Source organism: Phaseolus vulgaris, chromosome 10 (assembly GCF_000499845.2).
Source record: "Phaseolus vulgaris cultivar G19833 chromosome 10, P. vulgaris v2.0, whole genome shotgun sequence".
Classification (NCBI taxonomy): Eukaryota; Viridiplantae; Streptophyta; class Magnoliopsida; order Fabales; family Fabaceae; genus Phaseolus; species Phaseolus vulgaris.
The window spans coordinates 31,687,982-31,759,896 of record NC_023750.2 but is presented as its reverse complement, the minus strand read 5'-3'; the positions used below and the strand labels follow the sequence as shown (position 1 = coordinate 31,759,896).

At 42.3% G+C, this 71,915-nt stretch overlaps 3 protein-coding genes across 3 annotated transcripts; 2 read left to right on the top strand and 1 right to left on the bottom strand.

Moving 5' to 3' along the window:
* Nucleotides 1-30,526: 30,526 nt before the first annotated feature.
* On the top strand, nt 30,527-31,981 carry LOC137817911 (uncharacterized). The gene is made up of 2 exons (XM_068621136.1): nt 30,527-31,165; nt 31,256-31,981. Exons 1-2 carry the CDS (start codon nt 30,527-30,529, stop codon nt 31,979-31,981), a joined length of 1,365 nt encoding a protein of 454 aa, XP_068477237.1.
* A 1,824-nt stretch (nt 31,982-33,805) lies between these two features.
* Nucleotides 33,806-35,824, top strand: LOC137817910 (uncharacterized). Its single transcript, XM_068621135.1, has 2 exons — nt 33,806-34,666; nt 35,213-35,824. Exons 1-2 carry the CDS (start codon nt 33,806-33,808, stop codon nt 35,822-35,824), a joined length of 1,473 nt encoding a protein of 490 aa, XP_068477236.1.
* Nucleotides 35,825-50,105: 14,281 nt separating this feature from the next.
* LOC137818943 (putative expansin-B2) lies at nt 50,106-51,418 on the bottom strand. Its single transcript, XM_068622606.1, has 4 exons — nt 51,245-51,418; nt 50,943-51,055; nt 50,623-50,810; nt 50,106-50,519 (listed from the first exon to the last, which is right to left on the bottom strand). Exons 1-4 carry the CDS (start codon nt 51,414-51,416, stop codon nt 50,192-50,194), a joined length of 801 nt encoding a protein of 266 aa, XP_068478707.1. The 5' UTR covers nt 51,417-51,418; the 3' UTR covers nt 50,106-50,191.
* Between the last annotated feature and the right edge of the window lie 20,497 nt (nt 51,419-71,915).

Genomic DNA, 71,915 nt, shown 5'->3' with positions numbered 1-71,915 from the left:
TCCAGGAGAGCTCGCCGAGATTCCACAACTTTGTAGAGGAAGACTCGAATGAAGAGAGAAGGCTGAACCTGGATCTACTGGACGAGATCAGGGAAGAGGCGAGATTGAAGGCTGAGGCGGTGAAGAGAAGGATTGAACGAAGGTACAACTCGAAGGTGATGCCCAGGCAATTTAGAGAAGGCGACCTGGTGATGAGAAAAGCCCACCAGTACGAGATGGAGAATAAGCTGTCGCCTAAGTGGACGGGACCGTTCAGAATAACCGAGGCGCTCGGGAACGGCGCCTACCGCTTAGAGACGCAGGAAAGAGGGGCGATTCCTCGCACCTGGAACGCCACGCACCTGAAGCTGTACTATAGTTAAGAGCTTTGTAAGTAAAGACAAACACAAAAGTTATATTACAATGTCTCTGATAAAACAGTTTGAAGGGGGCACTCTTTTTTCCCTAAGGAGGGTTTTTAATGAGGCCACCCAATAAAGGAAGAGTTTTCGAAGTATAAGGCGTTTTCAGATTGCATGCTTGCTGTTTTCAAAAAAGTTTTGAAGAAAGACCTTGTCACTTGTACGTGAGTCAAGGCGAGTTAAAGATATATTGCATGCTTTCTATAAAGTTTTTAAGTCCTCATCGTTTTTCGGCGATTGGAGGCATTAGTTAAAGTTTTTAAGTCCTCATCGTTTTTCGGCGATTGGAGGCATCAGTTAAAGTTTTTAAGTCCTCATCGTTTTTCGGCGATTGGAGGCATCAGTTAAAGTTTTTAAGTCCTCATCGTCTTTCGACGATCGGAGGCACCGGATGAAAGACCTCAACGCCCTCGCGCGTCCTGAGGCAAGTTAAAGACCTCCTCGTCGCTGAGCGAGTGCAGTCAAGGAGGAGTGAAAAGTCCTCAGTGTTTCTGGGGGCGAGAAGATGTAACCCCTGGGGCAATGTAGAGGCACCAGTAAAAAGTCCTCAGTGTTTCTGGGGGCGAGAAGATGTAACCCCTGGGGCAATGTAGAGGCACCAGTGAAAAGTCCTCAGTGTTTCTGGGGGCGAGAAGATGTAACCCCTGGGGCAATGTAGAGGCACCAGTGAAAAGTCCTCAGTGTTTCTGGGGGCGAGAAGATGTAACCCCTGGGGCAATGTAGAGGCACCAGTAAAAGTCCTCAGTGTTTCTGGGGGCGAGAAGATGTAACCCCTGGGGCAATGTAGAGGCACGAGTTAAAGACCTTCTCGCCTATGAGCGAGTTCAGGCGAGTTAAAGACCTTCTCGCCTATGAGCGAGTTCAGGCGAGTTAAAGACCTTCTCGCCTATGAGCGAGTTCAGGCAAGATAAAATCCTTCTCGTCTTGAACGAGTTCAGGTATGGTGTAGAGGGTGGAAGAAGTTCTGAGGGTGGCTAAGGTAGGTTCGAAGAGAACGCCTAGCCACCCGGTCTCTTGCTCTGAAGCACAAGGAGGTAGAGAAGGATCCGAAAGGCGCCTCCACCCCCAGATGAAAGAGCAATGGCCAAGGTGTGAAGGCAGGAAGAAACTGGTGTCGCCAAGAGTATCTGGCGATCAGGAAACGTTCAAGCAATGGCGAGAAGTCAAAGACCCGTTTGATGAAGCAGATCGGGTGTAACGACGTCATAAAGCCAGGGGTTGAGTTAAAGTCCATTGCTTGAAGTATCATTTCGCGCTAAGGTTCATTGCCTTAAGTTACGAGTTGATAGATGTGATTATTATTCGAAGTTGAGATGGTTCGAAAAGGCTAAGTACAAGATCGTGCCTACGAGTTTACTAAGTTATTTTGTTGAAGTAAATCACGCAAGGAAAGTTAAAGGTAGACGAAGAGGTTACAAGAAGAAATGCGAAAGTGACTTCATTAAGTAAATTATCACTTCAAAAATACATGTCCAAGAAAATGTGAGTTTATTACAAAAGTGTATGCAAGGGAAAGGCACGAAGGTAGCAGATGGAGAGAATCGATTAATCTTCAGCAGGAACCACCTTTCCATCCACTACCTCGTTATCAAGAGACACCATGTTGAGGTCCAGGTCGGGGAACAAGCAGGCAAATTGTTCCCGCGCAGCTTCGAATCCAGCAGCTAGAATTTGAGCAGAATTCAGCTTGAGTCCTTCAATCTGTTTCTGAAGTTCCTCAATCCGCTTCTTGAGATCTTCAGTTTGCTCTTTCAGCTCCTTATTCTGCTGCTCCAGCTCTTCAACTTGTTTCTTGAGTTGCTCATTAGTTTCTTGAGCCTGGAGAAGGTCTTCAGCAACCTTCTTGGATTCTGCTTGCGCTTGTCCCAATTCGGCGGCCAGCTCCCCATTTTTCTTGTTGGCTTCAGCAAGCTCAGCCATGGCGTCATCCCTCGCCTTTTCCACCTTTCCAAGGAGGGTCTCTCGGTCGGCTGACCTTTGCTCCAATTTCTTCACCTTGGCGGCGTCAGTTTTTATGAGAGCCTCCAGGTCAGCCAGCTTGACGCGATAAGGCACAATCTTGCTCTCCAGTTCAATCTTTTCTTGAGCCAGTTGCTGCACCTTATGGCGGAGATCTGTGGCCTCCTTGCGCGCCAATCTGAGCTCAGTGCTCATTGCGTCTTCTACTCGGGAGTGTTCAATCTCCGCGAGCGTCAAGTTGAAGGACAACTTCTCCACCTCAACCTTCATGGTGCTGTTCTCTGTTTTGAGGTTGAAGAGGTCGTCCTGGAGCTTCCTGGTGGAGCTCTGCACCGCCCTCGTTATGATGGCAGGAATATCTTCCGCTATTGTCTTCAGCTTAACGGACAAAGGCTCCCACATCCTCGTGACCTCGAGAGGGAGGTTTGCTGCTTGGAGAGGCGCTGGTGGGGCCTGTTGTTGGTTTCCGTCGCCACCCTCTTTAGTTGGTTCTTCAATGGGTGCTTCTGCTCGTGGTGGCGACGTCGGGGACTCGGTGATCAGAATCGGAGAGGTGTGGGCAACCTCATCCCCGATTGGAGCGGCATCTGCAGCTGAGGCGTTAGAGGGAGGACCCCCTCCAGCTGATACATGTGGCGTGGAGGCGCTTGGGGGGTCCTCCAAGAAATTGTCTTCGGCGGCCTCGACCGCAGGTGGCGCAGTTGCCAATGGAATGGCTTGGACTGGGGAGGCGGGAGCTGGTGGAGATGGCATTGTTGGAGGCGGAGCAGGTGTGGATGGCGGTGTTGAGGTTGGAAGAGGGGGCGGGGCAGGTGGTGAAGAAGGTGCCACCCTCTTCCTCTTTGTAACAAGGCCATCCTCGGTGACCTCGTCATCTTCTTCCTCATCCTCGTGGACTATCTGGGGAGCTTTCCTCTTAGCCCTCTTGAGGACAAGTTTCTTTCGCTGGGCGGCGGGTTGGACGTCGGAGGGTGCTGGGCCCTTAGGTGGCGATCGGCCCTGAGTGGCGGCGATCTCCACCATGGAATTTGGCATTGTTTGAGAGCCCGTCGCCAACCCGTGGGTTCGGGCGAGCGCCCTCAATTCAGCGAGCATACCCTTGCCCAACATGTTATCTGCATAGAACGAAAATGCATGGGTTAACTCAGAGAGAAAATAAGTGCATAAGGCAGTATGCAGCAAAGCAGACGATCGGTGCAGAAAAACAAAACCAAAGTCTTGCGCATAACGCACAAGACGCCCAGAAACAGGTAAACAGAAGCAGTGTTAAAACAAAAGTTTAAATGTTCTAACCTATTCGAATTTCGAGTTGGTCCTCGTAGAATTCGAAGCAGATCAGGGTGGTGGTAAGGAAGGTGATGTTGGCATCCGCCACCCTTTTCCAAAAAAGGCAGAGATCTCTGTCCAACGCTCCCATGCTATCAGGACTTCTGGGTCTCCTGAAGCAGCTCTTGGACTCTTTTTTCCCCTTGTCCACCCAGTACAAGGGGAAGCCGTCGAGTAGGCAGATCGGGGGGGCAAGGTAGCACTATCATCTTTTCATCGTGCTCCTTATGAAATGATTGATGAGGCTCATCCCCCTTAGTCAATCGCAAGACTGCTCCAGCAGTGTTCACGGAAGACGTTTCCCTCAACAGGGTCGAGTTGGCCCATGGGTAGAGTTTTTCGAAGTCTGGCGGGGGAACGGGGGCTCCTCCGGCGTTAGGTGGAGTCGCCTGGGCCAGGTTGGGGCGGGAAGGTGCAGGCCTCTCAGCCTGGGAAGATGAAGCACCGCGTGCTCGCGGTGGGATGAGTGCTTGAGAAGGTGGGTGTCGCGATGAAGGAGGAGGATTCGGGGTGATCTTTGAGCGGGTCATTCTCGAAGCTGCAAAGGAAGCAGAAAAGAAAAAATGGTCAGGGTTCGCAGAGGCTCACTCGATCGTGGGAGAAGGGTGAAAAGCGAACGAACAAAGGTTCGTTGCGACGATTTACGAAGCCCTAACTTACGCAGAAGGAGAAATGGAAAAAGCAACCCACAGCGTATGCACCAGACAGTTACAGGATGATGCGAATCGGTTAAAATGCAAGAAAAACCAGCAGAAGAAGGAAAGTAGGTACCTTTTGATGATCAGGAAGACGATGAGGGATGATGGTGGTTCAGAGTGTTGGAGAGCGCTGAGAGTTTTTTGCATGAGGAAGTTAGAGCGTTTGTGAATACGAAGAAAAGTGATGGAACAGTGTGGAGTGAAAATGGGTTTAAGAGTTTTTTCGAAATGGGTTTGGGAAGCGCAAACGGTAACTGAAGGTAACCGTTGATGAAGCCACGTGTCGAACGATGGGTGAGGGGTTTGGTGGAGCGTCAGAGAAGCAGAAGGTACAACCGCTTGGAATTCTGCGTCAGTGCCACGTAGATCGGTGTTGACATGACTCCTCTAGTCTTTTCGCTGGACAAGTCTTCGCTTAAGACTGGGGGACTTGTGTACCGCCCTGGTAGTCGGAAGTGATGACGTGGCATCCAGCTACAGTATAGGCGTGTTGACAAGGCGCCAGGTTGGCAGAAGGGAAGGAAGTCGGGGGGCTCGTGAAGTCGCCAGTTATTAAGTTGGCGTGTTCCGATCTCCAGCATACCAGAACCGGCGATCACCAGGTTAGAGATGAAGTCGCCAGATGTAAACTCAGGCGACCTAGTGATTGGAGATCGCCAGAGAAAGCACATCGCCAGAGATGAAGGTGGTGCAGATTATGAAGGCGGCCGGCGAGACCACAGGGAAGGTGTACGAAGGCACCCTAACTCGCCAGTTCCAGTAGAGATCGCACTCCCAAGTTAGCTATGTACTGGGCAGTACCATGCATAGGTAACTTAGCAAAACGAGAGTAGAAGCAGCGCCCAAGTCAAGGAGGCTCCAGATGAAGGCACGTGTACGACTAGATGCGAGCCACGTGTCCAAGTCTGTAACTGCCAGGAGAGAGAAAGTAACCAGGTATATAAGAGTTCTCAACGAACTTTCTGAGGTACGCACGTTCAGATTATACTCTTTACGCTTGCGAGTTCTAGAGCACACTGTGAGAGAGAATTTGCACGGTTCTTGTTCTCTTAGTATTTGGTGGTTCGGCTACGGACTTGGGCGTTGGAGTGCGATCGGCCGCAGCGGCGCCGCTCTGTTCTTTTGCAGGTTCTTGAAGTGGATCTTGGAGAGGGACGGACGTTTGAAGCGGTGCGCAAGTCGATCCTGTGACGAGGCAAGCTCCTACGTTCTGGTCAACAGGCAGGATTAGAAACAATGGGAACTAAATAAAAAAAACAAGTGTAAGTAGCATTACAATTCAAAACATCAATCTTTTTATTGCTTTTTCTTGCAGTAGAGTGTTTAACTTGTGCATTAGACAATATTTTTCTTTTCTTTCATTTTTATTGTCTTATTCCTTCCTTTCTCTTTTTTTTTCTCTTTTTCTATCTTTTTCTGTAATTAGTAATGTGAATAGGAGATAATGAAAAAAATAAGTACACACCACACTTATTCAAGAACCTATTCCCAAGATAATTTGAAAGTTCTTTTATCTTCTAAGGTAAGGACAATTAAGGTTTTTCTCTCTAAATGCTTGTAGTGAGGGTTAAACACAAGAAAAATGTTATAGGCTCAAAGGGGCTAACAAATGGATTATCATAAAAGTAGACTAATATGGCTATGTGGTTTAATTTTAACAAAGAATGTTCCAATCATATCAGTTTATGCATGCAATACGCAATTGCAAAACAAAAAGTCAAACTAAGTTCTAAAGTATGAGCAAACATGAGTGAGAACACACTAAAAGAAACCAAAATTTCCAAGAACTATGATGCTGGAAAAGCAAATTTTATATTATTTTATTTTTCAATAATAATAATAATAATTATTATAATAGTATTTAGAAAAAGCATAATTATTTTAAATAATAATAATAATATTAATATAATATTGATAATACTAATAATATTATCATTATTAATATTACTAATAATATTCAGCTTGATAGTATGAATAAAATTAATTTTATCAATAATAATAATTATATTAATTATTATAATATTGAGAAAAGTATTATTATTATAAATAATATTAATAATATTTTTATTATCATTAGTAAAAACTCCCTACAATTTTTGTGGAAGACACATTTAACTCATAAATTATGTTTTTAAGTAAATATACAAAAAAAAAATTATTTGCTGAACAAAAAGTTATATTTTTTTGTTATCAAATCAAAAGTTATATGAATGTATACTTAGAATACACATAAATATTTACATTACATAAATGATTATATATTTTAAATATTTATTTTATAATAATTGTAGATATTATATATGAAATTAATAAGTTATTATATTTATATATCCAAAAGAGTTTCTCACGAGTTAAGAGTATATATCAAAACTAGTTTATATATATTTTCCACTTTTAACTTATCATTTTTTTCTTTAAAAAAGTATAATCATGATGAAACCAAATTCAGATTTTATAACCAACAATATTTTTAGCTTCATATTCAATGTGTTTTTTTTTTGGTTATTTTAGTAGAAAATGGACGAAATATCGTATATAAACATAACAGTTTCAAAAAATTATGAGTTAGCTAAAGAATATCTTGAAATAAACTTTTTTGTGTGCCTTAAAAAGTAAGAGGAGCTCTTCATTATCATTAGATCTTTATTTGGTCGTGAAACGCTAAATATTTTAAGAAAATGTTTAAATTTTTTCTAAATAATTTCTATTGTAATATATTTTTTTTTCATAAAAGCTTTAGCATCACTATGCAATTGTAATATATTTTACAAATGAAATTAAACTCTTTTTTATATGTGTATAAATATGTTATGATCATTTGATAGTATTTTAGAAGAGTATATTCAATTAGTTTTAAAAAGATTATTACATTAAAAGAATTTATGTAGACTTTAAAAGATTTTGAAAAAAAATTAATAATTTTTTTAAAGATTTTTGTGAGTAGGATTATATAATTTAGATTTTAAAAGATTTATAAAATATTAAATTATGAAATTTGAAAGAATTATATGAATTTGATTTCACATATTATAAAAAATAAATTATAAAATATCCTATTTTATAAAATGTAAAGTATTAATTTCACAATAAGATAAAGACATAATAAACATTGGGTCATATGTTAATTCATCAAAAACTTAAAAGGATTTTATTTTTTTTTCATCTTTACATTTTTCTTCCTCCGCCCTATATTATATTCTATGAAATATCTAAATTATCTTTGAAAATTTTGGATGATTTAAGAATAGGAGATGTTCTGTAAGCAAAATAAATCTATCCAAAATTAGAAATCTGGAATAGAAAAAAATCATTATGAAGAATTTTGAAACATATGTTTTGACTTATAAAAATCCAAATGTATTCTAAATATTTCAAAAAATAAAGGGTAAAAATTTGTTGGGAGTGCGGGAAGATACACCACAAGTTAAATTTGATTGATGATTTATTATTTTTTATTTATACTAAGTGTAAACTGTAAAAGAAAAACAATTAAACTATTTAAATATTAAATCACACTACAAGAAATCATGAAATGAAATGGAAACTAATTTTATAAAGAAAAAATAATTAGTTGCTATAGTGACTAAATTAGAAACTATTTTAGAGACGAATTTTTGTTTTGTTTTCTATATTAGTTTCTATTATTGTTAAATAATTTCTAAATTGGTATCTAATTAACAACCAATGTTTTTGCTACCAAATTTAGAATCTAAATAATTGGTAGTTAAAACTTTGGTTATTAATTAGATACAAATTTAGAAACCATTTAACAATAATAGAAATTAATTTAGAAACCATTTTTTTTTCTAAAATGGTCTATAATTTAGTCACTATAGCAACTAATTATTTTTTGTTTCTAAAATTAATTTTTATTTCATGATTTTATTGTAGTGTCATTATTTAAAATAGTAAAAAAGCATTGTTATTTCTTATATATTGATTTAAGTAGAAAAAATATTAAGAAAATAAGAAAGAAAGCTTGTTTAGTATGGTGTGTAACCCTTTGCCTACACCTCCCATTTACGGGAAATTAAAATATCAATTTTGTACTTTCATTATTCAATTTTAATTTAATTACAAACTTCATATTAAAAACAATATTGGGAAAACAAAATTTTATCTTCAGTCTTATTTTTTAGGTTTGTTTTCAAATATTACAACTTTAATTTAGTTCTTATTTTTTAAGTTCCAAAATTATTAATTTACATAACATTAAATGTGAAATTAGAAGGGGTGACAAAATAGGTCAACCCGATCTACCGTTTGCTTGTCAAAAGCAGGATGAAATAGCCCTCCAAGGTTGTGCGGGTTGGAAATAATAATTTGTCCCGTCATAGGACGGGTTGGGAGCTGATCCGTCACTTTTCAATTTTTTTAATTTTTTTTTCTTTTATAATTATTTACTAAGTTATAATAATTTATATCACTTTTTGGACAATAAAAATACAAGAAACAAAAATAAAATTAAATCAAATTTTAATATTCTAATGAAAGAAGGTTTAATACCTAACAAAATAAACTAAATATCAACAATACTTCAATGAATAAAATTATGTATAAAGAAATTAATGTAAATAAAATTTTATATAAAATATTGACCATCATAAATTCGTATTCTAGAAACATGAGATTCCTCTTTAAAAATACCAAAAACTTTAAAAAAAAATTAAGCCCACCTCATCCTGCCTCTAGCCCGCCAAGTTGGTAGGTTGTGGGTCGAACCAAAATGGATTAGCCTTTCTAAAATGTGTAAAGTAAAATCATAATTATTTATTTAAATTTTATGCTTATAAAAATGTGTTTATTTAATTTTTATGATATTACAAATTTTGTAATATTTTTTGTGCTCACTCATTTTTATTTTTTTTTAGTACCCCTTTTACCTATTATTTTCTTTACTCATTTATTTTTTATATCTTTTTTCATTTATTTTTTAATCTTTTCATATTTTCTTCTTAATAATTTAAACATTAGATTTTCTTATTTAATTATATCAAATATTAATCAAAATAATAATACTACTTCAATTCACTTTTAACACTTTTTTTTTTATCTATAATATAAAAAAAATAGAAGCATTTAAGGGGTGCTCTAACCCTTACCCAATATAAAACCCATCTAAATCCTCAAATAGTTGTAATATCATGCTTATGCCCCCTTTGCGAATAGCAACAACCAAATCTACAAAAATATAACATCTAGATAACCAAAAAAGCTGCATCAACAAACACTCCCAATAATACAGAAAACTGCATTAGAAAAACAAAAGACAACATCCAACTGTGCAACAAAGAGAGTACTATACCGACTAGTCCCTGGGCGTTGACTGACCACTGGTAACGTTGGTGCCACGTAGGCGGGTCCCACGAGCGGCGTGGGCAAGTATCTCGCAAAGCACGTTGCGCCAAGGATCCAAGAGTGGTCAGACATCGGTCATCAGTATGTACCGACGTGCCACTAGACAGTGTGGAGAGATAGGACATCAGAAACCCAAACAGTAGAGCTGGGCCACGAGAGGTGGATCCCAGATCACACGCCAGTTATCAGTAAGGGAGAAGCCTAGATCACGAGGGTCCATGCGTGTAGAGTGGATGACGCGTTCAGGCGTAACACAAAGTGTAGAGCCACTGGAAAGATATGACTCGTGAGGGTCGCGTTCCAGGGGTGAGCTGCATGCATGGCACGTGAACAGCTAGGGCACTCCCAGAGGCGGGTGACCCCAGAGATCAGGTGCACGAGGAGGCACCCAGGTGATCACCCGCCAGAGGTTGCACTCTAGTTAGGGACCTCACGCGCTAGGTTATCCTAAGAGTAAGGTAACAACAGTGTTGGGCTGCCCGCTCATCAGAAAAAACCCATTTCGGGTAAAGAGGAAACCCTAGTTTCAATATATAAATAATAAGGTAATAAACTTGGCCAGGTACGCTATTCCCTTGCGCCACTAAACACACACACAGTAGCAAGTTACACAGTTTCGGTGTTTCCTAGCCCTAGTACTGACTTGAGCGTCGGAGTGCAAATGATCTCTAGGGCGCCCTTTGTCTTTGTTTTTTCAAGTGTTCATCACAGGAAAGGCACATGCGAACGCAAGGATTCTGGACGTGGGAGTGACGTAGGCGCACGAAGGCATTTCAAGTCAACCGGCAGGAACATTTGGCGCCCACCGTGGGGCACGATACAAAACACTATCCCACCAGCAAGAACCAGGAAGATCCAGAAGATGAGAGGTACTAGACAAGGACCTTTTGCACCGAACGGGGGTGAGGGCCTCACCCTGCAACAGGTTATGGAGACAATGTGAGCCCTTTAGGAAAAGATGACCGCATCGAGAGCGAACCAAGAACGCAACCAAGTTGACTTGGTAGCATCACAAGCTACGAACGAAGAACTGCGCCGTTCATACGAGGAACTGCACAGAGATCTGCAAACCCGTGCATGTGAGCATGAGGGTGCAGATCAGGAGCCTGTGACACCACCCAGAGAGTTCCCAACTCACAAGAGATTATGGATGTGGCGATACCAGCCACGCTCGTATGGTCCAAGGTAACCTTCACTGGGATGGAAGACCCGGAGGCCACCTTACGACTTTCCATACACAGATGGTGCTGGTTGGGGGCTTCGATGCGGTGCAATGCAAGCTAGTCATGAGCACTTTGGCAGGAATGACGATGGACTGGTTCATCAGCCTCCCTGATGGCCATGTAACATCGTTCCTGCAACTCACAAAGTTGTTCAGGGCACAATACATCGCGAATCGAGCTCCCCCGTCAGTCTCCTATGACCTCTTTGATGTAAGACAGTATCAAGGAGAGTCTTTGAAGGAGTTCCTCCACCGCTTTTGAGCGCAAGTGGTAAGGTTGAACCTTACAGACGAAAAGATGATGGTGCACGCTTTTAGGAAGGGCATTGCGCCAGAACCCTTCAGTGAGTCACTCATTCGAAACCATCCTAAGACCTTCGCCGAGATAAAGCGTCGCGCGGTGGCTCATATTGCGGCGGAGGAAGAAGTTAGTGAAAATCGCACATGCGTGGTTCCCACACGGTCGCGCGCGACAGATCGTTCTCAAACCCTAAGGGTGCACGAGGCAACGACAGAGATGAAGATCCCCGTGAAGCAGCAACCCTATCAACCAAGAAAGCCCAGTGCCAGGAGACGCGGGAGAGAGAACGTTCCGCCACGGCACGACTTCGTGGTAGAATTGAAAGACCTCATCGCTATCCCAAATGTAGCTGAGAGGCTGAAGGCACCTCCCAAGACCGACAAGAGGCTCGGGCCCAATAAGAACGCCTGGTGTGAGTTCCACCAAGCATTCGACCATCCCATACGCAATTGCTTAGCTCTGGGACACCAGCTAGACGAGTTGGTGAAGAACGGTCTCCTAAGGGATTATTTACAAGAAAAATAGGGGACCTAGGACATGGCGGCAATAGGGGGTGGCCCGGGGCATGAAGTCTCCGTGCACAGTGAGGTCCACACCATCACAGGAGGGTTCTCGGGAGGAGGCTGTACCGCTTCTCAGCAAAGGAAATACGCACGGACGGTGATTTCGGTAGAAGCGTAGAGGACGTTGTCCCCCATGACAATGTGGTGATCTCAGCGGTAACTGCAGGAAGGAAGGTGCACCGTGTACTAGTAGATCAGGGAAGCTCGGCAGACGTGATGTTCTGGACGACTTTCAACAAACTGCAACTATCCCCCGACATGCTAAGGCCCTATGGCGGCTGTCTCTACGGTTTCACAGGAGACCAGGTAGAAGTGCGCAGATACTTGGAGTTGAGAACCACCTTCACGGATGGCACCGCGTCACGTACGGAGAGCATCAGATACCTTATCGCCAATGCCACCTCTACTTATAATATGTTGTTCGGTAGACCAACACTGAATAGGTTAGGGGCAGTGTCGTCGACAAGGCACATGAAGATGAAGTTACCGAACCTGACGGGAAAGGTGATTACCATCAAATCAGATCAGAAGGAGGGGTCTCTATGGTCACTAGTAGGCCACCGTACACAGGGGAAGCAGAGTATGCCAAAAACCTGAAGAAAGATAGCAGGTACTAGAGAAGGCAGTCACATTGTTTTCACGACAAGTCTCCCCCGTACGGGCCATTTCGTTCAGAAAAACAGAGGTCCTCAGTACGAAGTATACAGACTTGAGGCACTGAAGCAGGGCTTGATTCCTTGCACATGAAGTGCGGCCGATTACAAGTTTTATTTCAGTTAAGCAGGAGTATTGTACATGGTATCAGGGGACACTCTTTTTCCTTATAAGGGTTTTTTAATGAGGTCACCAGATAAATTTCGATTGAAATATTTTCTCGAGTTATGTACAATTCAATTAAAAGCTTGTTCCATTTGCGTTAGAGGTCTCGTGAGCTGAGAGGTAGGTTCGTGAGAGAACACCTCCCCTTTTCGAGTGAAAACGCTAAGGTTAAACGAGATAGTTTGTAAGATAAATCCTCCGCGCCTTTGAACGAAGTCGAGGTCAGGTAAAAACTTGTTTTCCTTGCGTGAAAACGTCGAGGTGAATGAAATAATTCACCAGATAAATCCTCCGTGCCTTTGAGTGAAGCCGAGGTCAGTTGAGAGTTTGTTCCCCTTTGCGAAGAACGCCAAGGAGAAACAACCCAGTTCACAGTTAAAACCCCTCCTCACGATGAGGGCAACACACAACAGAACGCTAGAAGAAACATCTTGGCACCAGGCACCATGATTTAGTAGTTATGCAAGTCAAAAGCAGTTGTCGATTTAAGAAATAAAAACCGCCATATGTTCGAAGGTAAAGTCGCAAGCAGATAATAAAGAGTTTGTTTGTCAACCAAATACAAATTGATCCTGCCGGCAACTCGAACGTGGAGGAATCGCTCTGTAGCACACTCTGTCCCGTCTACACGACTGCGTTTTCTACAGAATCACCCTCAGAACCTTCTCTTGGATCTCCAAACGTGACCTGCAAAACACACAGACGGCGCCTCTAGCGGCGGTTTGCACTCCGACGATCAAGTTAGTCCACAGAACCACCAAAAACTAGAAAACTAGTAATGTGTGTGAAAAACTCTGGCTCTCTGTTTTTCGTCCCCCACTTCTATCCCTGATTCCTCCTTTTATCTCTCTGTCTCTGTTTCTGGGCATAACAGAATTCTGTTATGCTTTTCTGGCATGTGTCAGAAACCTGTTAGGCTTTTCAGAGACAATGTACCTGCAGGATCAGAGAGCGTGGGTGTCTGTGCGTGTCCGCGCGTCTCTGCGCTGGGCTGCGCCTGTCTGTACCCTTAATGGTACGGAGTGCACTTTTGTCTGGACCGCACCCCTCTCAGATGGTGACACGTGGAGGCCTGCAACTCATATCTAACCACACACGTGTCATTTACTGGAAGGGCTCTAGCGCTTCTCTTTGTGTGCCTAAGTTACGCCCTCGCGGAGTAGCTTAGGATATTTCTCTTATCTGGGTAAATCGCATACTCTTAGGAGAACGTCAGGTGTGGCTGGTCTAGGCACACTCACCAAACGTTGCTCTCTGCGTAGGCGACTTACCCTTCACGATGCCACGCACGTAATGGGTTGAGGGAATCACCAATCACTGACTGGCTTACTAGTCCCCTCAGGCCACTCTCGTGCATGATTCCCTGAGGTGTGCTCATGCGAGATCCATGCGTAACGCTCTCGCTGGGAACCTCGGTCCCAGTTTAACTGCGTGTAACACGAGACCCCGATGACAATACACCCGATGACTGATCAGTGTTTATTCGCTTCTCGCGCTCTGCCTCCAGGCGCGAGTCTGGGAACTGGTCTGCTGGTGGCCACTTGGCTACTGACCACCGATCACCATTCTGGGTGATCTATCCCCCGACCTCTCTGCCGCCTGATCTGTCGGTGGTAACTTGGTTACTGACCACCGATCGCCACTCTTGGCGATCGTCCCCCTGACCTCTCTGCCACCTGGTCCACGTGTCACCCTGCGAGTGGTCCACGTGGTTCTCTGTTGCTGACATCATCGACTACCGATGACCGATCGGATCACAAGCCCCCCAGTCTCGAGTTGAGAACTCGTTCTCAGCGAAGAGACTAAGTGGTCGTGCCCTCAGTCCACGTGGCAAGTGGGGCCGCCTCACGTGCCACCTCACGTGCTGCGTCTTTAACGTTTGGACTTCTTCTCTTAATCTCGCGACACGTGGCCCCATCAGCGGCCAGCGCTGTGCGTCGCTAGCGCTTCTCTTATTCAAATTGGCGCGCCCTTTCACTGTTCCTCCATCTTCTTCATTCGACTCCCAGACTCTCTGCGAACTTCTCCTCTGCGCACCCATCTTTCTTCAAATTTTCTGCTTCCCAAACTCTTGCGATCATCCAAAGGTATGATTTTTCTCCTCCCTGGCCCCTTTTTTTGTCATCTTTACCGATTGCATTTACCATTCTGGTTATCATGCATTCATCTTCTCTATTTCCCTCTCTCGAACCCGCGCTAGGGTTTTTCATGCCCTCGCTCTGGCTTCTGCTTCTTCTTCTTTCTCTTTTCACCTGGGCATCTCCTTCTCCTTTCCCCTCTCTGTTTTCACCGAAACATTCATCATTCCCTCTTCTTCCATTCATTCTGACCCTTTCGTTTTTTCTCCATTTGCAGCTATCTCACGATGGCTCGCTTGAAACAAACTGCGCGCATCATTGCCTCTTCTTCTGGTGCACAGCCTTCCGCGAGTGCGCCAGCTCCACCACCGCCTGTGGCTACCTCCTACCACGACAATGCCAGAGTCTACGAATGGGCTCCCTTGGCATTGCTCGCTGAAACCTCCACCCTACTGCCCAAGGGTCATCTCACGTCTCTGCTAAGTCGCAACCCCGATGAGCCTTCTTGCTCCATCGACAGGGATAATGACTTCAACATCCAGATCCGCATTCCTCCTCGAGGAATGCCTATATGCGCGGATGACAGGGCCACCAATGGGGTGCCCTTCGTCTTCATCTACTCCGCCATTTTCAAGAGACTAAAGCTGCGCCTCCCTTTCACTTTCTTCGAAAAAGAGCTGATGATGGAGTTAAACGTCGCGCCCTGCCAACTCCATCCAAATGCCTGGGCCTTCATCCGGGCGTTTCAAATCCTCTGCAGCTATTTCGGGCACAACTCCTCCGTGGACGTGTTCCTCTATTTCTTCGAAGCGAAGAACCCTGGGGACAGGTCCTGGGTCAGCCTGAACGGGGTTGCTGGTCGGGTGCTCCTGGGCCTGTACCAGCAATCCTTCAAAGATTGGAAGGGCAGATTCTACATGATATCTGCTACCCCTCAAAGTCCAAATCTGCTCGAGGGATATCCCCTCTACTGGGTTCCCGGAGTTGAATTCAAGAAGTCCAGGGGCCTCGAAGCTATGGCCCCCTATGAGCGCGAGCTGTGCGGGCTGCTCCTGGGGGCCAAGTACAATTCTGCTCGTCTCATCAAAGACGAGTTCGATGTGGTGGCCTTAAAAAAGTACATAGGTAGCTCTTTTTTCCTCTCTTAGGATACCTGCACCTTTTCATGCATGTTTTTATGTGTTTTTTAACTTACTTGCATACCTTGGTCAACTAACCCCTCCTTTTCTCGTCTATGCAGACTCAATGACGGGGAAAGACAGGAAGTTGGCCCTGCTGGAGCTTGCCAAACGTAGGGGAGCCAAGGGCACTGGTTCCTCTTCTTCTACAACCGAGCCCATCGCAGCCCCCCCACTCTCGGTCGCGCCAGCTGGAGGCCCCGAGCAAGGGAAGAAAAGGAAAAGGCTGGTGAAGGCTTCCACTTCAACTGCTGCTGCTGCTGCCGCTTCGACTGAAGAGGAGAGCTCAGGCTCTCCTCTTGTACACCGCCAGAGGAAAAGATCAGCAGTTGAGGGGGCCTCATCTCTCCAGCCTGGAGAGATTGAGGTGGTGGAAGTAGAGGAAGGGTCTTCCCCTCCTCCCTGCGCTCAAACTGCCACAGAGCCCATCAACCCTCCTTCTCCAGGCCAGCAGTTGCCTCCAGCTACCAAGCTGCCATCTTCCCCCCCAGCAGGCCAATCACCTGGTCCATCCGCTCATCCTGCTGGGGGTGCTTCTGCCCAAACTGGGGGTGCACCACCACCACTGCTGCCAATTCCTACCGCCACTGCTGAATATGGTGGGTCTAGCTCGCGCCCAAGCGCTTCTGGGGCCACCCACGAGAATTTCAGCAGGGTCATCACCCTAGTTCGACAGCTCATAAGTAACCGGGAGCTCGTCGAGTGGAATGGTGACGAGGTTGACATGCACCTGGCAAGGCAGGTGGTGCTCTCTCTGGAATTCTCCACCCAACATCGCAAACAAATAGCCCTGAAGAAGAGGGTGAAGGAGCTTGAGCACGACAAGGAGTCACTGCGAAGTGACTTCGAAGCCGCTCAAGGGTCCGTTGAACTGATGTGAGGCATGGTGGAGAAGGCTAGGAGGGAATACCTAGCGCAGGTCCAAGAGACCATCAAGACGGAGATCTTGATGGGGCAGATGGTGAGCTCTTTGGACTGCGAGGTGGTGGAGCTTAAGGCCGAGACTTCCTCCCTGCGCCAACAGAACACTCAGCTATTGGGGGAGCTCGAGTCCGCCAAAGAAGCAGCTGCTGCTGGGGAGAAAAGACTTGAGGAGGTGGTGGGCAAACTGTCTGAAGCTGCCTCCTCCCTTGCTGTCGTCACCACTGAGAGAGATGCTGCGGAGGCTTCAAAGCAAGAACTGGAGGTGGAGAAGGCTGATTTGATGAACGTGGGTGCTGATGCCCTTACAGACGGATTCGAGCTAGCACTCGAGCAAATCAAATGCGTTCTCCCAGACCTGGACCTCTCGCAGTTCAGCATCTACCATGAAGTGGTGGATGGAAAGCTCATCCCCCCTGCCCCTTAAACCCTTCTTTTCTCTGTAAATTTAGCTTCTGCACAGTTTTTCTTTGCACTTTGGAATTGTATAAGACTTGGCTATGAATGTAATATCTCAATGCTTCTTTCTTGCGTAAGTTTCTTCTTTTGCATTTTCTTTGAACTTCACTTATCTTTATTTGCGCGACTAGCTAGCTTAGGTTCAGCGTGATCTTGGGCTTTACCTTTCCTTTCGCACACGACTAAGTGTTAACCAGCTTAGGCTTAGCACGATCTTGAGCTTCGTCTTTCACTTTGCGCACGACTAAGTGTTGACCAGCTTAGGCTTAGCGCGATCTGCTTCTCTTATTCTTTTGCTTCTACTTGATCACGACTGGCTATTCCCTCAGCTTGGTGTTTAACAGTCCTCGTGCGCTGCTTTGCACCCCTAGCCAATTACTGACGACTCATCAGTGATCGTTCTTTAGTCTTTACTTAGCTTTCTCTGTCGCTCTAGCGCTAAGTGCATAAAGGACTTTGACATCGATCGCTCAAGGTGATGCCTCGTCTTGGGGAAAGAAAAGTGTTTCTCGCTAACCCCTCTTACTTTCCCCAAGGTCATCACCCTTTGGCGGGTTGAGCCGCTCATTCCCTGCCTCACTCCTGGGGTGAGAAGGGTTTCGGATTAAGAGTCTTACTGGGCCAATATTGGTGTATGCCAAGTGGGTAAGGACGTTTTGTCAAAACCTTTCCTTTCCCTCCCTTGGTCTTACTAGCACCCCTGGCTTTTCAAACCTTTAACTACTTGCGCTCACACCTGGCGGCGCGTGCCTCCTTCATTGCCTTCGCCAGCATCATTCTCTTGGAAGCGCCCATCACCGATCCTACATCAAGACAGGCCAAACAGCAAGGGTTAGTACTAAAGCAGCTATGCGAATTCACGATACATGAAGAGACGTGAAATGCAAGTAACATTGTACAGCGTAAAACGAGCATAATAGTATGGGGAAACAAACACTCGATGGCAGGCTGTTCACAGCAAGAAAGATGAGGGAAGAGCCCCTTACCAAAATAGGTTGTCAGGGCGTGAGCATTGTACTCGCTAGCGACCAGCTTCAAGGTATCAAAGACGATCCCCAACCCCGCCAAGGCTTTGCTTACCTCCCTATTGGCGGGAGATAGCTCCTCCAGGGTTTTGGCCCTGAGCAATTTAGGGCGCTCCGTCCAGTAAAGGGGGAAGCCATCCAAAGCTGTAGGATCGTGCTTGGCGCTGTACACCTTGAAGAATTTCCCTTTCCAGTTTTTATAAGAATTCTGGAAAAGGGATAGGTGGATCCTGCCTGCGATCCCGGAAAAGCTTACCCAGAAGCTTTTCCCCTGTTTCTTCACCTCAAAGAAATGCAGGAAGATGTCTACAGAAGGGGGAATGCCCAGGTATCCACAAAGAATTTGAAAGCCCCTCACGAATGCCCAGCTGTTAGGATGAAGCTGGGCGGGGGCAGTGTTGATTTCAGTAAGAAGCTCTCGTTCGAAGGGAGTGAACGGGAGACGCACTCCTACGCGCTTGAACACGGTCTGGTACATGAAGAAAAAGGGTTTCCCCTTTCTAGGTCTGTCGTCCAAACAAACAGGTTCCCCAGGCCTGCCGGGACGGACGGAAATGTGGGCTTCGTGGGTGCGGCAGAAGGCGTTAAAGTTGTACAAATGAGGATCCCCCCGGTGAGCTTCCAGGTCCTGGAAGGAAGTCAAGCTGGTGCACTCACTCAGGAGCTCGTCGGGGGCCCAGGGGTAGAAGGCTTTGTAGTTGGACTCGGGGGTCGTGGGAGAAGGATCAGGCTCCGCGTTCGTGCGCGTCATGGTGAAAATAGATAGCTGGAGAAAGAAGAGAAGAAAAAGGGTTTAGCAAGTTTCGCCATGGCAAAAAGGGGAAAAAACCCCAGGAAGCGTCACCCACGCGAGAAAAATCAGAGGAGGAAGAAGAAGCGGAGAAATGCAGTAATGACGAGAATAACAACAGTCCCAGGCAGTTCAATGAATCCTATAATGCGATGAAAGGGAAGAGTCATGAATGCTCGAGATCGTACCTTTGTTGTTGGAGTGGAGGCAGTAGACGAGCGCAGCAAGGAGAGAATCGCGATTGCAGAAGGGATTTTGAAGGCGATGAACAGTGTGGAGTTGCAGAGTGGATGAATGTAACAGTAGGGTAAGCGCGGGGTTTGGAGTAACTTAAACGTTACATCTCGCAACTCGAGAGGCGCTAACCTAAGGCCGTGGGATCACGCCACGCATCAGAGGATCAATTACCCAAGGGAAACGCAAAGGTCCCTGGAGGATGGCCGCGCGATGGGCCACGTGGCGCGCGATCAAGGGTAGCCCAAAAGGTATTATCATCCTCATTTTAGGGGATGTCCAATCAGTCATTAAGAATGCCCCTGTGGTTCAGAAAATGTCACGTCAGTAATTCGAAAAATTGCTGAGTCAGCAGAGAATGGCACGTCACCGGGAGGGCACGTGGACGGCGTAGGCGAGGCTTTAGTCTTTACGCTGAAGACAAGTCTTCAGCTTAAGACTGGGGGGCTTGTGTACCGTCCCGTACCCGGGCGTTGACTAAGTCAAAGTCAAAGTCAACGCAAGGCGTCGCCTAGCTGGAGAGACGCCAAGAGGAAGCGTCGCCAAGGCAGGGCGTCGCCTAAGTAAAGGCGTCGCCCAACCAAGGTGTCGCCAGATCAAACAGCGCTAAAGTAAGGCAATCGCGGTGTGGTTCCCCGATACCCATGGGTAGGAAAGACCATGGAGGGAGCGATGCCGTGGGAAGGCCTCAGGTCCCAATAGCACGGGGCAGTAGTAAAGAGAAGGAAAAGGTGGCTTCAAGGCCATAGTAATAGTACCAGTGAAGGGCAGCCTGACTCCTGAAGTGCTCCTGCCGCCCCAGAGACGCCTGTGGGGCAGATACGACTCAAGAGGAAAGTCACGCCCAGGGCAACCGGGTGCAGAGTACAAAAGGAAGGCAGATACGCTCTCAAAGTAAGTGACTAGATACTTAGGGGCATGAGCTGGCACCCAAAAAGTCACCCCTAGCGCAGTTGCACTCCCAGCAGGAGGACTCACACGTAGAAACGTCCCCAGGTAGGCAGGAGCGCCCCCAGATGGGGTCATGGCGTCGTGAGGCCCTCCACGTGTACGACAGCCATGCCAGAATAGAAACACCTTTCAGTCAGGTGCCAGGTAATTAAAAGTCATTCAATACAGTTTCCCTTTTTAGCATTCAGGTACTATAGTGGCTCCCGAGCGTTTCAACGTCTTAAATGCGCCATGTTTTCTAATTAAGCGCTTTCATGAGTGCGTTACGTTTGTGATTAAAAGCGCTTTAAGACGCTTTAAATGCTTGGGTAGTTTAAATAGCGCGGAGAATGTTGGAAAATGGGTTGGAACTTTCGGCAAATTTACCAGATAACTCTCTAGTTGCTTGCTCGTGCTTTAAGGTTACGTACAAGTGACTGGGGAAATATTTTTGCCAGAAGGAGACAACACACAAATATACACAGTTCTTTTACCACCTTCAGAGTACCACACACGGTGCTCAGACACATAGGTAAACAGTTTTTGGTGTTTCTTGCTGGCTGACTTGAGCGTCGGAGTGCAAACGGCCGCTAGGGCGCCTCTTTGTCCTCTTTTTTGCAGGAATCCACAGGCAATCAGTGGGAAGGAGTCCCTAGCTGACGGTTGAGGTCGCGCACGAAGACGTCCCGGTCAACCGGACGGAACAGATAGACATCGGTGGACTGATAGTAATGGTGGGCCACGTAAGCTAGGTCCCACAGATTGCATGAGTTAACAATGGTTAACACCCAGATACCAGAAAAGACCTAAGTCACGAGAGAATCATGCATGGGGTGTGTATGGTACATTCGGGTACGACACAAGCAAGTGCTTCTTGGAGGCGCTAAGGCCCGTTAAGGTTAGGGTTTTTAGGGAAAGACTGCATGCATGGCACGTGAATACTTAGGGAACCCACATAACAGATGATGACGCAGCGTTGGTACATGAGTAGGTACCTTGCCGGCTACGCTGTTAGGTCTATGCACTGCAGAAAAGCGAAGTCCTATGCGCCAGATTACTCTAAGATTGTGTAATAGCGGCGCATAGACATTCTCCCAGGAACCCTAAGCCCACTCAGAGACATGGGAGCATCACAAAAGTAACCATAGATACAACCTATAAATAGAGTGGTAAGAACCCTAGCAAGGTACACCATTTCTAAGGCTGAAACTGTTTATACACATTATTGTTTCTTTAGCCCTTACTGACTTGAGCGTCGGAGTGAAAACAGCCGCTGGGCGCCCTTTGTCTTTGCAGGAAAGTGTTCTTCAACCCAAGGAAGTTCAATTCTCAAGTGGAGACAGGCGGGCTAACAGGAGATCAGGGGCACGAGGTGCCCATCCATGGGGAAATCAACACCATTGCGGGAGGATTCTCTGGAGAAGGTGTACCGCCTCCTAGCGCAAGAAGTAGGCCAGGGGAGTGATGACAGTAGAAGCTCAAGGGTCATACCTGACGCTCGAGCCCGACCTTATCTTCACCAAGACTGACCTGCGGGACGTGGTCTGGCGTGATAATGATCCCGTGGTGATCTCAGTGGTGGCAATAGGCAAAAAGGTGCATCGCATCCTAGTTGATCAAGGAAGCTCGGCCGATGTGATGTTTTGGTCGACCTTCAACAAGCTGCAGCTGTCTCCCGACCAGCTGAGGCCTTACGTTGGATGTCTGTACGACTTCGCAGGAGACCAGCTGAAGTGCGGGGGCACATAGAGCTGTGGACAACCTTCACTAACGGTGCAACCTCCCGCACTGCCAACAACAATCTTTTGGGAAGACCTGCTTTGAATAGGATTAGAGCAGTGGCCTCGTCAAGGCACATGAAGATGAAGTTGTCTTCCCTTGAAGGAATTGTGATCACCTTGAAGTTTGATCAGAAGAAGGCCAAGAGGTGCTATGAGAACAACCTCAAGACAAAGAGAAAAGTGTGCTTAATCACCACCCAACCTCGAAGGGAAGAAGAGGTCGCCTGGGAGCAACGACCCGAGCCTGCCGAAGAGGTTCTGGAGAGGGAGATCGGGATCGGCAGTTTTAGGTCGACGACCTGGTAATGCGGGGAGACCACCCGCACCAGTCAGAAAACAAGTTGTCTCCCAAGTGGACTAGTCCCTTCCGCGTAACAGAGGCCCTTGGGAACAAAGCATACAAGGTGGAGCAATCCCTTGTACGTTGAACGCAACCAACCTTAAATTTTATTTCAGTTAAGATTATTGCATTGTACACAGTTTTAGGGAACACTCTTTTTCCTTCATAAGGGTTTTTAATGAGGACGCCCAATAAAGATTTCAGTTATTCAGTTAAAGAGAAATATTTTGTACAATGCAATTAACGAACCTCTCCCTTAGTTTGATACACCAAGATTGGGAATAGTATGGTTCTTAGTGAGTCTCTCTCTTATGTGAGTCCACCAAGGCTGAGAATAGTATGGTTCAACCGTTAAAATCCTCCCTTGACTTCATATAACAAGGATGAGGTCAGTTATTAAAATCCTCCCTTGACTTCATACAACAAGGATGAGGTCAGTTATTAAAATCCTCCCTTGACTTCATACAACAAGGATGAGGTCAGTTATTAAAATCCTCCCTTGACTTCATACAACAAGGATGAAGTCAGTTATTAAAATCCTCCCTTGACTTTATACAGCGAGGACGATGTCAGTTAAAGTTAAATCCTCCTCTACCTTTGTACATATAGGGCGAGGTCAGTAAAACGAACCTCTCCTTTGGTTTGATACGCCAAGATTGGGAATAATATGGTTCTTCGTGAGCCTCCCTCTTGAATGAGTTCACCAAAGCTGAGAACAGTATGGCTCAAACGGTTAAAATCCTCTCATACCTTTGTATAGTTAGGTCGAGGTCTGTAAGAAGGACTGCTTCCTTGTATTGTAAGGCAAGGCTAGTATGGGTCGTAGTTACATGTCTCCCTTATCCTTATGTGGGAAAGTTGAGTCCAGCTAAATGCAAACCTCTTTTGCCTTGTAAGGCAAGGTCGAGAATAGCTGAGTTTCCAGTCAAAGGTCTCCCTTGTCTTGAAAAACGAGGTTGAGAGTGGCGCGGTACCTGTTAAAGATCTCCCTTGACCTATAAGCCAAGGTCAAGAATGACATTTCCCTTACCTTCATTTAGAAAAGGTTAGGGCGAAGTGAGAGCCTGAGTAGGCATAGTCAACAAGCAGTAAAGAAGCGTGCTACCTAAGTCGTGAAGACCCCAAAACGTTGTTAGACTAAGCAAGCAAAGGAAAGGCAGTTAACAACGAAGAAGGGGCAAGTTAAAAACGAAGAAGATTTCATAAACAAATATATATACAATTTGCTGAAATTGTTCATTAAACTGTTAAGTTACAATAATGAAGGAGCTACTCTTGGGCGTCGACCAACTGCCCATCGACGATTCTCTTGGTCAGGCAACTTGGGAAAGGTCCACCTAGGATGCACATAGGCAACTTAGGCCATGGCATCCTCAAACCCGGCACTATGGGCTCCAACAACGTCGCTGGTGAGCTCCTCCTTGATCTCACTAAAGAGTTTGTCCTTGCGGACTAACTCCCCCTCCAGTTGGCCAAGACGTACCTCTTGTTGGGTCGCCCTTTCTTTCACCCTGGCCATCTTGGCATGTATCTCCTCAGCCTTCTCCTGCAGCGTGATGACTTCGTTTCAAAGATGCAGAATCTTCGCATGAGCACTCAGGGCCTCCTGGGACTTCTCGAATAGGAGCCTTTTGGTCTCCTTGTCAGTTTGGCGAAGATTTGCCAACTCCAAATACAAGGCCGTTTTGCGTTGAGTGAGATTTTTCATTTGAAGCGCGTCTTGACTTGCTGCCTCCCTCAGCTTCAACATCTTAACCCTCAGGTTTAGCACTTGGGTCAAGGCGCGGCTTGATGTGATAAGAAAAGCCCCAAGACCTCTGGCGGCATGCCCTCGTAGGGGGTCTTCACCCTGGCTCTCCATTTCCCCGTCTTGGAAGGCTTGAAGAACCTCCTGGAGAAAGGCGGGCAACTCGGCAACGAAAGGCGCACCAGAATCACCGTCCGGGGCGCTTTCCCCCCCGCCTTTGCATAACACCAAGTCACAAAGAGAAGAGGCGCTTGGGGGGTTCTCTCTGAAGGAGGGGGTGCTGCCCTCTGAGGCTGATTGAGCTGGGACAGCGGCATCGACACCCCTTTTCCTCTTGAAGACGAGGCCAGAGCAGGTGTCCTCGTCCTCAGAGGCAGTGGCCTCGACTACTCCCTTCAGCCTAAAATCTGCAGGGGATGGAGCAGAAGGGCTTGGGCAGGAATAGGCGTTAGAGGGGCATCGGATGGGCCAGCACCCGCTTTGAGTTTAGAGGCTGCCTCAACTAGCATCCTCCTCTTCTCCACGTTTAGCACCATGTCTACACAGGGAAACAACAATGCATAAGAAGTAAAATAACACAATATGCAAGTAAACAAGAAAGAACAAAGTCAAACAAGATACCGATGTAGCCCTTGAGATGCTTGAGGTTGTATTCAAGCTTGATTAGTTCAGTAGTGTTAAACACCACTCCCAAGCTTGAAAGAAGCTAGCACACCTCACGATCGGGTTGGGCCAAGTCCTCGAGACTCCTAGGTTTCTTGAGCCCCGCTTTCTCCACCCAATAAAGTGGGAACCCGTCCAGCAAGGTCGGGTCATGCTTGATGCAACATATCTTAAAGAACTTCCCTTTGAAGCTCTTGTAAGACTGTTGGAAGAGGGTTAGGAGGATTCTTCCTGCCACGCCATTGAAGCTCATCCATAGCTTCTTACCAGGGCTCTTCGCCTCAAAGAAATAGAAAAACACATCCACATAAGGCTTATGGCCAAAGTGGTTACAGAGTATGGCGAAGGCCCGCACAAAAGCCCAGCTGTTGGGATGCAGCTAGGTAGGGGCCACAATGACCTCAGTCAAAACGAACCCCGAGAAAGGAAGGCGAAGCTTGAGCTTCTTGAAGACCGTTGCATACCTAAAGAAGAAGGGTTCCTTGGGGCTTGCGCGGTCGTCAACGCACACGGGCTCACCCTCTTTGCAAGGCAAAACCTTCACGTATATGGAGAGCTCCCTCCCAAAAACGTGGAACTTCTCGTCAAACTCGCTTTTCTTGTACGCATCGATGTCCTTTAAGGTGTTTATTTGAGAAGTTTCAGCCAGAAGGCTATCGGGAGCCCAGCGATAGAGTGCTTTGTAATCAATGGAAGGTGGAGGGTTTGGTGTAGTTTTGGTTCTGGCCATCTTAAGAGAGGAAGCTAGAGAAGAAAAAAGGAAAAGAGAAAAACGAAGGTTTAGAAAGGGGAGGTGGAATGACTCTGAAACCCAAAAAATAGAGAGGGCGCGAACGAAGAACAGAAAACATAAAGTGCAGAAATATAAATAGTCCCAAAATAGTTATAGCATGCCATGAGCATCAGAATCATAAAGCAAGGGCGATCATGGATTAAAAATCATACCTTTGAATAAGTTAAGGTTCGAAGGTAGAGGTTTTCGAAGAAGAAGACAGAGCGTTCGAGAGTAGGAAATGCTTGAGAAATGTTAAGTGAAGTAATGAAACAGTGAAGGAGTGTAGGGGTTTTGAAAGGTTTAACATATACGAAGAAGCGCAAGCATCAACGAGTCTAAGCTGTTGATCTTGCCACATGTACACTGTTTAAAAAGTATGGTGAGATGTCACTTCGGTGCACTGTTCACGTCTTGTCACCCAGTGCTACGTAGGTCGCTGTGGGTGATCACTTAGTCTCTTCACTGAAACAAGTTACAGCTCGAGACTGGGGGGCTTGTGTACAAGCCAGACCTTGGTCTTCGGCCTAAGGGAAAGGCATCGAACATCGATGGACTGATAGTAATGGTGGGCCACGTAAGCTAGGTCCCACAGATTGCATGAGTTAACAGGGGTTAACACGCAGATACCAGAAAAGACCTAAGTCACGAGAGGATCATGCATGGGGTGTGTATGGTACATTCGAGTACGACACAAGCAAGTGTTCCTTGGAGGCGCTAAGGCCCGTTAGGGTTAGGGTTTCCAGGGAAAGACTGCATGCATGACATGTGATACCTAGGGCACCCACAGAACAGATGATGCCGCAACGCTGGTACATGAGTAGGTACCTTGGTGGCTACGCTGTTAGGTCTATGCACTCCATAAAAGGGAAGTCCTATGCGCTAGATTACGCTAAGATTGTGTAATAGCGGTGCAGGGACATTCTCGCACCAGGCATCTCTTCATGATCCCAAAAATTGATTTATCTTTTGGGAAAACTTAAGTTTATCTGCTACCCCCGACATGCTTAAGAGCTCTTTGCATGATACTCGGAATCTAGGCCTGATCCCCGTCTCCTCCCCGACCCTTATCTCGGGCTCTTCCTTCTTAGCAACGTATGGGACATACATTTAATCCATTCTCTTCTCAATGGAGGCTTCATTGTTCCTGTTGGAACAGTCTCGACTATTTTCGTTGTGCTTGGGTTACTTCAACCGTGAGCCGCCATATGGGTGGAAGCTCGCTGGCGTACCTCGAATAACGTCTTCGTCGGGTTCCTGATTAGCGAGTCACTAAACGAGCTCGCTATCATACCTTGTTTGAAAGCGGGGACCACCATCTCCTCATCCTACATTTGAAGTCTTACCGAGACTGCACAGAATCTATTCAAATGTGCCTTGAGCGACTCCTCTTTGCTCTATCTAACATTGAACAAGTCACATAGTCGTGGGAGATTGACCTTATTCACTGAGAACTGCTCTTTAAACATTCTATAAAATTGAGGGAAAAAGGTGATATGACCATATGGAATCCCACTAAACCATTGTAGGGTTGTCTCTGTGAATGTACTCATGAACATCTTACATTGAATTGCGTCAGACCCCCCCGGAGAGGATCATTTGAGCTTTAAACGCCTTTAAGTGATTCTCAAGATCCTCTACACTAGTGAACAAGGCGATCTTGGGTGTTATGTAATATGGTGGCACCGGCTAGTCCATGATTTGCTGAGAGAACGGCTTAGGTCGTCCCTTGCTAACAAATCTAGGGAACGTTCCCGAGCGGGACGTCGACCATGTTGGCGAAAGCTTCTCCACAGCTCCTCGTTGGTCCTATGCAACTCCTCATTGGCCTGTGCATGCTTCTCCATAGTTTCTTGAGAGGCCATGATCTCAACCATAAGGCGTGCCTGAAGATGTTCTTGGTCAGCTCGGGCCTCCACTCGTAGCCGCTCTTACTCTGCCTTGGCCTGTTTTTGAATTTGCTCCTACTCTCGTCGATATTCTTTGTTTTCCTCCTTGAGGGCCCTCATGACCTCCATGATTTGTTGCAAGGCGGGGCTCACTTCCTTCAGATCCCAACGATACTTGCCTCATGTTTCTCATTATGCATAATGCTCAGTTGCGAATATGGGTGGGATCAAGTTTTATCGAGCCCTACGGTTGACCTCGGTTGGACTAAATGGGAAAGCTCCACTTCCGACCTTTCTTCAATTTGTGCTCCGAAATACTGCTCCACTGGGTCAAAGGGGACTCTACCTATTGATCACACTCCGACGATCAAGTCAATGAGAGCATTCAAACTAAAAACTGTTTCAGACTAGAGTATTCAAAAAAGCTTACCTTTACTCGAGGTCTCAAACCACTTTCTTTCAACAATTTTCATCCACAAGAATATAATCTCAACATCTAGTATAATATTCAACAACAATATTCAACAATAATTTGTTCACCGTGTACCTGTTACTTTTGGGTACAAACCTTCTTAACCGCTTTTACTTGCATTTAATAATCTTCTTCAACCAATTCAGTTATTTCTTCTATTATTTTTAAGTATCTTTTCTATGTAAACTTACTAGAAAACCTAGACGGACCTCGTAATACACTTTTGGGCCTATACCCAGCCCAGCCCGAACTAGGCATAACTCGCAGAACCGAGCTAACCATACCTAAACGTTTGGACTAATGCCCAAACACTTGTGACCAATACATAATCAATTTAATTATATTTAATTACAATAAATAAAATAAAAAACTATACATATAAAAAATAAATAAATAAAAAAACTATGTGTGGACCATATACACCGAAAAAACTAAACATTATGTGTGTACCAAACCAACATAACTACGAAAAATAAATAAATAAATAAAAATAACAAAAATAGATAATATTTATGTGGATCTAACCACGTTAATCTTTCAAATTATTAAAGTTTATTTGATCTGTGTTGGCTCTAAAGTAACGTGAACATTCCTCTAAAGTAGGTTTGGCTCGCCTTATTTATTTTCTGTTCGTTTAACTTCTATTTGATCCAATCTATTTGGGTTTTACTTTAAGTCCACCTTATTTTTTTTCAGCTAATATTGCGCTTTTTTGTAGTGGTATAATGTTTCCAATAATATATTTATATATTCACTAAAGTTTATGCATTCAAGCACTCTAACAATTTACTTGGAATTTGGAGGTTTTATTATTAAACATTTCTTATTTCATTTATTTAATTGTTAATTTTCATGGAAAAATTATGATGTTTGTTAAACGTTAAGGATGCGTTATTGATTAAATATTCAGGTAAAAATACATAACGATTATTATTAATTTGATACATTACATTAAATGTTTCGTTATTCTTTCATCATTTTTATAATATTAGTTAAATTAGATAATTGTTATCAAATTTCTCTATTAAATAATATTAACGCATAATTTTTATAATTTTATCATTTCACTCATTCGTTATAGTAATATAATTAATAAAACTTCAAAAAATATTAATTTGATTTTGAAAAAACTGAAAGAGAGAAAATTGAAGAATTAATTCAATTTTGCAAGATTGAATGAATTATCTCCATTAAACGTAAAGTGCTGATTATTGGATTGTAAATAATTTTATAGATTAAACACTAGAAATATAATATAAAATGTAAAAAGTTAATATTACATTAATTATCTTTATAAATTTTATCAATAAGTGTTTATTGTTGATAACGGATTCTTAAACAGTTTTGATTTTATATATTGTACCGACCAGGTCATCAGGTGTGATGACGTGGACAAGAGAAAGGTAGGTGGTCAAGAAGTCAACGCAGTCGCCGTATGTAGAAGCGGCGTTCTGCAGTATACATAATCGGTTATCGCCGAGATGTGTCATCGCCCATCGCCTAAGCAAGACGTCGCCCAAGCGAGACGTCACCCAAGAGAGGCATCGCCCAAGAGAAGCATCGCACAGAAGTAAGACGTCGCCAAGAAAGACGTCGCTGAGTAAGACGTCGTTGAGTAAGACGTCGCCGAGTAAGACGTCAGCTAAAGTGAGACATTGCCCCAAAGTAAGACATCGCCCTAAAGTTGGGTGGCGGCACTGTGGGACCCTCTGCACAGAATAAACGATCAAGTCAAAGGGGCACGTGGCAATGCCCACGTGCTCATTAAAGATATCCAGGGAAGGCTGCATGCATGACACGTGATTAGTTAGGGCACCCACAAAGTATGATGGCGCGAGAGATACAACGCTCAAGTTAGAGCCCAAGTGGCCACAAGGTTATTGATTGCACTCCAGATAAGGGAAGTCCATGTGCCAGATACGCTCAGATCCTAGGAATAGCGGCGCAAGGACCTTCTCCAAGGAACCCTAGATAATAACAAGCAACCAAGAGGTAAACCCTAGTTTTCACCTATATAAAGGGCACGAAGAACCCTAGTAAGGTACGCTTTGACAGTTACACGAGTTTTAACCTAATTCTCATAGTCACACAGAGCGCAAACCCTAGTTGTCTTCGCAGCACCCCACAGTGAGCACAAGGCAATTAGGGCAACACAATTTAGCCACACAGTTTCAGTCATTGAGATTATCATACAGTTTTCAGTCACTTCGGTGTTTCTCGCTAGCTGACTTGATCGTCGGAGTGCAAACGGCCGCGAGGGCGCCCCTTTGTTCTTCTTTTTCAGGTACTCATAGACGAGGCAGAACAAAGGTGCCCTAGCTCGTTAGGACAAGCCACGCATAAAGACGACCCAGGTCAACCGGCGAGAACATCTGGCGCCCACCGTGGGGTCGAAATAAACATCGGTTCCACCACACAAGTTTTCAGTTCCAGTTTGCGAAGCCCAAATAAGTCGAGAGGATTTCCAGAGAGCCATGACCACCCGACCAGCACGCGCCAGGAGTGAAGAGATGACCCTGCAACAACTCATGGGTATGGTGCAAGGGCTGCAGGACGCAGTGGCAGCCTCAAAGATGGGGTAGGAGCGCATGCAGGACGCAATGGCAGGCTCAAAGGTGGAGCAGGAGCGCATGCAGGCGGATCTGACAGCCTCTCAAGCAAGAAACGACGAGCTCCACCACGCCAATGAGGAATTACGCCGTGGATGGCGAGGCAGAGACGAGCCTGAGGCTGCATCCCCACCCAGGGAATTCACAACGCCGTTTTCACAGGCAATTCTGGAGACAACGATTCCCAATACGTTCACGGGACCCAAAGCGACCTTCACAGGGGTGGAGGATCCTGAGGCACACCTCACGGCGTTCCACACACAGATGTTGCTGGTAGGCGGTTCAGACGCCATGAGGTGCAAGCTTTTCATGAGCACCTTGACGGGAATGGCTATGGATTGGTTCATCAGCCTTCCAGAAGGCTACATCACGTCTTTCGCCCAGCTCTCGCGGCTATTCAGAGAACAGTATTTAGCCAATAGGGCCTCAGCCCCAGTTTCGTACGACCTTTTCGACGTGAAACAATTCCAAGGTGAAACCCTGAAGGAATACATAAACCGTTTTGGAGCGCAAGTGGTGAAGGTGGGTACCACCGATGAACCTATGATTGTATACGCATTCAGGAAGGGGGTACGACCCGGGTCTTTCGGTAATTCGCTTAACTGCAAGCTTCCCAAAACCTTTGTCGAGGTAAGGTGACGAGCGTTGGAGCACATTGCCTCAGAGGGCGAGACGTACGAAAAGTGTGTGCCTGCTGCACCTGCACGACCAAGGGCGCAGATACGCACGCAGCCCGTCAGGGTTCATGAAGCTACCACAGAAAGAAAGAACCCAGATAGGAAGCGCACCTGTGAGACAAGGAGAACCCAAGCCAAAGGGCGAGCAGAAGGGAAAAGGGAAGGAAGTAGGCCACTAAGACACAACTTTGGAATGGAACTCAAAGATCTCATCGCAGTGCCCAACATAGCCGACAGGTGGAGGCCGCCGGTAAAATCTGACAAGGTGCTGGGACCTCACAAGGAATCATGGTGCGAATTCCATGAAGCGTTCGGACATTACCTTAACAACTGTTTAGCGTTGGGTTACCAGTTGGACGACCTCATAAAGAGTGGCTTCCTTAAAGACTACCTGGCAGAGAAGCAGACAGGACAATCGTCAAGTTCACAACCAGCGAGCAGTGAAGGACAGCAGCACGAGGTGCCCATTCACGGTGAGATTCACACCATAGCTGGTGGGTTCTCGGGGGGTGGGTGCACCGCGTCACAACATAAGAAGTACGTAAGGTCCGTAATGTCAGTAGAGGTTTTTGAGGATCACTCGCCCGATGTGGACATTACGTTCACCAAAGAAGACCTCAGGGACGTTGTGCCCCACGACAACGATCCCATCGTGATCTCATTTGTCACAACGGGAAGGATGGTCCATCGAGCGTTGGTTGACCAAGGGAGTTCGGCGGATGTGATGTTTTGGCCGACCTTCGAAAAGTTACAGTTGTCCACAGATTAGCTGAGGCCGTATGGGGGCTGCCTATATGGTTTCGCTGGTGACCAGGTGGAGGTAAGGGGGTACATTGAGTTAAGAACGACATTCACGGATGGGGCGGCCTCGCGAACAGAGAAGATCAGGTATCTGGTTGTGAACGCTCCGTCAGCATACAATATCCTGTTAGGGAGACCAACACTTAACAGGATAGGAGCTGTGCCCTCCACTAGACACATGAAGGTCAAACTACCTTCGATGGAAGGGGCAGTCATTACCATTCGCTCCGACCAAAAGTAGGCCAAAAGATGTTATGCAAACAGCCTCAAGAACAAACGATCAGTGTGCCACGTGAGCATAACGCCACCCCCAGAGCAGAGCCTGGACAGGAAAACCGGCGATCTGCGAGTACGACCATCGAAATGGTCGCCGAAGGGGACGCGGCAATGTCAGATGTCGAGAACGCCGCTCAGATGGAGAGAGAAGAGAATCGCCCGGAGGCCGGCAGGGAGTCGGGAATTGCGAAAGCGGTCATCGCCAGTGAAAGGAGGCCCCAGCCGGTCAAGGATTGGCTCGAGAAGGACATCGGCGGGAAAACATTTAAACTAGGAAAGACCTTGGATGACGAAACGCAAGACCAGATCGCCAAGGTAATAGGTAAACACCTGGATGCGTTTGCATGGTCCGCCTCAGATATGTCGGGAATCGATCTTGATTTCTTGTCCCATCGTTTGGCAATGGACCCCCAAGTCAAGCCAGTCCGACAACGAAGGAGGAAGTTCAACGAAGAAAGGAGACAGGCTATCAGAGAGGAAACACAGAAACTCCTCGCTGCGGACCACATCAAGGAGATACAGTATCCGGAATGGCTCGCAAACGTGGTGTTGGTAAAGAAGAGCAACGGTAAATGGCGAATGTGCGTTGATTTCACAGATCTGAACAAGGCGTGTCTAAAGGATTCCTACCCTTTGCCCAGTATAGATGCCCTGGTAGACAGTGCAGGAGGTTGCAAGCTGTTAAGCTTCCTGGATGCCTTCTCGGGGTACAACCAGATCAAGATGCACCCCACGGATGAGGAGAAAACCGCCTTCATGACGGAAAGATAGTGCTATTGTTACAGGGTGATGCCCTTTGGGCTGAAGAACGCGGGAGCCACGTACCAGAGGCTGATGGATAAAGTGCTCGCACCTATGCTAGGGAGAAACGTGCAAGCTTATGTCGACGACATGGTCGTGACGTCCCCGGAAAGGAATCGGCACGTTGTATCTAGAAGAGCTATTCGTCACAATAGCCAAGTACAGGCTGAAGCTAAACCCCGAGAAGTGCATTTTCGGCGTAGAAGCGGGAAAGTTCTTGGGTTTCCTCTTAACCGAAAGAGGAATCGAAGCGAATCCTGATAAGTGTGCTGCCATCCTGGCAATGAGAAGCCCTGCCACTATCAAGGAGGTACAACAGCTTACAGGTCGGATGGCCGCTCTCTCACGATTCGTATCTGCCAGTGGGGAGAGGGGCCACTCGTATTTCCAGTGTTTAAAGAGGAATAACAGGTTTGTCTGGACGAGAGAATGTGAAGAAGCTTTCGTAAAACTCAAGGAGTACTTGGCGAGCCCACCGGTTCTGTGCAAACCCCAAGTGGGAACGCCCCTCAAGTTATACTTCGTCGTCACCGAAAGGGCGTTGAGTGCGGTGCTCGTCCAAGAACAAGATCAAATTCAGAAACCTATCTATTTTGTCAGTAAGGTGTTACAAGGTCCGGAAGTGAGATACCAAGCCTTAGAGAAAGCGGCGCTGGCGGTCGTGCTTTCGGCAAGAAGGCTACGACATTACTTCCAGAGCTTCGCGGTATGAGTGATGACTGACTTGCCCATCCAAAAGGTTCTAAAGAAACCGGATGTAGCTGGGAGGATGATAAAATGGGCGGTGGAGTTGTCAGAGTTTGATGTCAGGTATGAACCCCGAGGACCGATCAAGGGGCAAATCTTCGCCGACTTTGTGGTCGAGCTATCCGCTGAAACAACAAATAGCGCCGGAAGTAATGATCGTTGGGTACTCTCGGTTGACGAATCGTCCAACCAGCTAGGTAGTGGAGCTGGAGTCATTCTGGAGGGACCCAACGGCGTGTTAATAGAACAATCCCTGAGGTGTGCCTTCAAAGCCAGCAATAATCAGACGGAATATGAAGCATTGATTGCCGGTATTCTATTCGCAAAGGAAATGGGGGTGAAGGTACTGATGGCCAAGAGCGACTCTTTGCTGATCACCGGACAGGTGACCGGCGAATTCCAAGCCAAGGATCCACAGATGGCGGCTTACCTAGAGTATGTACAGGAGTTAAGAAGGTCTTTTGCGTTGTTCGAAGTAGTGCACGTACCGAAGGAGCAGAATGCCCGAGCTGACTTGCTTGCCAAGCTCGCCAGTTCGGGCAAGGGGGGCAGGCAAAGGATTGTTATACAAGAAACTCTAAAGATACCTCGGGCGTTCGCAGCAGACCACCAGGTTCTTCAAGTTTGCAAGTCGACGGAAGGGATAGCAAGGAGTCATCGATCGTTAACTCAGGAAACCTTGAGGGCAGCGAGAGTCAGGGCGCATCTAGTAGAGGAAGTGAAGACAACGCGGGTTTACGCCGTCTACCAACCAGACACATGGATAACACCGTACCAGCGGTACATGGCAGACGGCGTCCTCCTAGTGGATCCGACGGAGGCCAGAAAGGTAAAGAAAAGCTCCAGAAAGTTCACCTTAATCGACGGAGAACTGTACAGGTTCGGATTTACACACCCTCTGTTAGTATGTGTGCATGGAGAGAAGTGCGTACGAATTATGACTGAACTCCACGAGGGGATCTGCGGGAGCCACATCGGGGGTCGAGCCCTGGCAACAAGAACTCTCCGCGCGGGCTATTATTGGCCAACAATGAGGGAAGATTGCAAGGAATATGCGCAACGTTGCAAACAATGCCAGCAACACGCCGATTGGCACAAAGCGCCCCCAGAAGAGCTAAAATCAATCTACAGCCCCTGGCCGTTTCATACGTGGGGAATCGATATTCTGGGACCCTTTCCATTGGCGGTCAGGCAAATGAAGTACTTGGTTGTAGCGATTGAGTACTTCACGAAATGGATTGAAGCGGAACCAGTAGCCCAGATCACCGCACACAAGATTCACAGTTTCGTATGGAAGAACATTGTGTGTCGTTTTGGTGTGCCCAAGCGTTTGGTATCAGATAATGGGACCTAGTTCGCAAGTCACCTATTGAAGAAGCTGTGCGAGGATATTGGGACGCAACAGGTGTTTGCCTCTGTGGAGCACCCACAAACGAATGGGCAAGTGGAGTCGGCCAATCGGGTTTTGCTGAGAGGACTGAAGAGGAGGTTGGAGAAAGCCAAGGGGTCTTGGGCTGAGGAAGTTCCCCGCATAGTATGGGCATATCATACCACCAATCAATCGGGAACCCACAAAACCCCGTTTAGCTTGGTATATGGGTGCGATGCGATGATCCCGGTCGAAATCCAGGAAAGCTCGCCGAGATTCCAGAACTTCGTGGCAGAAGACTCGAACGCCGAAAGGAGAATGAATTTAGATTTGTTGGACGAAGTCAGGGAGGAGGCAAGGGTAAAGGCCGAAGCAGTAAAAAGAAGAGTTGAACGCAAGTACAACTCCAGGATGAAATCAAGGCGATTTAGAGATGGCGACTTGGTGATGAGGAAGGCCCACCAATACGAGATGCAGAACAAGCTGTCGCCCAAATGGACGGGACCATTCAGAATAACCGAAGCACTCGGAAACGGCGCTTACCGCCTAGAAACACTGGAAGGAGGGGCGATTCCTCGCACCTGGAACGCCACCCATCTCAAGTTTTATTACAGTTAAAACATTGTAAGTAGCAATAAAACAATTTTTCAAGGGGGCACTCTTTTTTCCTGAAGAGGGTTTTTTAACAAGGTCACCCAATAAAGAAGGTTTCGAAAAGTTACTAAAGTTTCCCAGTTGTTAAGTTTGCATGCTCATCGTTTTTAAGCACTTGGAAAGAAACTTTATCGTCTTTGTTTAATTTAAGGCAAATTCAGACCGCATGCATTCAGTACAAGGTTTTAAAGCATAATGTTTTAAGTCCTTATCACCATATGGCGATCGGAGGCACAAGTGTGAAGTTTTTTAGTCCTCCTCGCCGTGAGCGAGCGCAGGCGAGAAGAGTTTGGAAAGACCTTCCTCGCCGTAAGCGAGTGTAGGCGAGAAAAGTTGAGAAAGACCTTCCTCGCCGTAAGCGAGTGTAGGCGAGAAGAGTTCAAAAAGACCTTCCTCGCCATAAGCGAGTGTAGGCGAAAAAAGTTTAAAGAAGACCTTCCTCGCCGTAAGCGAGTGTAGGCGAGAAGAGTTTAAAGAGGACCTTCCTCGCCGTAAGCGAGTGTAGGCGAGAAGAGTTTAAAAAGACCTTCCTCGCCGTGAGCGGGTGTAGGCGAGAAGAGATTAAGATACATTTGCCTTAGTTTTTCCCTTCCATGTAAAATCAAAGATCAAAGAAGAGGACCAAGATGGCGTCGCCAGAACAAGGGACTACCAAGACAAGGCGTCGCCGAGATAGCGATGCCAAGAACAGGTATCACTAGAACAAAGTATCGCCAGAAGTAGGCGTTGCAGCCAGATAATCAATCAGATAACAGGTATGTTCATCATAAGTTAATATCCAATTTATCAAAGTTTCCCAGTTATTGAGTTTGCATGTTTGTCATTTTAAGTTTTCGAAGAGAAGACTTTGTCGTCCTTGTGTAATTTGGGGCAGATTCAGATCGCATGCATTCAGTCCAAAGTTTTAAAGTATAAAGTTTTTTAAGTCCTCATCGCCACTCGGCGATTGGAGGCACAAGTTAAGTTTTAAACCCTCATCGCCAGTTGGCGATCGGAGGTGAAAGTTAAGTTTTTAAGCCCTCATCGCCAGTTGGCGATCGGAGGTGAAAGTCAAGTTTTTAAGTCCTCATCGCCACTCGGCGATTGGAGGCACAAGTTAAGTTTTAAACCCTCATCGCCAGTTGGCGATCGGAGGTGAAAGTTAAGTTTTAAGCCCTCATCGCCAGTTGGCAATCGGAGGTGAAAGTCAAGTTTTTAAGTCCTCATCGCCACTCGGCGATTGGAGGCACAAGATAAGTTTTAAGTCCTCATCGCCACTCGGCGATCGGAGGCACTAGTATAAAGTCTTTAAGTCCTCATCGCCACTCGGCGATTGGAGGCACAAGATAAGTTTTAAGTCTTCATCGTCACTCGGCGATCGGAGGCACGAGTATAAAGTTTTAAGACCTCATCGCCACCTGGCGATCAGAGGCAAACGAGTATAAGTTTCAAGTCCTCATCACTGCTTGGCGATTGGAGGCACAAGTTAAGTTTTAAGTCCTCATCGCCACTCGGCGATCGGAGGCACTAGTATAAAGTCTTTAAGTCCTCATCGCCACTCGGCGATTGGAGGCACAAGATAAGTTTTAAGTCTTCATCGTCACTCGGCGATCGGAGGCACGAGTATAAAGTTTTAAGACCTCATCGCCACCTGGCGATCAGAGGCAAACGAGTATAAGTTTCAAGTCCTCATCACTGCTTGGCGATTGGAGGCACAAGTTAAGTTTTAAGTCCTCATCGCCACTCGGCGATCGGAGGCACTAATATAAAGTTTTAAGACCTCATCGCCACCTGGCGATCGAAGGCAAACGTATGAAATTTTTAAGTCCTCATCGCCTAGCGATCGGAGGCACAAGTATAAAGTTTTTAAGTCCTTGTCACCACCTGGCAATCAGAGGTGAAAGTTAAGTTTTAAGTCATACTCGCCAAGAACGAGTTTAGGCGAGAACAGATCAGAAGTCCTACTCGCCAAGAACGAGTTTAGGCGAGAGCAGATCTGATGGAGATCAAGCCCAAGAGAACATGGAGACCACTCATCAAGCTCAAGAAGAGGTGGAGGCACAAATGGAGGACGCCCATGGAGGTCAAAGTCTACCTCAAAGGATTACAAGAAGCATGTTCAAAGCCTTGGGAGCTAGAGGACATTTATTTTCTCTTTTTGTAGTGTCTTTAGTTGAAGGTGCTTAGAGGGAAACCTTAGAAACCTCTTTTGTTATAGCATCTTTTAGGTTTTAGTTAGGAGCTTTAGGGGGGTGTATTAGTAGATAGGTGTAGAAGTAGAATAGGGGGTGCCAAAGTGAAGGGAAGGATCACACCTTCCTTGCTTTGCATTTTAGCGCTGGTTCTAGATGGTTTTGGGAGGGAATTTTGAATTGTTTTAGCTTTCTTTTTCAGCACCTTAGGCTATAAATAGAGGTGCCTTCCTTGTAAATTTCAGATTTGAATTCATCTAAAGAAACTATACTCAAAATTGGAGTGAGCATTTGGAGAGCTTTTGAGCTTCTACTCTAGTCTTATCTTGAAGGACCATGGTTTCCTCAAGTGGCGGCTTGCACACTCATCTAGGAGCATCCATACTTCTAGTGGCGTGATCATCCAACCTATCTTCCATCTTCATGAGCATTCTCTTCTCCTTCCTTCTTCTTCTTCAATTTTGTTCATGTTGCCTTGTGTTTTGAGTTGTTGTTGTTTCGGTTCCTCTAATTTTCCAGCACCTATTTTCTGTTTGTTTCTTAATTCTGTTCGGTACTTTTGTTTTTTGATTCATTTCTGTTCGGTCTCTTCTTTTTATTTTTCCTTTGTTGATTCAATTTGACAATATTTGGTTCATCCAAATGAGTTTGGGATTTGGTACTTGTTATTGGTGAGTTCTTGATTTTAGAACCATGATCCAACTTCTAAGAAAGTGCCTCTATATTTTCCAGCTCAAGGTGATTCCTCAAAGTGTCAAGAATCTTGTTCTATGTGGCTATTGGAATCACATCATGTGGTATCATGAGTCTTAGGTTCATTCTTGTTAATTGTTGAGTTGTGTGCACTTTAATTTCAAGAGCTCTTTATTTTCTTGCAATTTAAGTTTCTGTTTTAGAATTTTACTTGAGTATTCTTGCTGTTTTTCTTTTGCTCCAAGTGTTTGTGGAAAGGTTTATGGCACTCATAATTCTTATGAGTATGGTTGCTCTTTTGGAATGGCATTATCCTTCCTAGAGTTTACCTTAAGCTTCCTTTCATTTGTTACAATTTGTGTTGTGTCTTTTAATTTTTGAATCATGTCAAGTTTTGTCTTAGTCATGTTATTCCATATATGTCATTACTTCTAGTAGTACTTTTATTGTTTTGATTGTTTCTTGCTTTGGTGTCATGTATTTTTTTTCTGAATTGATGTTGATCCTTTGTGCATTTTCTTTTTAGAATTGAGTTCATACTTGTATTCTAGACCTATACAAGTTCCAATACATCATTTTCTATTATGTCTTTGCTAGTTCATCATCCTTTTTTTATTCCTATTAGGATTCCTCTGTTTCTGAAAAAAAGTGCTTACTGTTTTTTCTTATTGCAACTGATTTACGTACTGTAAAATTCTAAAATTCTGGATTTGAGATATTCAAAGTGTTAGAAAAGAATAGAAAAAAGAATCATTCAAAAATATGAAGTACACAAAAAATGATAAATAAAATAAAAAAAGTGTACATTCCTGCCGAAAAAAATACGGTAATCTGGCAGTGATTTTAAAAAATTTATTTCTCTCAATTGGCTTTCTGTTTTTAATTGATTCCAGTGCCATTTTTGAGTTAACATCTTGAAGTTTCTGTGGTATAAATTTCATAATCCAGTTCGCTCTACAACGTTCCAGTTAAATCAGTGAATATCAAACACAGTTTGCATAAAAAAAAAAAAATTCCAGTAGCTAAATTTTTTGTTTTCTTCATCTACTCTAGTGCTTTTCCTTAGGTATTCTTTTGTGTGCCTACTTTTCTCATTGAGTTATTTATTTTCTTGATTGTCTTTCATTCTTATTCTTTGAGTTTGTCTTACATATAGTATTCCTTTTGCAATTACCTTTTCCTTGCTTATACCTTTTCTTGTTTGTCTTTATTGTTTCTTTGGTTTTGTGGTGGTTTGCTCTTAAGATTGGTGTGCTTGCTTTGACATATTTCATTTGAGGATTCCAAGGCCTCAAGATCAGATTGGAGCAAGAACATTATTTCTTTGAGAGTGATATCTTTTTCAGCCTTAAATTCACTTCGGCAGTTTCAATTGCAAAGCTCAATGTTTTTGCTAATTTTTTAACTTGTTTGCTGTTTTGTGTGTTTGCTGTTTTTAATTACAAATGGCTGGATTTTCAAGTGATGCATCCTACAAGCAGAATTCTCCTTCCAAAGCTTCAATTCTTGGTGAATTACATGAAGCTCAAAGAACAATTAGAAGGTTGGATGAGAAATTGCAAAAGATGGAGGTCCAACAAACTAGACCATCTCCTTCTATCCATGATGGACATCATTCTCATAGACCATCTTCAAGAGCTTCTTCAAATGATGTTGGCCGTGAAGATGAGCATAGGAGAAGGAGACCTCCACCCCAAGTCCATGGACAAAGACATCATCACCAAGGGGAAAGAATTCACTACGGCAATGGCTTCTACCATGATGCAAAGTCCAAGCTTCCTTCGGTCAAACTACCTTGTTTTAATGGTTCTAGTGATCCAAATGTGTATTTAGATTGGGAGGCTAAGTGTGAACAAATTTTTGAGATCCATGAGATCCAAGATGAGCATAAGCTCAAGCTAGCCACCCTAGAGTTTAGTGATTATGCCATGAAATGGTGGCATGGAATTGTAAAGGACATTATCTATCACAAGGGTCCTCCCGTGGACTCTTGGAACTCTTTAAAGGATCATATGCGCGCTAGGTTTGTGCCCCCACATTTTAGGAAAGACCTCATGTTGAGACTCCAACGGTTTCAACAAGGCACGCTAAATGTGGATGAATATTATAAGGAGCTTGAGACGCTTGTGCTTAAAATTGAATTAGAAGAAAGTGAAGAAGCCATGGTTGCTAGGTTTGTGAGTGGTCTTAGGAAGGATATCCAAGACATTGTTGAGTTACAAGAGTATTCATCATTGGGTTCTTTAGTTCATCTTGCAATGAAGGTGGAAGCCCAACTTGCTAAGAAAAACTCTTTTAAAAATGCTTCCAATAATGGATACTACTCCAAGTCTTGGAGAAACAAAACTTCTTTTTCTAAACATCCTTCCAAAGATTCTTCTTTCAAACCCAAGGAATCTAAGCCATCAACATCTAGACCTAAGTCTCCCACTAGAACATCTAACACTAAATGCTTTAAATGTATGGGTTATGGTCATATTGCTGCAAATTGTCCTTCCAAACGAAGTATGTACATGCATGAAGGCATTGTAGTTAGTGAGCATGATTCGGATTCTTCAAAGCATTCATTGCATTCTCATGCATCTAGTGAGGAAGAGAGCGAATGTCCACTTGAAGGGGACTTGTTAGTTGTGAGAAGACTTCTTGGACAAGTTTCACAACCTTTTGATGAAAGTCAAAGGGAAAATATTTTCCATACAAGATGTCTTATTCAAAACAACATTTGTTCCTTGATAGTGGATGGGGGTAGTTGTGCAAATGTGGCTAGTACAAGAGTAGTAGATAAACTTGGATTGCCTACTATCTCTCATACAAAGCCCTACAAGTTACAATGGCTTAGTGAAGTAGGAGAAATAATTGTTAATAAACAAGTCCTCATCCATTTCTCCATTGGAAAATACAAAGATGAGGTATTATGTGATGTTGTGCCCATGGAAGCCACTCATGTTCTTTTGGGAAGGCCTTGGCAATTTGATAGAAAAGTTTTACATGATGGCTTTACCAACAAATTATCTTTTGAATTCCATGGTCACAAGGTTACTTTAAAATCTCTCTCTCCAAGAGAAGTCCATGAGGACCAAGTTATCATGAAGAAAAAGAGGGAGAGTGAAAAAGATAAAAAAGATAAAAAAGATAAGAGTTCTAAGCCTACACTCCTTGTGTCTAGGCGTGACATTGAAAGGGAAATAGTGGGTCATCATCCTCTTTTTTTAGCCATCCCTAGAACTCTTAGCATAGAATCACTTGTTGATAGTCCTCATTGCTTGGAAAATTTGGTAGAAGAGTTCAAAGATGTGTTTCAAGATCCTCCAAATGGACTTCCACCTTTGAGAGGGATTGAGCACCAAATTGATTTGATACCGGGCTCTTCTTTACCAAATCGTCCCGCATATAGGACCAATCCAAGTGAAACCAAGGAAATTCGCAAACAAGTTGAGGCTTTGATTGAAAAAGGGTGGGTGCAAGATAGCATGAGTCCTTGTGCTATGCCTATCATCTTAGTGCCAAAAAAGGATGGCACATGGCGAATGTGTTCGGATTGTAGGGCCATCAATAACATAACCATTAAGTATAGGCATCCCATACCTAGACTAGATGATTTGTTGGATGAATTACATGGTTCAAAAATCTTTTCAAAGATTGATCTTAAAAGCGGCTACAATCAAATCCGTATCAAACCGGGTGATGAATGGAAGACGGCTTTTAAGACCAACTTTGGTTTATATGAGTGGTTAGTTATGCCTTTTGGTTTAACTAATGCACCAAGTACCTTCATGCGCCTCATGCATCATGTTCTTAGACCTTTCATTGGTAAGTTTGTTGTGGTTTACTTTGATGACATTCTCATTTATAGCTTATCTTTGAATGACCATAGGTTGCATGTTAGGCAAGTTTTGGAAACCCTTAGGAAGGAACATTTGTATGCTAACCTTGCTAAATGTATGTTTGCTCTTGATCATATAGAATTCCTAGGGTTTGTTGTGAGTTGTAAAGGGGTCCATGTGGACAAAACAAAGGTGGTGGCCATTCAAAATTGGCCTACACCGAAATCTTTGAATGAGGTCCGAAGTTTTCATGGGCTAGCTTCTTTCTATAGAAGATTTGTCCCAAACTTTGGTACCATTGCCGCACCACTCAATGACATAGTGAAAAAGGATGTGGTCTTTCATTGGGGAGAAGCACAACAAAAAGCTTTTGATACTTTGAAAGAAAAATTGACTAATGCTCCCATCTTGGCCCTTCCTAATTTCACTAAGACATTTGAGATTGAGTGTGATGCTTCAAGCATAGGTATTGGGGCTGTTCTCCTTCAAGAGGGCCACCCCATAGCCTATTTTAGTGAGAAATTGAAGGGAAGTCATCTCAACTATTCCACCTATGGTAAGGAAATATATGCACTTGTTAGGGCTTTGTTTACTTGGCAACACTATCTTTTTCCCAAAGAGTTTGTGATACATAGTGATCATGAATCTCTTAAATATTTGAAAAGCCAAAACAAACTTAACAAGAGGCATGCTAAGTGGGTGGAATTCATTGAGCAATTTCCTTATGTGATCAAACACAAGCAAGGTAAAATAAATATTGTGGCGGATGCTCTTTCTAGAAGATACACCTTGCTAAATCTTTTAACCTCTCAATATCTTGGTTTTGATCACATTAAGGAACTTTATCATGATGACCTTGATTTTTCTCTCCTCTATCAAGAGTGTCTTAAAGGAGGACACAAAGATTTTTTTATTCAAGATGGCTTTCTTTTTAAAGGAAAACGTCTTTGTGTTCCCCAATGCTCTATTAGATTATCTCTTGTTAGAGAAGCTCATGAGGGGGGCTTAATGGGACATTTTGGGGTTGCTAAAACTTTGGATGTGTTGCATGAACATTTCTTTTGGCCTCATATGCATAAACATGTTCATAGTTTGTGTGATAAATGCATAGCTTGCCGCAAAGCTAAATCTAAAATGCATCCCCATGGTCTTTATACTCCTCTTCCTATCCCTTCAATGCCTTGGGTAGATATATCTATGGATTTCATCTTAGGCTTACCCAAGACATCAAAGGGAAAGGACTCCATTTTTGTGGTAGTGGATCGTTTTTCAAAGATGGCTCACTTTATTCCTTGCCACAAAGTGGATGATGCATGCCACATTGCAAACCTCTTCTTCCAAGAAGTGGTTCGCTTGCATGGGATTCCTAAGTCTATAGTGTCCGATAGAGATCCTAAGTTCTTGAGTCACTTTTGGAAGACCTTGTGGGGCAAGCTTGGAACTAAGCTTTTATTTTCTACCACTTGCCACCCACAAACCGATGGTCAAACCGAGGTGGTGAATAGAACTTTGGGACAACTATTGAGATGCTTTATTTCGGGGAATCCTAGAGTGTGGGAGAATTTACTACCCCATGTTGAGTTTGCATATAACCGAGTAGTAAATTCTACCACCTCCCATTCTCCTTTTGAGGTGGTCTATGGGTTTAATCCCCTAACACCTCTTGATCTTCTTCCTATTCCCCTTCTTGAAGATGTCTTGTGCAAAGATGGGGATGAAAAGGCTTCTTTTGTGAAAACTTTGCATAAAGACATCAAGAAGAGAATTGAGAAGAAGGTTGGAAAGTATGCTGAACTTGCCAATAAAAGGAGAAAAGCATTGTTGTTTGATGAGGGCGATTGGGTTTGGCTTCACTTGAGGAAGGATCGTTTTCCTACTCAAAGGAAGTCCAAACTAATGCCTCGAGGGGATGGACCTTTCCAAATCCTCAAGAGGATTAATGACAATGCTTATGAGTTAGATATGCCTGATACATTCTTAGGTAGTCATACTTTTAATGTCAGCGATCTAACTCCTTTTTCTGTAGGTCTCCAGAATTCGTGGTCGAATTCTCTCCAACTCGGGGAGTATAATGGAGATCAAGCCCAAGAGAACATGGAGACCACTCATCAAGCTCAAGAAGAGGTGGAGGCACAAATGGAGGACGCCCATGGAGGTCAAAGTCCACCTCAAAGGATTACAAGAAGCATGTTCAAAGCCTTGGGAGCTAGAGGACATTTATTTTCTCTTTTTGTAGTGTCTTTAGTTGAAGGTGCTTAGAGGGAAACCTTAGAAACCTCTTTTGTTATAGCATCTTTTAGGTTTTAGTTAGGAGCTTTAGGGGGGTGTATTAGTAGATAGGTGTAGAAGTAGAATAGGGGGTGCCAAAGTGAAGGGAAGGATCACACCTTCCTTGCTTTGCATTTTAGCGCCGGTTCTAGATGGTTTTGGGAGGGAATTTTGAATTATTTTAGCTTTCTTTTTCAGCACCTTAGGCTATAAATAGAGGTGCCTTCCTTGTAAATTTCAGATTTGAATTCATCTAAAGAAACTATACTCAAAATTGGAGTGAGCATTTGGAGAGCTTTTGAGCTTCTACTCTAGTCTTATCTTGAAGGACCATGGTTTCCTCAAGTGGCGGCTTGCACACTCATCTAGGAGCATCCATACTTCTAGTGGCGTGATCATCCAACCTATCTTCCATCTTCATGAGCATTCTCTTCTCCTTCCTTCTTCTTCTTCAATTTTGTTCATGTTGCCTTGTGTTTTGAGTTGTTGTTGTTTCGGTTCCTCTAATTTTCCAGCACCTATTTTCTGTTTGTTTCTTAATTCTGTTCAGTACTTTTGTTTTTTGATTCATTTCTGTTCGGTCTCTTCTTTTTATTTTTCCTTTGTTGATTCAATTTGACAATATTTGGTTCATCCAAATGTGTTTGGGATTTGGTACTTGTTATTGGTGAGTTCTTGATTTTAGAACCATGATCCAACTTCTAAGAAAGTGCCTTTATATTTTCCAGCTCAAGGTGATTCCTCAAAGTGTCAAGAATCTTGTTCTATGTGGCTATTGGAATCACATGAAGATCAGAAGTCCTACTCGCTAAGAACGAGTTTAGGCGAGAACAGATTAAGAAGTCCTACTCGCCAAGAACGAGTATAGGCGAGAGTTCAGAGCAAGATGACAGGTATGTCCAGTATGAGTTAAAATCTGGGCGCCTAGCCCTTGAGCAGGGGTTAAGGGATTCCTTCGGGACGCCCCCTCCTTAAGTAGGAATAGCTAGCCCCGATACCAGAGAAAGTCCTCCTCACCCTCGAGTGAGTTCAGGCAAGATGAGATTAAAAGTCCTCAGTGCATCCAGGGAAAAGGTAGCCCCTGGGCAAGTTGAGGCACCAGAGAAAGTCCTCCTCACCCTCGAGTGAGTTCAGGCAAGATGAGATTAAAAGTCCTCAGTGCATTCAGGGAAAAGGTAGCCCCTGGGCAAGTTGAGGCACCAGAGAAAGTCCTCCTCACCCTCGAGTGAGTTCAAGCAAGATGAGATTAAAAGTCCTCAGTGCATCCAGGGAAAAGGTAGCCCCTGGGCAAGTTGAGGCACCAGAGAAAGTCCTCCACACCCTCGAGTGATTTCAGGCAAGATGAGATTAAAAGTCCTCAGTGCATCCAGGGAAAAGGTAGCCCCTGGGCAAGTTGAGGCACCAGAGAAAGTCCTTCTCACCCTCGAGTGAGTTCAAGAAAGATGAGATTAAAAGTCCTCAGTGCATCCAGGGAAAAGGTAGCCCCTGGGCAAGTTGAGGCACCATAGAAAGTCCTCCTCACCCTTGAGTGAGTTCAGGCAAGAACAGAATACAAGACCTATTTGCTTAAGCAAATTGAGGCACCAAAAAAAGTCCTCCTCACCCTCGAGTGAGTTCAGGCAAGAACAGAATACAAGACCTATTTGCTAGGCAAGAACAGAATACAAGACCTCTTTGCTTAAGCAAATTGAGGCAAGTTCGAAAGTCCTCAGTGCAGAACTAGGCCAACAAAGTTTTAGGCGATGACCTAGAAATACACATGTCACTTGGCAGATCAGGCAAGCGAGATTTCAGATACTAAAAATGACTCCTGCCTACTGCTCAGTAAGTAATTTCGTGTCAAATGTTATTGCTATAGACTAACCGTTTGTTCAAGATAAGTTGATTTCCAGGAAATTAAGCATCAGTTTGTGCTAAGTTAATTGGGTTGAGTAAAAACCAACCAAGTTATCAGGTGATCGCACAACAGATAAGTTATCAGGGTGGAAGAAGTCACAGGGTGGCTGAGGTAGGACACTTCACGACCTAGATCGTTGTAGGTAGAGAAGGATCCGAAAGGCAGCTCTACCCCCAGATGAGGGAACAATGGTCAAGATCAAGTTGTTTCAGATTAAAGGCTCGGGGGGATCCGTTAAAGGCAGCTCCCCTCCCAGAATGAGCAAAGTTGATAACTCAAGGTATGAGGCAGCTCCGCAGAGGACGCCTTGGAAGTTAAGAGGAAAATAGCATCCTTGGAAGCCTATGGTTTTGTGGTTGAGGCTCGAAAGAAGAAGTACACGACGAAAACTAAGTTAGCAGAGTTTGAGGCGATGACATAGAAGTGCGCATGTCACTTGGCAGATCAGGCGAGCTAGATTTCAGATACTAAGACTGACCCACGCCTACTGCCCATTAAGTTGATTTTCACAGAGCTAAGCACCAGTTGGCGCTAAGTCGATTTCTTTAAAGCAAGAGTTAGTCAGTTATATCGGATGATTACACAGCAGATAAAAGCGAAACCATGTGCACATTTATATGTATTGAAGAAGAAAATGGAACAGTGAACTTCTTAGTCTTTTTGCTGAAAACAAGTTATCAGCTCAAGACTGGGGGGCTTGTGTACCAACCAGGTCATCAGGTGTGATGACGTGGACAAGAGAAAGGTAGGTGGTCAAGAAGTCAACGTAGTCGCCGTATGTAGAAGCGGCGTTCTGCAGTATACATAATCGTTATCGCCGAGATGTGTCACCGCCAAGATGGGTCATCGCACATCGCCTAAGCAAGACGTCGCCCAAGCGAGACGTCGCCCAAGAGAGGCATCGCCCAAGAGAAGCATCGCGCAGAAGTAAGACGTCACCAAGTAAGACGTCGCCGAGTAAGACGTCGGCTAAAGTGAGACATCGCCCCAAAGTAAGACATCGCCCTAAAGTTGGGTGGCGGCACTGTGGGACCCTCCGCAAATAATAAACGATCGAGTCAAAGGGGCACGTGGCAATGCCCACGTGCTCATTAAAGATATCTAGGGAAGGCTGCATGCATGACACGTGATTAGTTAGGGCACCCACGAAGTATGATGGCGCGAGAGATACAGCGCTCAAGTTAGAGCCCAAGTGGCCACAAGGTTATTGATTGCACTCCAGATAAGGGAAGTCCATGTGCCATATACGCTCAGATCCTAGGAATAGCGGCGCAAGGACCTTCTCCAAGGAACCCTAGATAATAGCAAGCAACCAAGAGGTAAACCCTAGTTTTCACCTATATAAAGGGCACGAAGAACCCTAGTAAGGTACGCTTTGACAGTTACACGAGTCTTAACCTAATTCTCATAGTCACACAGAGCGCAAACCCTAGTTGTCTTCGCAGCACCCCATAGTGAGCACAAGGCAATTAGGGCAACACAATTTAGCCACACAGTTTCAGTCATTGAGATTATCATACAGTCTTCAGTCACTTTGGTGTTTCTCGCTAGCTGACTTGATCGTCGGAGTGCAAACGGCCGCGAGGGCGCCCCTTTGTTCTTCTTTTTCAGGTACTCATAGACGAGGCAGAACGAAGGTGCCCTAGCTCGTTAGGACAAGCCACGCATAAAGACGACCCAGGTCAACCGGCTAGAACATATATTATGTATGAAAAAGGATATTTTAAATTTTACTATCACTACGAGAAAATTATTAAATAGCAATCAAATTTATAGAAAAAAATAATTAGTCACTATATTAACTAAATTAAATACTAATTTAGAGATTAAAAAAATTATTGGCATATAAAAGTGATTTCTATTATTAATAAAAATTTATAAAATAGTTTCTAAATTGGTATTTAAATTTGCTATCTCGGTTTTAGTTATTAATATTTTAGATTCGAAATTGGTCTTTAAAAGATTAATAGAGACTAATTTAGGATATAAAATATTAAATAGCTAAACCCTTAGTAGATAAGGGTTAAATAAAAATTTAAAAACTATTTTATAAATTTTTATTAATAATAAAAACTACTTTAAATACCAATAATTTTTTTTCGTTTATAAAATAGTCTCTAATTTAGTCGAATAGTAACTAATTATTTTAGTTTCTAAATTTAGTTTCTATTTAATAATTTTCTTATAGTGTATAGAAATATTATTCATGACTAAAATTGGAAATACACCATTGAAATGGTATATAAAATTATACAATAACTGTTAATGATAATTTTGGTTATTACATTCAAGAAATGTTTACAGTTTTGTATTATTATATTTATATATGAATTTCTTATACAAAATGAGAAATAAATTTATTATTAAACGATGATACGTTGACAATTCTATTAATAAAGTAATGATATATTAACAATTTTGCATTACGTTGTAATTAAAAAGAAAAATAACTTTTAATTGAAATGTAAACTCGTCTTTGTTCCATGTATGGTGAGTAAGAGGAGACGATAAATCCTCTCTTCTTCAAGTGCAAGGTATCTTGGAGAATTTGATATTTATGTTTGGAGTGGTTGGGGTTCTCTTCGGTCAACCACTATGGTACACAAAGAAAAATTTGGTCTTGAATTACGACTAAGGAAAGATTAAGAGACTTTTCTTACTCGAATTGGTGCTTGAAACCCATTATTTGTATGAAGTATCTGAAAAAAAAATGATGTTTGTGGACCTTAGAAATAACTTTTTCTCCAAAAATGGATGGTTTGTTGTGCTTCTCTGTACAAGTTTGTGGTCGTGTAGATATCAGTTGTTTGTTCGTAAAGAGTACTTGATTTTGCTTGACTTAGTTTGTAACAATATGCTGGAAAATAATCTTACTTTGAAGAATGAGAATGTTGCAAGGTGGGTTTTTGGGTGGGGTTGTTCACTTGTGCAGGTTAATTATTCATGTCAACTTGTGTGAGGGTTATCTACGATTGCATTCCTAAGGTGTAGATGCGAGGTTTGGTTGTTAACAGGAGACTTTTGTTTTTGTTTTGTATTTGTTTTTGCCTTGCAGCTCGTAAAATGTTTGTGCCTACCCGAGACCTGGTGTTTGTACTGACGAGTTTTACTCTCTCTCCTACATGTTAGTTTCTTGATGTTTGATTTGTTATTTTCGGACTTGTAGTATCTTTTGGTTAGGTATTGAGAAGTTTGACCTTTATAATCTTTTTATATAAGGATTGAGAAATCGTGAAGTGTCTCCTTTAATTTTATTTATTTTAACTGATGAAAAAATATTGAAATGTAAATTCTTTAAACAGACAGAATGATTCTAAAATTGCATTGTAGCATTATATAAAGAGATTGAATAATTTTAAAACTACATTATACTTATTAGTATATAAGAGTCTGAATTTTGAAACACGTCACATTTGTAAATTGTTGGATGGTGGCAGTTATGGTTTGAGTTATATGAGAAATCTCACAGAGATAGTGTTTAAAAATTAACAACAGATCGATAAACTTGACCAGGTTTCCAGCCGGATGGAATTACACTATCAGCCACAATGGTCCTCCTTTGGTTCTTGCCATCTTCAGTGAGCTTAATGGAGAATGGTGGCTGCATCATTGAACCTAAGTTCAAAGCCCACCTTGAACCCCATGAACGTTGCATTGGAAGCCATGTGTCAGAATTAGCTTGCTTCAGCTCAATGTCCACAAGGTCACCATCCCCATTTTCATATTCTATTTCAGTTGCAAAATAGAATGGGTTGGCCCCATTGTCGATGGTAAAGGTTATTGAGTTCCCAAAGGAGCATGCAACCCTACAAACCCAAAAGGGTATTTCAAATTAGTGTTACCAAAATACTCTCACAAAAATTACCATTATTATTATTAGCTGTTAACAAATATGTAAAAGAGTTATACCTTTTGTAGAGAATTTGAAGTTGTCCAACATTACGAAGATTATCTGCTTTGTCTGGAGTTGCCATGGAACCAAATGCAGTGCCACTCAGATCAAAATGGACTGATCCTAAGAAACAGCCAGGGCATTCATCAGTTATCATCACACTCACTGCATTTCCTGAACAAGCTGTGTTTTCTGTGCATTTCACCTGAAAATTGAAGTATATGTTTGAATCACTGTCTAATAAGAGAGTCTTTTTATACCTTTGAACAGAAGAAACAATTTGAATATTTATTATTCTAAACAAGAAGAAGCAAATAACCATCAAGGTTGCATGCACCTGATAACAAGCTCCACATCCTCTGCCACCTTGATAAAGAGAAGAACCTCCAGCTGAGATCATTTTAGAGAGTGGAGGTTTCTCCACACTCTCAACATATCCACAAGCACCCCCTACACAACAACATCAGAAGAAAAAACACCAATGTTTCAACTCATGATACTGTAACATTGAAAAATAATGTTTTACAACAGTTTATCTATTCATGCATGACAGATTTAAATACTTCAATATGTGAAAAATGTTGAATATTAACACTTTTTTTCAGTTAATTTAATATCAGCATGCTAAGTAATACTCACCATCAGATCCAGCACCATCTGGTTCCCCGTACCATGTAGCTGCTGCTACTTTCCATTCATCATCGTTTTCAATTTTGGAAGAATTAAATAATTTGAGATTGAGACCATGGCTAGGGTTTAGGAGCAGGGAGTAAACTATTACAACAAAAGAAATGTAACTAAAAACTTGCATGATGCGATTTGTAAATACAAGATATTGGGATTAATCAACCGCTAGTCGTATTTATAGACCAATGTAGTTCCACAATTGGCATTATAATAATTTTCAAAATAAAATAAAAAGAGAGATCATTAATCAATTGTTTCCTAATTGTAATTATTTTTCAAAAACAATAATAGCAATTTCCTAAAAACCAATTTTAAAAATAAAAAATAATCAGTTACTATATTGATTAAAATTAAAAAAATTATTAATATCTAAATATTTTTATTATAATAAAATTTATAAACTAGTTTCTATATTGGTATTATCAAAGATTTAACTATCAATTCTAAAATTAGATGAATTAGTATCTAATTAGATATTAATTTAGAAACTAATTTATAAATTTTATTAATAATAAAATATACTCTAGATATAAAAATATTTTAATTTATGAAATAATATTTAATTTAATTAATATAGTAATTAATTATTTTCTTCTCCATAATTAATGATTTTCATGTAAGAAACAAAATTATATGGCGTTTCATCCTTCAACAATTACATGTTCCATAAAGGTTTCATGTGCATATGCGGTTTGAAACTAAAACGGATAGTGTATTAAATTAAAATTTTGTTTCTCCTAATTGTTGTATGTATTGATTCTAAAATGATTTTATAACGTTTTTTAGATTACCACTTTCATTTTTTTTATTAAAAGAATATTGCATTGCATATTCATATGTATGTGATTCAATGCATGCCAAATTTAAGCAGACTGAAACCATAATCTGTGTTACGTTTCCTGCTTAAAATAACCAAGTTTTTGTGTCATTTCATTTTTTTTGTTATCAATACAATGTTAATTTATTGATAAATACAAAAACTCATATTCTGAAACTTTTTAGCTTCAAAAGTCAAATTAACTGAAAAATAAATGTTCATTGGGAAATGGAAAATTTTCAGTATACCTAATTTAATTTAAAATAATGATAACTTATTTGATATGAAAACTCTCATGAAATGAGGAATATATATATATATATATATATATATATATATATATCACAAATAGAATTTTCATATTTCGTTGCATTTTTTAAAAAATATTTTGTGAAACTTTATAAAATCACATGATAATAATCTCCATAAAACTCTTTAAATTAAGGGAAAATCTTACGAAGTAGCCAAATTCTACTAATATATACAATACATAATTTCAGTGATATGTATATTATATATATATATATATATATATATTCAAATGAATTACATAGAAAAGTTGTTTTTAAATTTACCCAAACACAAACTAGGTGGATTCAAATCATTGATATTCCAGCATATGGTGGCAATCAGCCTAATTTTCCTTGATTGGTAATGCAGATTTATTACAAACTCTATAAGATGACTCAATTTTCCATTAGGCATTTATAGTTTTGCTACGTTTTCTAAATATTATATATTTAGAAAAAAATAACCTAGCAATTGCAATTACGTAAGAATTAACCTGCCACAAACACAAAATTACAATGAATTGATAATTTGGTAGATACACAAGTTATAATAGGTTGGTCTTCTAACACCCCTCCAAAAAATTAGGTTTGTTTGCACTTTAAACAAGTTACAAATATCATTTTACTACTTAACTTGTTGATTTGGCTTTATCTCTGTTTCACATTTTCTTGCTTTCTAAAATAACTTTTTCAGTTTTTCTTTTTATGTAAAACGCAACTTTAAAGTCAAGATTATGAGCATACAGGGAAAGTTGACGGGGAATATATGAGAATCTTACAAGTAGGATAAATACTCCTAGATAATAGCTTTAAAAAATAGTCACATTTTAATTAGCTATGAAAATTAATTAATTAAAATATTATTCATATAAAATATTATAAATATAATAAATTTATAAACTTCTAAATCTAGAGATAATTCTCCCAAAAATATGTTGAAATATTCACTCTTCTTTTAAATTGTAACATCAAATTTTAAAAGATTTCAAATTATTGTACCTCATTTTAAAAATCAAAATATATTTTCATTTAAGTGATGCATGGTATTGGTTTAAGATTTTGAAACATTTTAGTATAAAAAATCTTAAAGTATTCCGTACAAGATTTTTAATGATCCAAAAAAGAAAAATGAAAAGGGGCTCACATCACTCTTACATTCAATATTATAATCAATTAACTTTTATAGTTTCATTCAAACGTTTGAATGATTGGCTAAGTATGCAAACCACAGGAACTAAAGCTTCGTTATAAGTATGACACGTAGGTTCATTGCCACCTCATTCTCATGATAAGATGTCTTCCATGAATAAACAAAAATTTGTGTCACCTAAATATCCGCAGCTAAAATTGGTTAGGAATAGACAACACACTCATTAGCAATAGATAATGAATACCTTCAAATTATATTAAATTTAAATCTATATATTCTAATGCCTTAATCTATTTTATTTCTTTAAAATATTTCACAGGCTTCATCTTATCCTTATCTAAACATAGAAATATTAGATTTTGTTTTTATGTAGCGAGAGAATGGAAAAAATCTTTGTAAAAAAATTTCCTCCACATCCTTCTAGTTATTGAGGCTTTGATTTGGATGTGATTTGAGTCATTCTTTAACTTTTCCTATCAACGAGAAATGAAACAAACGCAGATAAATATTTTCAATATCACTTGATTGAAAACTTATTGTTCCCACCAATTCAAAGAATGTAAAAAAATGTGTATATGGATCCTCATGTTCCACTGTTGTAAATTGATGGGACTGATAAGACTGAGGAATGCATGTTTCATCTCCAAAACCTTGGTTGTAGAACGTATTGAATTACTATAAAAATGTCTTGGCCCCTGCCGCATGGCATAATCTCAAAGTGTTCTCTTAGGTGGTGGTAATTGCTCTTTAGCTATAATGTTTTCTTCTTGAAAAATATTAATGGGAAGGGAAGAAGTGGTTGAGGATTCTTGATGTGAGTTGACTTTAGAATTGCACATTTTATGGGTTGCACTTTGTTTATGATTTTTTATTTTAAGTTGAATATGGTGAGAAACCCAAAGAAGATTCCTACTAGACACGAACTTAACCAAGTGGTTAAGTAAGTGTGAAGGTTCACTTCTAGAGGGCAAAGATAAAAACACAATATAAGGTGATGATGATGATGAGGTGTGAAAATTAAAACAACATAAGTTGGAAGGAAGCAAGATAATGACCGAATAAAAAAATAGGAACAAATAAGTAAATGGAAATGGAATTATGGAAGGCGTAATGGAAGAAAGAAAAAGAGAAAGATGAGAGAAAGCTTATGGAATGGAAGATGGATCATGTCATTTGGAAGGATGAGAGATTCCAAGATAAGTCGTGAAGAACCGCCACTTGAAGTGCACTACACTCATAAGATAAGACCCAAGAACCTTTAGGAGACTCAGCTCACCAAACACTCTGGTAGAGTTTATTTTCTATTCAAAATTTAATGTGTGAAATACATAAGGCAAGACACTCTATTTATAGGAGAGAGTGATTTGGAGAACAAGATAGACTTGTAATCTTTAAATATTAGATCTCTTACAAAGCTTGATTAGTACAAATATGTTCCTACAAAAATTAAATACATATATTTTTCTAGCATTCCATCTATAAAGTTTGACACCTATGTGGTCCTTCCAAAATTGTTGTGATTTTTCCATTAATGTGCAACACATTCCCATATCTAAATAACTTCCACCGGTTTATAAATTGAAATTCAAAACAAGTTCTAAAATCAAAATCAAAATTCAAATTATTATTAATATTAATATTAATATTATTATTGTTATTGTTATTATAATAAAATAACATTGATAATAATATTAATATTACTAATATTATTATTATTATCGTTAATAATATTAATAATAACAATAAAATTATTATTATTGTTCTTAATAATATTATTAACAATAAAAAATAATTTTTCACTATAGTAGTTATATGTGTTATGTTTACTTGTGGGACTTGAGTTCGATTCTATTTTAACAAACAAATTGTTAATAATAATAATAATGATAATAAAAAATGCAATTGCCACATTTAAACAAATGTGGTATAAACATAAATGCAACAGTTAAAAAACCATTAATAATATTGTAAATGCATTTGCCACGATTTTGAAAGCAGGTGTGACCATAGGGAAAAAACTATTGTCTTTGAGCTACGCCAATAGCAAATACTCCATAGTTGGAAAAGTGTGAGTAACCCGCTGCCTAAAGTTTATGTAACATTTTTTACACTTTAGACAATAATGTTATTGATGTTGCCTAAAGTGATATTTGTTGTAGTGATTTTTCATTTTTCACGAGGGTTCATTCACTACAAGAAAATCATGAAATAGAAACCAATTTTTAGAAACCAAAATAATTAGTTGCAATAGTAACTAAATTAGAGATCATTTTAGAAACTAAAAAAAAAATGGTTTCTAAATTAGTTTCTATTATTGTTAAATAGTTTCTAAATTGGTATCAAATTAGCAACCAAGGTTTTAACTACCAATTATTTAGTTTCTAAATTTGGTCTCTAAAACCTTGGTTGCTAATTAGATATCAATTTAGAAACGATTTAACAATAATAAAAACTAATTTAGAAACCAAAATTTTTATTAATTTCTAAAATGGTCTCTAATTTAGTTACTATTGCAACTAATTATTTTGGTCTCTAAAAATTGGTTTTTATTTGATGATTTTCTTATAGTGATTGAACACAACAACATTTTGTGTGCATCTATGTAAGGAAAAATATCATTCGTATTGTTCAATTTATACAAATGTATTTGGATTGCTTCATGTTGAACTTTTTGAACCACACCTTGTGTGCGTCTACCTTCATTTCTTCCTTCATACTAATACTTTAGAATTCCTACAACATCTATTTCTAACATATACGTTGTTCAAAACTCAAATGCTTCCTCAATAATGTATCTCTCAATAATAAATGCTTATGGACTATATGGATTCTTCCATGCACTTTCAATATCTCCATGAATCGCTCAACTTGCACTACTGTAGAAAAGTGATTTAACATGGTTAAAAAGATCATATGAAGATAGTTTGGGAACCGTTGTTATAGAAGCATATTAACGACACGTGTAAAAATCGTCGTTATTCTGACAAATAATCAGGGAAAAAATAAAAAAAATTGTATAAATGGGTTCATAATTAATTAAATACATTTTTTTTGTTTTTTAAAGACGGTTTGGGTCTAAATCGTTGTTAAAAATGATATTTTTAAAGAAATTGTTGTATTAATATATATATACTCCAATTCTGCATAAAATATCAAATTTCTAGAACAATAATACATATAATATCATAATTTAAATAAGACAGCTTGAGAACCGTTGTTATAAAAGCATATTAACGACACGTGTAAAAATCGTCGTTATTCTGACAAATAATCAGGGAAAAAATATAAAAAATTGTATAAATGGGTTCATAATTAATTAAATACATTTTTTTTGCTTTTTTAAAGGCGGTTTGGGTCTAAATTGTCGTTAAAAATGATATTTTTAAAGAAATTGTTGTATTATTATATATATACTCTAATTCTGCATAAAATATCAAATTTCTAGAACAATAATGCATATAATATCATAATTTAAATGTGAAAGACTACATATAATAAATTAAGTACATATAACATTCTACAAAAAGTTCTACATTATATGAAAAGGTTCTATGTGATTTTAATTATTCTTCTATTCTAAGGTGTTTGTCAAAAATATTTTGACCATGTTGTCTTCACATACTGCAATGCTTCCGAATCTAGCGGTTCTGGGTCATTGAAAAATTGTGACATTTGATTTTTTTTTTTAATTATTGCATGAATAATAAACCCCAAATTTTAAAGTGTTTTTGTACTAAGGTATTACCTGATTCCAACCTGTATCAATTCCATCTCGCACAATAGTTGACATCCATTGCATAACATAATAACCGCACTCATAATTTCCAGATTGCTTATTGCAATGCTAATCAAAACAAATGTTATTAAATGAATGCATGAGACACTTAAAGTGAGTGAACAAATATACTTTAAATACCTTAAGGTGCATCCAAGTGAGTTTTATTTGCGATTGCACTTCCCCTCCGACTCAACATGTTACATCCAGAATAAGCACTGAAATAATAAATTTTGTTGTTATAACACATAACATTATGTAATGCATAAGTAATAATAAATGTTAAATGAAATTGTCGTACCTATCTATAATGTGCTTAAAATATTTAGGAGGTTTCTTATGCAAGAAACAAAACCATGCAGCGGTATGATCTTGAACAAATATGATCAATAATTGCCAATTACGCCAATATAACAAATCAGTTAGTTTCTCTTATTTTAATAATTTAGTATAACTTATTTAATAAATATGGACTTACTCATGTATATATGAAACAATATAAATTTGTTTTCCTCCATTCTTTGAGGCAGTGGTGAAGTATGTTTGTCTTTCTGACTTTTTGTTACCAAGTGATTGAATGAGTTGAGGGTCTAAAAACTCATATGTATCTTGTTTCCCCTCATTAAAACATAATCCACAAATATACCTAAATTTCAATAAGATATTATTAATATATATATATATATAATAAATGAAAAGTACAAATATTTTAATAACTGAACTTACATAATCCCTAATTGCAGAACTGTTATGTTAATCTTCTGATTTCCATATGCAAGGTCCAACAAATCAGACATGTGAAAGTACAACAGTACATCACTATGCCTTCCAAAAACATTGGCATCCCATGGAACCTCTATGACAGTTGTATCTAAAGCTGTAGCAACTTCCACCAATGCTACCATAGGATCATCAATGGAGAATTTTGTCTTCTTTTGTAGAGGTAGTTTTGTCTTAGGTTCCTGCTACTCATCAACAAACAAACAAATAATTAAATTAGTTAGAATATAATATATTTGATATATAATCCTATTAGTGCTAAGATATAACGTAGACTCTGATATAGGTTTGACGAGATGTCTAGGCCAAGCAATGAGAGTATGCAATGTCGGGTACTACAATTGTCACCTTTGATGTCAGCACTGTTAGAATGGATGGCTTTAAACTAGAGAAGGGGGGGGGGTGAATTGTTTAAAGAGGGTTTTCGCAAACTTTTAAACCAAAAATGAAAATACTTTGAGAAACAAATGATAAGAAATTCAGTTTGCCAAAACACAAAGCAAAAACAACAACACCAGAAAAACAATTGGTTGTTTCGTAGAAACAATCGATTGTTTATACCAGTTTGCAAATATTAAAACTGAATTTAAAGAGAATAAGGAGAGAGAGAATGCACACAGATGTTTATACTGGTTCACTCTAAACCCAGAGCTACATCTAGTCTTCTCACAAACCACTGAGGAATTCCACTAAGCAATCAAACCTAGATTACTTACAACACAACCAAGAAAGTGACCTTGATCCCCTCAAGACACACACTTCTCTTGGTCAACACACCAACACTAAGAATGCTGATCTTGATCCCCTCAAGAACACACTACACTTCTTAGCAAACACACAAATTATCTTTCAACAGATACAAGGATTACACTTGTTACAGAAGCAAATCTGAAATCAATACAAGCAGAAATCCTATCTCACACTCTTAGCAATCTCAACTCTTTCAAAACTCAAAATCTGTGTTCTTGTAAAACCCAAATCTGTTTTACTGTTTTATATCAAAGTTGTTTGTTTGTTATCAAATCTTAACAAACTATTAATTGCCTTTAAAGATTGGTCAAAGCATTAAAAATTGGAGCGTAAACAGTTAGAAAAACATTTAATGCTCAGTCAAAGCACAAACCATTTTTCTGTTATGGTACCAAAACAAACAATCGGTTGTTTCCTCGAATCAATCGGTTGTTTTGGTTTTAACAGCTCAACCATTTGAAAAACAATTTTCAACCTTTTCTAAAAACACCTAAGTATAAAACAATCGATTTTTCGAAAAAACAATCGGTTGTTTTTCACTTAGTTTGAAAAACACTTTTCTTTTAAAACGATTGAGAATGCCTATGCTTTGGAATCAATCAAGAGTGGATTACAAAACTCAATCTACCTCAGATCCTATCTAAGACAACTCAGCAAAAGCAAGCACAACCTAGCCTTCAACATCCTTCAAAGGGTTTGGATTCTTCAAAGCTTTGGATTCTTCAAAGCTTGAACATCACTTGGTTCAACAAGCACAAGAACTGCAACATCAGCATAAAGAACCTTCTCTCCACCGTGACCTTTATCAAATTAGAAGGAAGAGGCACATTGTGACCTCTTCATAACACTTACCTAGGGCAACGAATCAAGTGGAAGAATCATAATTAACATATATAACTCGCATTGGCTAGTTTAGCCAAAGTCATCCCCTGATAGATCAACTATTGAACAACCCCCTTTAGTACTGACTCTCTTAATAGGAGCCGGGTCATCTTGTACCATAGTAGGTGGTTGCTACGAGAGTCCTAAACCCTTCCACCGCTTTTCAAACTCTATCCATCCATTTATTAAACTCCTCCATTAAGCTTTCTTTAATCTATTGAGTTACCTCAGCCTTTATCCGTTTTCGTAATTGTAGCAAATACTCTTGGATAGGTTGCCTGAATGAATGTTCCCTGCTATGTGATGAGGGTCCAAAGTATGAGTGAATCCCCACCCCATATCTAGCAACAAGAACAAGTTCAGGGTGCTCAGGTCGTCCGATAACAACATTAAGAATATCCTCGCGACCATATGGATTGAAAGTCCTCTGTGTTGTTTGCTCAACAAGAAAATCCTACAACAAATAAAAAGAAATTGTCAAACTTCAACATACATTGAATTTAAAATAACACATACAAAACATATTTCTTACAATTCATTCAGTTGTTTGTTGTGATTCCTCCGTAGTCCATGTCCCTGATTGCTTTAGACCGGCATTCTTCCATTTCTCATGTCGGAATAGTGGGGATGAAGGGTTCAAAGAATCTACACTATTCCCTTCCTCAATAGAAGCAAAACGTGCTTTAATCTTTTGTTCAACCAACTTCTGCTCTAACTTCTATAACCACCACGAGACAATAAGTGTGAGGTCTCATTATGTGCCTGATTTGATTGTGCTTTCTTCCAAACATCCTATCATCAACATTCAAAAGTTAATAATACATTAATATAAACTATATATAAATAAAAAAGTGATATTATCCTGTCATTTCTCAGTTTCTCGGATCTTCACAAATTACTGCAAAGTTTCTTCATCAAGGCATGCGTATTTTGTACAAGTGTTTTCTCCTTTCCTTGCACCATACACACACACACACACACACACACACACACACACATATATATATATATATATGTTGTTGTCAATTTTGATTTAAACTGACAAAAATTTGACACTCACTGAAGATAGAACTTTTGCTCTCAATGTTTCCACATTCGGGATATCGTAATGCGCCTACATTCCATATTTGGGATAATTAGTTCATAATAAAATTTAGATTGAACAAAGTATAAACAAACATCAGATTGAGCAAAGTAAAAACAATTACATACCATAATATCTTGCCAAATCATGTTTCTCTCGTGCTCGGTGACGTTATCCCAAAAATAAGTTGTACCGTCCTGGTAGTCGGAAGTGATGACGTGGCAAGCAAGCTATTATGCAGGCGTGTTGAGCGGGGCCCATGACTGGCAGAAGGGAAGGAAGTCGGGGGACTCGTGCGGTCGCCAGTTATTAAGTTGGCGTGCTCCGATCTCTAGCATACCTAAACCGGCGGTCACCGAGTTTGAGATGAAGTCGCCGGATGCGAACCCAGACGACCTAGTGGTTAGAGATCGTCGAAACAAGGACATCGCCAAAGTTGAGATCGTCAGATAGTCATTTCCTAGCTAGCCAGAGGATGAGGTCGGGAGACAGCTTACCTGAACATACACGGTGAAGCAAGTAAAGTAGGCGGCCGGCGAGACCACAGGGAAGGTGTGTACGAAGGCACCCGAACTCGCCACCCAGAAGAGATCACGCTCCAAGGCAACTATGCACTGAGTTGTGTCATGCATAAGTAACTTAGCCAAAAACCTGAAGAGTAAGAAGTGGCGCCCAAGTCAAGGATGCTCCAGATGGTGACACGTGTACAGTTGGATGCGAGCCACGTGTCCAGAAGTGTAACTGTCTGGAGAGAGAAAGTGCGTAGGTATATATAGAGATTCTAACGAACTTTTGAGGTACGCACGTTCAGATTACTTCTTTACGCTTGCGAGTCTTGAGTATGCTGAGAGAGAATTTTGCACGGTTCCTTAGAGTTCTTGAGTTTTTCTCTTAGTATTTGGTGGTTCAGTCGCTGACTTGGGCGTCGGAGTGTGATCGGCCGCAGCGGCGCCGTTCTGTCTTTTACAGGTTCTTGAGGTGAATCACGGCGAAGGACGGAGGCTAACACGGCGCAGAAGTCGATCCAGGTTTGACGAGGCAAGGTTCTTGCGTCCCGGTCAACAGGCAGGATTTCTCTTGTAACTCAACAACATCTTGAATATCCTTCCTTAGACCACTCACAAACCTAGCAATCATAGCTTCCTCACTTTCTTCTAATTCAACTTTAAGCAAAAGCGTTTCTAATTCTTTGTAATATTTATCCACACTTAGCGTGCCTTGTTGAAACCGTTGGAGTCTCAACATTAGGTCTTTCCTAAAGTGTGGTGGCACAAACCTAAGGCGCATTTGATCCTTTAAAGAGTTCCAAGAGTCCACGGGAGGACCCTTGTGATAGATAATGTCCTTTACAACACCATGCCACCATTTCATGGCATAATCACTAAACTCTAAGGTGGCTAGCTTAAGCTTGTGCTCATCTTGGATCTCATGGATCTCAAATATTTGTTCACACTTAGCCTCCCAATCTAAATACACATTAGGATCACTAGAGCCATTGAAACTAGGAAGCTTGACCGAAGGTAGCCTAGCCTTTGCATCTTGCTAGTATCCATCTCCACAGTGATGTCGCTCCCCTTGGTTGTGATATCTATGTCCATGGAATTGGGTTGGAGTTCGCCTTCTCCTATGGTCCTTTGCACAACCTAAGTCATTTGAAGAACCTCTTGATGAAGGTCTATGTGCATGATGCCCATCATTGATAGAGTGAGATTGCCTAGTTTGTTGAACCTCTATCTTTTGCAATTTTTCTTCTAAACGCCGAATGGTGCGTTGAGTTTCATGCAATTCACCAAGGACGGAAGCTTTGGAAGGAGAGTGCTGCTTATAAGATTCACCACTTGAATAGGCAGGCATTTGCAAATAAAAACAGCAAACACAAAAAACAGCAAACAAGTTAAGAAACAAAGTTAGCAAAAATTAATTTGGCACCCAAATTGCCGAAGTGAAATTGGCCTGAAAAAGCCACTCTCAAAGAAATAATGTCCCTGCACCAAGCTGATCTTGAGGCCATAGGAATCCTCAAATGAAAGATGTCAAAGCAAGGCATACCAATCTCAAAGCCAAACACAACAAAACCAAAGAAGCAATAAAGACAAACAAGAAAAGGTATAAGCAAGGAAAGGCTATAACAAAAGGAATACTAGATGTATGACAAACTCAAAGAGTATTGAATAAAAGACAAGCAAGAAAATAGGGTACTCAATGAAAAAGAAGGCACACAAAAGATACCTAAAGAAAAGCACTAGAGTAGATGAAGAAAACAAAAACAGAACTACAGGAAAATATTTTTTTTATGCAAACTGTGCTTGATGTTCACTGATTTAACTGGAACGATATAAAGCGAACTGGATTATAAAATTTTAACCACAGAAAGTTCAAGATCTTAGCTCAAAAATGACACTGGAATTACTCAAAAACAGTGAGCCAATTAATTGAGATAAATTTTCTAAAATCACTGCCAGATTACCGTATTTTTTTCGGCAGAAGTGCACACTTTTTGTTTTTGATTTATCATTTTTTTTGTACTTTGAATTTTAAGTACTTATTTTTCTACTGTTTTATAACACTTTGAAGAACACAAATCCAGAATTTCAGAAATTTCCAGTGAGTAAATCAATTGCAATAAATCGAAACAGTGAGCACGTTTTCAGAAAAATAGAGGAATCCTAACAGGAATGAAAAACAGAATTAAGAACTAGCAAAGACATAATGGAAAATGATGTATAGGAACTTGTATAGGTCTAAAATACAAGTATGAACTCAATAATAAAACAGAAAATGCACAAAGGATCAAGTATAAAACTCAGAAAACTGTATTACACCAAAGCAAGAAACAAAAAATTCAATAAAAGTACTACAAGAAGTGATGACATTCTTGGAAAAAACATGACTGTGACAAAACTTGTATGGATTCAAAAAGGAAAAGACACAAACACTTGATAGGCACAATTAAGAAAACAACAATAAAATTGAAAATAAGCCTAAAAACAGAAATGTAAACAACAAGAAATTATAGAGCTCTTGAATTAAAGTGCAACACAACTCAAAAATTAAACAAGAACACACCTAAAATCTAGATACCACATGTTATGATTCCAATAGCACAATATGAATGATTCTTTGACATTCTTAGGAATCAACTTGAGTTGGATATGAGATAGGCACTTTTTGATAGAATTGGATCAAGGTTCTATGTTCAAGAACTCACCAAGACTAGTACCAAAACCCAAACTCACTTGGAAGATCCATGTATTGCCAATTGAATCAAAACAACAACTAGAAATGAAGAAGAAGCTGTACCGTCCCGTATCCAGGCGTTGACTAAATCAAGGTCAAAGTCAACGGCTGAGGAGTCAAAGTCAACGCAAGGCGTCGCCTAGGTGGAGAGACGCCAAGTGCCAGCATCGCCAAGAGGAAGCGTCGCCAAGGCAAGGCGTCGCCTAGGTGAAGGCATCGCCTAGGTGAAGGCATCGCCCAGGTGAAGGCGTCGCCCAACTAGGGCGTCGCCAGGTCAAACAGTGTAAGAACAAGGCAATCGCAGTGTGGTTCCCCGATACCCATGGGTAGGAAAGACCATGGAGGGAGCGACACCGTGGGAAGGCCTCAGGTCCCGATAGCTCGGGAAAGTGATAAAGAGAAGGAAAAGGTGGCTTCAAGGCCATAGTGATAGCATCAGGGTAGGGCAGCCTGACTCGCGAAATACCCCTGCCGCCCCAGAGACGCCTTCGGGACAGATACGACCCAAGAGGAAGGTCACGCCCAGGGTAATCGGGTGCAGGGTGCGAGAGGAAGGCAGATACGCTCTCAGAGTGAGTGACTAGATGATTGGGCGCATGAGTGGGCACCCAAAAAGTCACCCCTAGCGCAGTAGCACTCCCAGCAGGAGGACTCACGTAGAAACGTCCCCAGGTGGGCAGAAGCGCCCCCAGATGGGGTCATGGCGTCGTGAGGCCCTTCACGTGTACAACAGCCAGATCAGAATGGAAACACCCCTTGGTCAGGTGCCAGGTAATTAAAGTCATTCAATACAGTTTCCGTTTCGAGCGTTCAGGCACTATGATGGCTCCTAAGCGTTTCAACGTCTTAAATGCGCTACGTTTTCTAATTAAACGCTTTAATGAGTGCGTTACGTTTGTGATTAAAAGCGCTTTAAGGCGCTTTAAATGCTTGGGAGGTTTAAATAGCGCGGGGAATGTTGGAAACGGGGTTGGAACTTTTTAGCAAATTTACCAGAGAACTCTCTAGTTGCTTGCTCGTGCTTCAAGGTTACGTACAAGTGACTGGGGAATATTTTTGCCTGAAGGAGACAACACACACACATATACACAGTTTCTTTTCACCACCTTCAGAGTGCCATACGCGGTGCTCAGAGACGTGGGTGGACAGTTTTGGTGTTTCTTGCTGGCTGACTTGAGCGTCGGAGTGCACACGGCCGCTAGGGCGCCTCTTTGTCCTCTTTTTTGCAGGAATCCACGGGCAACCAGTGGGAAGGAGTCCTTAGCTGACGGTTGAGGTCGCGCACGAAGACGTTCCGGTCAACCGGACGGAACAGAAGCAAAGAGTAACAACAAATGAAAAAGGACCGAAGCAAAAAGCAAGGGAAACTAGAAAACCGAAACTGAAAATGCAAAGAAAACAAGCTAAGACATGAACATAAAAGGAGAAGGAAGGAAGGAGAAGAAAAAGCTCACGAAGATGGATGGCTTGGTTGGATGATCACGCCACTTGGATGGTGAGTGCTCCAAGATGAGTGTGTTGTGCCGCCACTTGAGGTAACCAAGAACACTCAAGATAAGACTAAATGAGGAAGGCACAAAGCTCTCCAATTCTCTCTCAAATTGAGTAGAGTTTCTCTAATTCAAAATTCCAAATCTGAAAAATACAAAGGAAGCACCTTAATTTATAGGCTAAGAGGTGCTAAAATGTAAAGCTAAAGCAAATGCAAATTCCCCCCAAATGACATGAAAGTGGCACCAACTATAGCATGAGGAAGGTGTGACTTCCTTTCTAGTTTGGCACCACTCCTATTTACGCCTACACCCCCCCTAAGCTACCTAAACTAAAAAACCTAAAGATGCTTTTACAAAAGAGGTGTCTCATGTTTCCCTCTAAGCACCTTCTAACACAAAGAGATTATAAGAAGGGAAAACAAACGTCCATTAGCCCCTAAATCCTTGAACATGCTCCTTGTAAGCCTTTGAGGTGGACTATTAACTCCATGAGCGTCCTCCATTTGAGCCTCAACCTCTTGCTCTTGATGATTGGCCTCCATGTCCACTTGAGCTTGATCTCCATCACTGTGTGCGAGTGCGGGGTGGGGTTTTGCTTCTCATTTTCTTTAACTACGGTTATTGTACTGGACCAGAACGCTTAAAGCTCCGCACTCGGAGGTCGGACCTCAGCATTTGTCGTAGTCAGGTCAGCTCGGCTCTTGTGCCAAGTTGGCAGGCCATGTGATTGGGCCCCGGATGTATGTATTTGCACGATTAGTGTAGCCCTTCGTGCATGAGGTCTAGGTGGCCAACAAAGGGTATTTGTGGACCTAGGGGTGCACTTAATGTGCATGGGGTCTAGTTCAAGTAAAACACTTTCTTTTAAACCTAAGCTCATGTGTGATAGGGCACATAAAGTTTAGGTTGCATGTACGATGCATAGCGCCACGTTGTGGGTGTCTACGTAAACAAATTGGACCCCTGATGTTGGTACATGAGTTGGTACCCTAGTGGTTATTCTGTTATTATTTTATGCACTCCATGAAGGAAAGATTTCGTTCTATTGCAACACTGTGAGGGTGTGCCCTTGAGCATAATTTTTTCCTGTTGAGTATGCTTTCAGTTGAGATTATATTCTCGTGATAGAAAGTTGTTACAAGAGGTAAACTATAAAAGGGACTTGATATCCCAGGTTAAGGTATGCTGTTTCTAAGATTGAAACTGGTTACTTCTTGTTTCTGATAAGCCCTGTACTAACTTGATCGTTGGAGTGCAATCAACAGGTAGGGCCCTCTGTGTTTCAACGAAGCAACGTTCCAGTGCAATAAGACGCAGGACAGATTCCATAAGAGACAGACGGAGCTAGAACTTGTCAACTGAGCCAACTGGTGAGCAGGTCAATCGGCAAGAACATTTGGCGCCCACCATGGGTTCGGATAAAACCAGGTCCCACCTGCAGTTGTACTTAAGCCTTTAGGTGTGATGAGGAATACGAGGCAAGGTCTGTTAGACTCTGAAGGGAGTGACAAACCCACCATACAACAACTTATGCATATCGTAAGTGCTCTCTAAGAGGTGGTGGCGGCATCCAGGGCTGACCAGGAGAGGCTCATGGCTGAGGTTTGAGCCGAGCAGGTGCTCAGGCAAGATCAGTTCATGGCAGAACTAGATGTGTCACGAGCGAGGAACGAGGAGTTACGCAAAGCCAATGAGGAATTGTGTAAGGACCACCAGTAGTTGGACCAACTCTCCCAGCCATTCTCAGAGGTGATTATAGACGTTGTCATACCAACTAGTTTCATGACGCCCAAGATTTTTTTTACAGGTATCAGAAGACCCGGAGGCCCATCTCACAGAATTTAATGTTTAGATGATGATCTCAGGAGGAATAGATGCTATGCATTGCAAGATGTTCATGGGCACATTCACAGGCACGACGCTACAGTGGTTTGTTGGCCTTCCAGAGGCCACATCACCTCTTTCGATCAATTTTTTGGATTGTTCAGGGAACAATTCATCGTCAACCAAGCTCAACCGCCTATCCCTTTCGACTTCTTTGGTGTGAAGCAGAGACAGGGGGAACCTTTGAAGGATTTCTTGAACAAGTTCTCCAAACTCAGGATGAGGCCTTGAAGGTCCATGCCTTTGGGTAATGGATCATGTCAGGGCCATTCCACTCACTGATCATAAATCGGGAAAGGACATTCAGGGAGATTCGACGACGATCTGTTGCCCAGGTCGTCGCGAAAAAGGCTATAACAGTGAAACGCGGTAAAACGTACCCAAGGCAAGCTAAGCCCAAAGAAGGTAGCCGAGCTCAACCAATGAGAATACATGAAGCCGTGACCGAGAAGAGGTCAGACACATGGCAAGCACCTTACGCGCCAAGAAAGAGCCACCCCAGGTCGAAGGCGAAAGACGACCTGCCTTTCCGACCCAAGTTCAAAATGACGTACAAGGAACTTGGGACCGCACAAGGAGGTCTAGTGTGAGTTCCACAAAGCCTTCGAGCATGATGTGGAGCATTGTATAGCCCTAGGCTACCGGTTAACAGGATTGACAAAAGATGCATTCTTAAAGGAATACCTGGAAGGGAGTCAGGAAGGATCGAAGGAGGAGCTTCCTCCAGAGGACCAGGGGCACGTAATATATGTCCACAGTGAGATCAATACTATCTCAGGAGGATTTTTAGAAGGGGCATGCACCGCTTCCAAACGTAAGAAGTATGCGAGGGAGGTGATGGCAGTAGAGGTGCGGGAGCCTGATTAGTCGACCGAGCCCAACCTCTGTTTTACTAAGGCTGACTTGGAAGATGTAGTCCCATATGAAGACGTTCCAGTGGTGATCTCGGTCGTCACTGTGGGAAGAAGCGTACTTGGTTGTTAACGCTGTTTTGACTTTCTCATATGGCACCTCATCTCGAACAATCAGTTTCAGGTACTTGGTTGTTAACGCTGTTTCGGCTTATAATATACTTTTGGGCATACCTTCCTTGAACAAGTTAAGCATGGCGGCCTTAACAAGGCACATGAAAATGAAGTTGCCCTCCCTTGAGGGAGGGGTAATTGTCATCAAGTCTAACTAGAAGGCGGCGAGGAAATGCTATGAAAACAACCTGAAAAACAAAAGGGGAGTATGTGTGGTCACCGCCAAAGCACAGGGACCTGATGGGACCACCCATGTAGAAATTGCCAGTGAGAGGCGACCTGGGCCTGCTGGTGAGGTTCAAGAGAAAGAGATTAAAGGGAAGAAGTTCAAGCTCAGCTCATCACTAGGCCAGAAGATGCAAGATCAGATTGTTGAGGTGATAGCAAGGCACTTGAACGCTTTTGCATGGACTGCCTCACACATGCCCAACATCGACCTTGATTTCTTGTGCCACAGACTCACTATGGACGAGAAGGTCAGACCAGTGATACATAGGAGAAGGAAGTTCAATGAAGAGAGACGTCTGGTCATCAAGAAACAGACCCAGAAACTTTTGAGTGTTGGCCACAAAAGGGAAATCCAGTACCTTAAGTGGTTAGCAAATGTTGTGTTAGTAAAGAAGGCCAATGGGACATGGAGAATGTGTGTTGACTTCACGGACCTGAATAAAGCCTGTCCTAAGGATTCATACTCGCTGCCCAGCATTGATTCCTTGGTGGACAACGCTTCAGGTTGCTGACTTCTGAGCTTTCTAGACGCGTTCTCGGGGTACAACCAGATCCACATGCATCCCCGCAACGAGAGCAAGACCGCGTTCATGACGAAACTCTCCAGCTATTGTTACAAAGTCATGCCCTTCAGGCTGAAGAATGTCGGCGCTACCTATCAGAGGTTGATGGATAGGATTCTCGCCCCCATGATTGGGAGAAATGTACAAGCATATGTGGACGACATGGTCGTCACCTCGGAAGAGAAAGACCAACACATCGTTGACTTGGAGGAGTTATTCACTACAATAACTAAGTGTGATATGAAATTGAACCCAGAAAAGTGTGTATTTGGGGTAGAGGCAGGGAAGTTCCTGGGATTCCTGCTCACTGAACGGGGGGTAGAAGCGAACCCGGACAACTGCACAACAATCATAGGAATCAGGAGCCCTACCACTGTGAAGGAAGTGCAACAGTTGACCGGATGGATGACTGCCCTATCCCGGTTCTTATCAGCAGGAGGAGATAAGGGGTACCCTTACTTCCAGTGTTCGAAGAAGAACAACCGCTTCACGTGGACTCGCGAATGTGAATAGGCGTTCCTCAAGCTGAAGGAGTACCTGGCTAGCCCGCATGTCCTTTGTAAGCCACTATCAGGTACTCCTCTTCGCCTCTACATTGTAGTTACAGATCGAGCGATCAACTCGGTCATTGTACAAGAGCATGATCGAGTCCAGAGGCCCATATACTTCGTGAGCAAGGTGCTACAGGGCTCGAGGTACGGTATCAGGCCATCAAGAAGGCAACTTTGGCAGTAGTATTCCTAGCTCAGTGACTTCGCCACTATTTCTAGAGCTCCACTGTGATTGTCTTGACCGATCTTCCAATTCGTAAAGTCCTCCAGAAGCCTAATATAGCAGGTCAGATGGTACGATGGGTCGTCGAGCTATCGGAGTTCAACGTGTAGTACGAATCCATGGAGCCTATTAAGGGTCAAGTATATGTTGACTTCGTTGTAGAGCTATCCTCATAAGCCACCCAAGTAGACAATGGAGATTTTCAGTGGGTCCTCTCCGTGGAAGGATCCTCTAATCAGTAAGGTAGCGGTACTGTAATCATTCTGGAAGGACCCAATGAATTGTTGATTGAGCAGGCCCTTAGATTCGCTTTTAAGGGTAGCAATAACCAAGTTGAGTACGAAGCACAGGTAACTAGGATGTTGTTAGCCAAAGAATTGGGCGCTCGAAGTTTGCTGGTGAAAAGTGACTTGCTACTGGTGACCGGGCAAGTCACGGGTGAGTACAAGGCCAAAGATCCATAGATGCCTCACACTTAAGGTATGCTACATTCTTGAGGGAAAATTTTTCCATGTTTGAATTGGTGCATGTCCCGAGGGAGCAGAATGCCCGAGCAGACCTTCTGGCTAAAATCACAAGTTCAAGCAAGGGAGGTCGACAGAGGTCCATTATGTAGAGACCTTGAAGGTTGGTACGGAAAGAAGAAGAGGGCACCGATTGTTGACACAAGAAACGTTGAGGGTGCCAAAGGTAAACGTATATGGCTTGTTGGGGGAGGAATCGTTGGACGTCTGACAGGTTGATGTAAGAGAAACTTGGATGACACCATACCAGCGTTACCTTCCTGATGGTATGCTCCTGGCAGAGCCCGTAGAGGCAAAAATGATGTAGAGGAACACAGGAAGGTACACCCTGGTGGATGGAAAGCTGTTCAGACATGGCTACACTCATCCTATCCTCACCTGTGTAAGCGGGGGTAAGTGTACCCATATCATGGCAGAGCTCCATGAAGGCATTTGTGGGAGTCACGTCGGGGGCTGAGCTATCTCTTTGAAGGCCGTTCGGGTGGGGTACTACTGGCCAACCATGAGGGAAGACTGCATGAGGTATGCACAACGATGCGAGCAATGTCAGAAGCACGCTGATTGACATCATGCACTGCTACAGGAGCTGCGATCCATACATAGCCCATGGCCTTTCCATACTTGGGGAATAGACATCTTAGGTTCGTTTCTCTTAGCGATTTGTTAGATAAAGTATCTAGTGGTGGCCATTGAGTACTTCACCAAGTTGATAGAAGCCGAACCAGTTGTGCAGATAACTGCCCACAGGGTTCAGCACTTCGTATGTAGGAACATCGTTTGTCGTTTTGGGATCCAAAACACTTGGTGTTTGACAACAACACCCAATTTGCAAGTCAGCAGTTGTGCAAGCTGTGCACAGAGCTCGGAATCAAACAAGTGTTCTCCTCGGTGGAGCATCCACAAACGAACGGTCAAGTCGAGTCCACTAACTGAGTCTTGCTCAGAGGTTTGAAGAGGAGGTTGGAGAAAGCTAAGGGGATCTGGGCAGAAGAGGTGCCTCGAATTTTTTGGGCCTACCACACCACTCCACAATCCACAACGAAGGAAACGCCCTTCAGTTTGGTGTACGCGTCAGACGCCATGATCCATGTAGAGATCCAAGAGAGCTCGCCGCGATTCCAGAACTTCGTGAGAGAAGAATCTAATGAAGGGAGGAAGGTGAACTTAAGTTGGAGAATAAGTTTTCTCCCAAATGGACTGGCCTATTCCGTGTGGTAGAGGTGCTCGGAAATGGGGCGTACAGACTCGAGACTCTAAAAGGTGGGGCCAAACCCCGAACGTGGAATGGGGCTTAAGTTTTATTTCAGATGATATGTTTTGTCAAATATTTTATGAAAAATTCAAATAATTAAGGGGACATTCTTTTT

What these genes read in the sequence shown, in the direction of transcription:
- LOC137817911 (XM_068621136.1), top strand. Translation starts at nt 30,527, where the DNA reads ATGGCAGGCTCAAAGGTGGAGCAGGAGCGCATGCAGGCGGATCTGACA. An exon ending in TTCCCAAAACCTTTGTCGAG is followed by an intron (nt 31,166 to 31,255) that starts GTAAGGTGACGA and finishes CCAAGGGCGCAG; the next exon opens with ATACGCACGCAGCCCGTCAG.
- LOC137818943 (XM_068622606.1), bottom strand. Translation starts at nt 51,416, where the DNA reads ATGCAAGTTTTTAGTTACATTTCTTTTGTTGTAATAGTTTACTCCCTG. An exon ending in AGATGGTGCTGGATCTGATG is followed by an intron (nt 51,056 to 51,244) that starts GTGAGTATTACT and finishes GTTGTTGTGTAG; the next exon opens with GGGGTGCTTGTGGATATGTT. An exon ending in CTTCAAATTCTCTACAAAAG is followed by an intron (nt 50,520 to 50,622) that starts GTATAACTCTTT and finishes TTGGGTTTGTAG; the next exon opens with GGTTGCATGCTCCTTTGGGA.
- LOC137817910 (XM_068621135.1), top strand. Translation starts at nt 33,806, where the DNA reads ATGACTGACTTGCCCATCCAAAAGGTTCTAAAGAAACCGGATGTAGCT. An exon ending in ATCCGACGGAGGCCAGAAAG is followed by an intron (nt 34,667 to 35,212) that starts GTAAAGAAAAGC and finishes CACCTATTGAAG; the next exon opens with AAGCTGTGCGAGGATATTGG.